Source organism: Arachis duranensis, chromosome 3 (genome assembly GCF_000817695.3).
Source record: "Arachis duranensis cultivar V14167 chromosome 3, aradu.V14167.gnm2.J7QH, whole genome shotgun sequence".
Taxonomy (NCBI): Eukaryota; Viridiplantae; Streptophyta; class Magnoliopsida; order Fabales; family Fabaceae; genus Arachis; species Arachis duranensis.
This window is the reverse complement of record NC_029774.3, coordinates 28,969,954-29,033,163: the sequence shown is the minus strand read 5'-3', so window position 1 is coordinate 29,033,163 and position 63,210 is coordinate 28,969,954. Positions and strand designations below refer to the sequence as shown.

At 35.5% G+C, this 63,210-nt stretch overlaps 5 protein-coding genes and 1 long non-coding RNA gene across 29 annotated transcripts in view; 2 read left to right on the top strand and 4 right to left on the bottom strand.

The window, feature by feature from the left end:
• The window catches only part of LOC107478399 (uncharacterized), a 66,400-nt gene extending 44,000 nt beyond the window's left edge, over window positions 1–22,400 (bottom strand). The window contains exons 1-2 of the mRNA XM_021136744.2: window positions 22,318–22,400; window positions 13,303–13,827 (exon numbers count right to left, since the gene is read on the bottom strand). Coding sequence (XP_020992403.2) covers window positions 13,303–13,827; window positions 22,318–22,400 — 608 coding nt within the window. The remainder of the gene's footprint in view (window positions 1–13,302; window positions 13,828–22,317) is intronic.
• Window positions 22,401–28,237: 5,837 nt separating this feature from the next.
• Window positions 28,238–41,425, top strand: LOC107478394 (uncharacterized). Of its 20 annotated transcripts, none has more exons than XR_008007270.1 (12): window positions 28,238–28,688; window positions 29,032–29,145; window positions 30,445–30,621; window positions 30,701–34,747; window positions 34,946–35,004; window positions 35,980–36,047; window positions 37,218–37,270; window positions 37,681–37,728; window positions 39,291–39,545; window positions 39,643–39,910; window positions 40,550–40,719; window positions 41,041–41,425. It is a non-coding gene; the product is annotated as an uncharacterized LOC107478394 (long non-coding RNA). The 20 variants fall into 20 exon arrangements; XR_008007265.1 differs by having other exon boundaries at window positions 35,980–36,076; XR_008007255.1 differs by lacking the exon at window positions 35,980–36,047.
• Window positions 41,426–41,920: 495 nt separating this feature from the next.
• LOC107478398 (thioredoxin X, chloroplastic-like) lies at window positions 41,921–42,697 on the bottom strand. Its single transcript, XM_052258220.1, has 2 exons — window positions 42,524–42,697; window positions 41,921–42,127 (listed from the first exon to the last, which is right to left on the bottom strand). Exons 1-2 carry the CDS (start codon window positions 42,695–42,697, stop codon window positions 41,921–41,923), a joined length of 381 nt encoding a protein of 126 aa, XP_052114180.1.
• Window positions 42,698–43,037: 340 nt separating this feature from the next.
• LOC107478392 (uncharacterized) lies at window positions 43,038–45,171 on the bottom strand. The gene is made up of 4 exons (XM_021138048.2): window positions 44,580–45,171; window positions 44,117–44,272; window positions 43,656–44,018; window positions 43,038–43,429 (listed from the first exon to the last, which is right to left on the bottom strand). Exons 1-3 carry the CDS (start codon window positions 45,123–45,125, stop codon window positions 43,671–43,673), a joined length of 1,050 nt encoding a protein of 349 aa, XP_020993707.2. The 5' UTR covers window positions 45,126–45,171; the 3' UTR covers window positions 43,038–43,429; window positions 43,656–43,670.
• Window positions 45,172–47,575: 2,404 nt separating this feature from the next.
• LOC107478393 (peroxisomal 2,4-dienoyl-CoA reductase [(3E)-enoyl-CoA-producing]) lies at window positions 47,576–52,824 on the top strand. The gene is made up of 5 exons (XM_016098535.3): window positions 47,576–47,920; window positions 48,154–48,313; window positions 50,000–50,169; window positions 50,249–50,471; window positions 52,551–52,824. Exons 1-5 carry the CDS (start codon window positions 47,735–47,737, stop codon window positions 52,703–52,705), a joined length of 894 nt encoding a protein of 297 aa, XP_015954021.1. The 5' UTR covers window positions 47,576–47,734; the 3' UTR covers window positions 52,706–52,824.
• A 3,591-nt stretch (window positions 52,825–56,415) lies between these two features.
• LOC107478391 (uncharacterized) lies at window positions 56,416–61,068 on the bottom strand. 5 transcript variants are annotated; one of them, XM_016098530.3, is made up of 7 exons: window positions 60,842–61,068; window positions 60,543–60,655; window positions 59,462–60,018; window positions 58,883–58,935; window positions 58,583–58,620; window positions 57,129–57,744; window positions 56,416–56,677 (listed from the first exon to the last, which is right to left on the bottom strand). In XM_016098530.3, exons 3-7 carry the CDS (start codon window positions 59,898–59,900, stop codon window positions 56,495–56,497), a joined length of 1,329 nt encoding a protein of 442 aa, XP_015954016.1. In that variant the 5' UTR covers window positions 59,901–60,018; window positions 60,543–60,655; window positions 60,842–61,068; the 3' UTR covers window positions 56,416–56,494. The 5 variants fall into 5 exon arrangements, with proteins under 5 accessions (XP_015954016.1, XP_015954015.1, XP_052115474.1 ...); XM_016098529.3 differs by having other exon boundaries at window positions 60,574–60,655; XM_052259514.1 differs by having other exon boundaries at window positions 59,462–60,006; window positions 60,574–60,655.
• Between the last annotated feature and the right edge of the window lie 2,142 nt (window positions 61,069–63,210).

The window sequence follows — 63,210 nt, the reverse complement described above, 5'->3', positions numbered from 1 at the left end:
ATTAGTGTTTGTAATTGTTCAATTCTCATAGATCTTAGGTTTAACTTTGTTGTTTTGGACTCCATTAATTCATTGAAGATCTCATTTTCATTGTTGTTCATTGTTGATTCTTGTTGATTTCTTGTGTTGCATTACTTTGATTCTAAATTTCCTCTCAATTTTACTATGTCTTTCATTCTCGCTCTCCAAGTGTTTGAGAAAATGCCAACTTTAGATATGGAGTAGTATCCCCTCACTTGGCCTAGTAGTTGAGTCATTGGAGACACTTGAATAATGGATGTCAATTGTTGATTAAGAATTGAGAATTGCTAATTGACTTGGAGTGCACTAAAGCTAGACTTCCCTAGGGTAAGACTAGGACTTGTGACTCAAGTTAGTTACTTTTACTTGACTTCTCTCTATAATTAGGGGTTAACTAAGTAAAGCAACACTCCTTTGTCATCACAATTGAAGGAAGCTATAGTGATGGAACTTCCAATGTTCAACCTTGGCCAAGGCTTTTAATATTGATTGATTGTTGTTTTCTTCTATTAGCACTTTTATGCCACACTCTTTAAGCCACAAAAGACCACTTAACCAATAACATGCATCCTTGTAGCATTCCTAGGGAAGAATGACTCGGGACTAATACTCTCGGTTATAGATTGTAGAATTACTTTGATGATGGATTTTGCGTTGGTTTAGACTATACTACGATTGATTACTTGATAATTTCTATACCGGCAAAAATTCATTCGTCAATGACAAACATTATTAAAATTGAAATGGAAAGAAATTTAGAGTAAAGAATACTCCCTTTGAATTTGAATTTCTCCCCCTTTCTACATGTCACATAGCTCCCCCTTGATGTATGCTTATTTTACCAAGGGAAGCATTAACTTGTAACATTTTAAATCAAGCTTCAAGTAACAATGTTATTTAGCATATTTTATGATGCTAAATGCTTGATTTATGAGCAGTTTTAATTGATAATCAAAACTCATTTGATATCATAAACTGATTTACTGCTCAATCATTTCATACAAAAAGCTATTCAAATATTTTTCAAACATTTCCTATTAGTATATCAGAGCAAAACAAAATGATGGAAAAGTATTTGAAGAAACAAAACAGGGCAGTTTTTATGCATCACAGTTTAAAGGAACTGCCAAAAATAAATTTTCAAACTAACAAGTTTGTCAACAGCCAGGCATTCATATAATAAAAAATTAAATCAACCATCATCATTAGCCAAATGCCTAATGCAGTTCAAACATCAGTGACCATAGTAGAACAAATGCAATAACAACATGCATTCTTTGAACAATGGTGATCATGAATTTTCAATTTTGAAAAATTCATCCCCTGTTCCTCTGTTTTTTCAGCCCCTGTTTCGTTCCAATTTCAATTTTGGAACATAAATTTCCTCCCCCTTTTGTCATCATAGGGGCACCTGCACAAAACATGATTAATCATAGCAAAATATTCAAATTAAAGTAGTAAGAGTATATCATAGTATCCTAGAAATTATCCTAGAGCAAGGAGTATCAAGTCATGCACATACAAAAGAAAGATTGAGCCTAATGCAGCCAATATCAAACAGAATATATAAAAAAACAGTTAATCATCAGAGAAATTAACATCTTCTTCATCATCGCCTTCTTCACTATCGTCCCCCAAATCTTCCTTAAAACGTTCCATCATCAGATTGACCCGTTCTTTACAATTTTTCCAAGCTTTCTCACTTTCATAGGCTTGTTTGCGGGCTTCTTTGTGAGAGCGAAACATCAAGTCTGCCATGTTTAAAAATTCTCCCAAAATTTGTTTGATGGACTTGATCGTTTTAGAAGACTCAGGCCTGCCTTCATAATCACTGTCCGAAGCAGCAGATTTTCTCCCCTTTGTTTCTTTAGTCGCACCTCCTCCTCTGATTGAAGACACCTTGTTTTCTACAGCCTCATTTAACAAATCAACTTTAAAGTACTCAAAAATTCTAGTTAAAAACATACCATAAGGCAAGTTAGCCTTTCTAGTGCTTCTAACAGAATCCCACATGTGCCTAATCATAATATAACCAAAGGATATAGGGGTGGAGGTAACCAAAGCAAATAAGATGAGACAGTCAGAGAATGTTACTCTGTTGTGGGAGCCACTTTGGGGAGTCAGAATATGTGTGATGATTCGGTGAAGCAAGGAATTGACCGGTCCTAGAGCTTTGTGGGTTGGGAGGGTGCCATGCAATCCAGAAAGGTTCTCGCAAATGTGCTTGAGAACAGTCTTGTATGGAACGCCAACTTGTGTGTCCCATTTTTCTACCATGTAGGCTCGTGGTCCTTCATCCTTGAAGTCCAGGGCCGCTCCAATTGTCTCAGCATCAAGGGCTATTTGAACCCTTTTGACATAGGAATGAAGGGTGCCGTCAATGAGCCGCATATTGGCATAAAATTCTCGCACAAGACCAGGGTAGACTGGTTTCTGTATGAGGAGCAGAGGCTTCCAGTTGAGGAGTTCAAACAGAGAGGAGATGTTGATCCCCTTGTTGGTGAGATTGTCGAGGCTGACTAGATAGGTTGTGCACAGATGACGCTTCTCCATAACCTCTTTATGGAACTCAAAAGAGGTGCAAGAGTTAAATCTGCTTGGATCAAAGTGGGAGTGAGTCTTGCCATACTTGTCTCTGAATTCCATGGATTCCAAGTTTGGGGGTTCAGTCGTGTCATTGCGTGCAAACCCCTGATTCTTCTGTGAGCTTTTTCCAGGAGTAGTTCGCTTCGATGATGAGGGTGGAGGTGAGGGAATGGGAGATATATGAGATTCTTGTTCTTCCTCAACCTGGGGTTCCTTATTCTTTTTGCTTCGTCCTCTTCCAGAACTCTTTTGTGCCACTACCTTTCTTCTCATAGCTTCGGTCTGTTTAGTGGATGGCGAAGGAGAGGATGAGGAAGTAGAATGTATGTGGATGTGAGTGTGGGTTTGGGGTGTTGATGGTTTTTGAGAAAGAAGAATTCTTTCACTCTTTCTTGGCGCGGTTTTCTTTTTCATGTTAATAGAGGAATGAAATATGAAAGGTTGGGATGCTAACCGAATTGAGTGGGAGAGAGAGAGACAAGGTGGGTGATCACATTTAATGAGGTTTGAAGAGAGAGAATGGTGGAATTAATGACCATTAGTAGGTGGTTAATGACTATTATGGGCGGTAATTACCCAAAAAAAATGATTTTCCCTTTTATTTTGAAATCCAAAACTGAAAAGTGGTTGCCTTAAATCAAGGGATTGGATGGAGAAGTGGATTTGATTTGACAATAACCTCTTCCAAGAAGATATGATGACACAAGGAAAGAGATTCTTATTTGCATAGAGAGATAACTAACAAAACTGTAATGGTGGGGTCAAAGAATTTTGGTGGGGCCCATAAAAATTTGAATTCTGCGTTGCCTCCCCCTTGACCACAGCTCTCCCACCATGCCATTATTTTTATCTCGTCCAAACCTACAGCAAAACTGAACAAAGTCACATATTCACAAATTTTCAATGAAACTTAAATCAAACATTCCCAAACTTTTTCTTAAGGTGCAGAATCTGTCTTCACAGAGAGGTTTTGTAAAAATATCAGCAATTTGGTCTTCAGATTTTACAAATTGAATATCAATAGTACCCTTTTGCACATGTTCCCTAATGAAATGATATTTTATCTCAATATGCTTAGTTCTTGAGTGTAGAACAGGATTCTTTGAAATGTTTATGGCACTCATATTGTCACAAAATAAAGGAATACTATTGATTTTTAATTTGTAATCTTCCAATTGTGTTTTTAACCAAATTAATTGTGAGCAACATGCAGATGCGGAAACATATTCGGCTTCAGCTGTGGATAGAGCCACTGTGGCTTGTTTCTTGCTTGACCACATGTTGAGTGAGCTTCCAAGGAAGCAACACATGCCAGAGGTGCTCCTCCTGTCCACTCGATCTCCCGCATAATCTGCATCACAAAAACCTACTGCACAAAAGTCATCAGATTTAGGATACCATAATCCATAATTACAAGTTCCCTTAATGTATCTAATGATGCGCTTAACGGCCGTAAGGTAGGATTCTTTTGGATGAGATTGAAACCTTGAACATACACCCACACTTTGGACTATATCCGGTCTAGAGGAGGTAAGGTACATAAGTGAACCTATCATTCCTCTATACCTTATTTCATCCACATCTTGGCCATCATCATCCTTTTCAAGTTTAGTATTGGGATGCATAGGAGTGCCCATTGATTTGGAATTTTCTAGGCCAAACTTTTTGATAAGTTCTTTTGCATACTTTCCTTGGTGAATAAAAGTACCACTAGGAGTTTGTTTAATTTGGAGGCCAAGAAAGAAAGTAAGCTCTCCCATTAAACTCATCTCAAATTCACTAGTCATGAGTTTTCCAAACTCTTCACACAAGGAGACATTGGCCAAACCAAATACAATGTCATCAACATAAACTTGAACAAGAAGGATATCATCATTAGATGCTTTAATGAATAAAGTAGTGTCGGTGGTTCCCCTTTGAAAATGATTTTCCAACAAGAAGGCACTAAGCCTTTCATACCAAGCTCTTGGAACTTGTCTAAGACCATAAAGAGCCTTAGTTAATTTAAAAACATGATTTGGAAACTCTTTATGTTCAAAACCGAGGGGTTGAGCCACATACACTTCCCTATCAATAAAGCCATTAAGAAAAGCACATTTAACATCCATTTGAAACATTTTAAAACCTTTATGGGCGGCATAGGCAAGAAGCAATCTGATTGCTTCCATTCTAGCTACCGGAGCAAAAGACTCATCAAAATCAATACCCTCTTCTTGATCGTAACCTTGGGCCACTAATCTAGCCTTGTTACGAACAACTTGTCCATCCTCACCAAGTTTATTTTTAAACACCCACTTAGTACCGGTTACCTTCTTACCATCCGGATGAGGTACTAGTGTCCAAACCTCATTCTTGTCAAATTGAGCAAGCTCCTCTTGCATTGCTTTAAACCATGATGGGTCCTCAAGAGCTTGTTTGACATTGTTGGGCTCTATTTGTGACAAGAGAGCAAGATTGCTAGGTTCGGTTTGCCTTTTGGTGGAGGATCTTGTGGTTACTCCTTGAGAGGGATCACCAATGATGAAGTCATGAGGATATCCCCTCATAGACTTCCATTCTCTCAGCTTTCGGATAGGTGTTGAGCTTTAATGATCTTCTGGTGGTCTCACTATTTCAGTTGCTCGTCCCTGTTCAGGAGACAAACTGGGAGTTTCTCCTTCAATCTGACGAGACAGAACCGTGCTGACAGATTCTCTATTTTGCACAGAATTGGGATTTTCTTTATTTGTTCCAGCCTCTTCACAATCTGAATCAATCTCCTTCACAATACTGGGAATTAAGTTAGAATCACAAAAAGTAACATGTATGGATTCCTCTATTGTCCTATGCTCCTTGAGATAAACTCTATATGCCTTGCTTGTGATGGAATATCCAACAAACATTCCTTCATAGGATTTTGGATCAAACTTTCCAAGATTTTCTTTATTTTTTAGCACAAAACATTTGCATCCAAAAACATGAAAATACTTAAGATTTGGAGGGGTCCCTTTCCATAGCTCATAGGGGGTTTTCTTTAACCCTTTTCTAATAATTGTTCTATTCAAAATATAACATGCTGTGTTCACAACTTCAGCCCACAAGAATTTAGGAATTTCCTTCTCACATAGCATAGCCCTAGTCATCTCTTGAAGGCTTCTATTCCTTCTTTCAACCATCCCATTTTGTTGGGGGGTTCTAGGACATGAGAAATTATGAGAAATTCCTAAGTCATCACAGAATTTTTTAAAATCTTGATTTTCAAATTCTCTTCCATGATCACTTCTTAAATGGGCAATTTTCAAATCCTTTTCATTTTGAATTTTCTTGCAAAGAGTTGAAAAAGCATGAAAGGCATCATTCTTATGAGCAAGGAAAAGTACCCAACCAAATCTAGAGTAATCATCTACCACCACAAGACCATAGTGTTTACCTCCTAAACTTTGAGTTCTAGTAGGACCAAAAAGATCAATATGCAACATTTCTAATGGCCTTTTGGTTGAGATTCCATCTTTTGTTTTAAAAGAGGATTTTACTTGTTTGCCCAATTGGCAAGCATCACAAGTAAGATCCTTATCGAACTTGATGTTTGGAATTCCTCTAACCAAATTCCTTTGACTAGCTTAGAAATTTGGTAGATGCTAGCATGTCCCAACTTTCTATGCCAAAGCCATTTTTCAGATTCAAAAGATGTAAAGCATGTTACATTTTGTTCTTTTAAATCCTCAAGAGTTAATCCATACACATTATTGCATCTCTTGGCTTCAAATAAGATATCCCCAGTTTTCTCACACACAACCAAACAAACAAACTTCTTAAAAATAACATCAAAACCTAAATCACACAATTGACTAACACTAAGCAAATTATGTTTCAAGCCATTTACAAGAAGGACATCATTTATACAAGATGAGAAATTTTTACCCACTTTCCCAACAGCCACTATTTTTCCTTTTGCATCATCACCGAAAGTGACAAGTCCTCCATCATATTCATCAAGCTTTATGAAGAAGGTTGTCTTTCCGGTCATATGCCTAGAGCATCCGCTGTCCATATACCACATATTTTCCTTCCTCTTGGATGCTAGGCACACCTGATCTATGTGATCTGCCATGAGACATGGTTGTGACTTGGTCTCGGTCTCTTCATCATCATCATTTGAGTCATTCTCCAAGTCTTCCCATGTAGCCATCAGTCCCTTCTTCTTCACTCTTTTCGGCTTCTCCTCCTTTTTCAACTTGGGACAATCAGATCTGAAGTGACCCATTTCCTTGCAATTGTAACAAGTTACTTTGCTAAGGTCTTTCTTCATCTTCCTTGAGTTGCTGCCTTTGCCTTTGAGCTTCACCATTTTCCTGAATTTTTTTGCAAACAACACAAACTCATTTTCAGAGGAGTTATCATTGGATTCATCATCCAGAGGGTTAGTCAAAGAAGAAAAAGTAATTCCTTTCTTTTTCAAATCCTTTTTCAAATAGGTATTTTCAAAAGCCATAAGATTTCCTCTCAAGTCATCAAGTGTCATGGAATCTAAGCTACTGCTCTCAGAAATAATTAAAGCTTTTGTTTCCCACTCTTTTGTGAGACATCTCAACACTCTGCTCACTAGCACAGATTCAGAATGTGTAATTCCCAGAGCATCTAAGCCAACAATGATGGAGTTGAACCATTCGAACAGTTTATTAATGGACTCTCCTTCCTTCATTGCAAACATTTCATACTCTCTATTCAACATGTCTGTCTGAGTCTTCTTTACAATGGTGGTTCCTTCATGGGTGATTTGCAATTTGTCCCAGATTTCCTTTGCCGTTGTGCATCATGATACCCGTTGGTACTCCTCGAAGTTGATAGCACAGTTGAGCAGATTTATTGCCTTGGCGTTTAACTCCACCTTCTTCCTATCTGCCTCGGTCCATGTTGCTTCTGGTTTGAGAGAAACTACTCCTTCAGCACTTGTAGTGGTTGGATATTGAGGCCCTTGAAGGATGATCTTCCAAAGTCTGTAGTCAACTTCTTGTACAAATATCTTCATCCTTTCCTTCCAATAGGTATAAATTTTCCCATTGAAAAGAGGAGGTCTGTTGCTTGACTGCCCTTCTGTGAGATTGTAGGACACCACATTTGCGCCACTATTTTCTGCCATAAGGATCTTTACTCCAAGCTGCAAAGCTTGATCTCTTTGAGACCAAGCTCTGATACCAATTGATGGTTTCACTGGCTAAGAGAAGGGGGGTTGAATCTTAGCCCCTCTTTTCGCTTGCTAACACTTGCTGACTTCAGAGGAGACTTTTCTGTTTTAGCTCGTCACTGGACACGAAACTTTTTCTTTTGTCTCGTCACTTGGCACGAGATAATTTTAGTTTTTGCTCCTGTACAGTAGAAACAGAAATGTAGAAGAGAAGAGTTGAAGATTACACCCAGATATATCCTGGTTCAGCTGCTAAGTGCAGTGCAGCCTACATCCAGTCTCCATCACAAACATGATGGAATTTCACTATAATCAATCTGATTACAACTTGTAAAGTGCTAACCCAACTTACAAGGGGATTCCCACAGAATCATGAAACACAACACAGATGTACAAAGGAACTCTAAGACATCTATGGCTTTTTTCTTTTAATTTTGCACTCTCTGCCTTTTTTCGCTCTATGGCTTTTTCATACAAACCTCACTGTTTGTCTTTTTCATGAGACTCAAGACATGACAAAATTAAACAGAAAAATACAAAACAGAATACATTGAAGGAGAAGAGAAAACTGTTAGCTCAGGTAGCTCTAAGAACACTGTGCCTTGCACTCTCAAATTTTCTCCTTGCTTCAAACAGTGGTTGTTCCCCCTTTTTAAAGAAGAGGAAAGCCTCCACACTTGAAGCCAAAACCGAACCAACTTTTTCCTCCTTCAACCAACACAGAACCGGTTCGGCCACACAGAGAGAGAAGAGATAACCATGCATTAACCAATATGCAATTACCTCTAGTCCTTTCTTGATCATCACCCTTCATCAATCCGGGCTCTCCATCCTTGGCTTGCTCTCCAAGATGGATTTCTGGCCCTTGATGCCTCATGATGATAATGACTTCATCTGCTTCAATCTCTGCCTTCAACCATCACTTCGCCACTCTAGCTACTCCCTGTGGTGGTTGAGCAGAATCAAAGACAAGCCATGCTTCAAGAATCTCCCTTGCTGGCCGAATCTTCAACGTCCATTTTTGAGCATGAAAAGCTCAAGATATCCTCACCAAATCTAACCACATTTGGTAAGTATCTTAGCCACAGCTCACTTTTATTTGAGTGTGTTTTCTTGCCATCATTAGCTTGATGGTCTTGATGTATGCAGCTTCTTCCTTTTCTTGGTTAAAGAACATTTCTTCCATTGTTTCCTGGACAAGGACCGAATAAAGAAAGAGATGAGAGAGAATGAAAAGAATCTGAAGAAAAGCAATACAAAGTGGTTAAACCAATTAATTGAAAATAGCTTGCTTTTACTTCCCTTAGAGTGGCGTGTAGCAATGATGCCTTTAGTCAAATCAATCTTCTCTCACTTGCTTATGTTCCCAATGCTTAAATTCATTTTGAAATCCTTGTAGTGGAATCCGTTGGAAGCAATTAAGGCTTTGTTTTTCTTTGCTTCATGGATTTGGACACAGCATGAGAATTTTTCCTTCTTAAATGGAATTGGGCTTAGTTGCAACACTAATTAAATTAGGCCCAATAGCAACATTTGCTTTCCTGATGAATTTTGGAACATGCATAAAGCACAGAAGGAAGCATTTATTTGGGCTTGCATCAATAATATTTATTCTGGCCCAATAATAAAACCTTTTCAGCCAATAATCACAAAACAAGAATTACATAGGGCTGAATTTTAATTTTATTGGGCTTGGGATCTTTCTTTTTATTTCGGCCCAATTAAAACCTGCATCACAAAATTATTAATTAAGCAAATATGAATTAAGATCAAATTAATAATTTTGTAATTAAATATTTTAATAATGTTTGTTCATCATCAAAATTAAACAAGAGTTTTCCAAACTCATCATAAACTAGTAACCTAGGTTTACAGAAAATGAGTAAACTACGATAGATAGTGCAGAAATCCACTTCCGGGGCCCACTTGGTGTGCGCTGGGGCTGAGACTTGGGCTTTACACATGCCTAGACTGTTTCTGGAGTTAAACGCCAGGTTGTAGCCTATTTTGGGCGTTTAACTCCAACTTGTAACCTGTTTCTGGCGTTTAACGCCAGAATGCAACATGGAACTGGCGTTGAATGCCAGTTTACATCGTTTATCTTTGAGAAAAGTATGGACTATTATATATTGATGGAAAGCCCTGGATGTCTACTTTTCAACGAAATTGAGAGCGCGCTATTTGGGTTTCTGTAGCTCCAGAAAATCCATTTCGAGTGCAGGGAGGTCAGAATCCAACAGCATCTGCAGTCCTTTTTCAGCCTCTGAATCAGATTTTTCTCAAGTCACTCAATTTCAGCCAGAAAATACCCGAAATCACAGAAAAACACACAAACTCATAGTAAAGTCCAGAAATGTGAATTTTGCATAAAAACTAATAAAAATATACTAAAAATTAACTAAAACATACTAAAAATAATGTCAAAAAGCGTATAAATTATCCGCTCATCAATCCTGAATCCTACAATAGAAGGGTGGTAGCCAACCCAAAGCTGGATCAAGTCCTAGAGGACATATGTCTTCCTGGAACTCAATAGATTGAGGATGCAAAAGGCAAACCAAACCAGCTGAAAAGGGCGAACCTCAAGCCAATTGCTAGAGGATGGCTAGACTTCATTGAGCATTCTATACTCCCCACAAGTAACCGCTCTGAAGTCACTATTCTGAGAGCTGTGATGATTCACTGCATCATGAAGGGGAATGAGGTAGAAGTCCATCAAATAATCCCCTGTGAGATGTACAAGTTGGCAAACAGGATGTCTACTCATGCCATGCTGGCTTATCTAAATCTTATCTTTCGCCTATGCCAAGAGGCCAAGGTCCTAATCCACGTGGACAACTTTATTCCAATGGAAAGTCCAATCACTAAACAAGTGATGGAAAGCTCTAGGCTACCAGAGGATCAGTCCAAAAAGAAGGCACTTGATCTTTCCCAAGAGATCCCTCCAATTGAGTATTGGGACCAGCTGAAGGTGTCTGTGATGCACTTGCAAACCACCTTGGATCAACTCAGAGAGGAGCAGAAAGATCAGACTAGCATGATTTGTAAACTGATCAAAGAGTAAGAGAGGTAAGGGCGTGAGATAGAAGAATTGAAGCGCCAGAAGCTCTCTCCTGAAGAGCCCAGTGCCCCCTCAAACTGAAGGTTGTTGAGTTTCAACCCTATGACTATTCCAATTCCTATTACTCATATTTCCATCCTAATTTAGAGTTACATGATCACTAGTACTAGTTAAGTCTTTATTTCTATTTTATTTTTTTTATTATCTTTTATTTTAAGAGTTGCATAAGCATTCATAAAAAAAAATAAATTTTATTTTTTAATTAGCTATAAAATATTCCTCTTATCGTCATTAAACATTAATAAAATAGTAATTTTTTTAGAAGAATTAAAGATACATAAATTTCAAGTTATATAATAAGAATAGTTCAATTATTTTGATGTGGTGGCATTACTTTAGTTTTCTGAATGTATGAATAAACAGTGCATATTTGAAGTTGAAATTAAGAATGTTGGCTCTTGAAAGAATATAAAAAGCAGAAAAAGCCAATAGCTCTTTAAACCAAAAGGCAAGAGCAAAAAGCCAATAACCCTTTAAACCAAAAGGCAAGGATAAAAGGATCCAAGGCTTTGAGCATCAATGGTTAGGAGGGCCTACAAGGAATAAAATCCTGGCCTAAGCGGCTCAACCAAACTGTCCCTAACCATATGCTTGTGGTGTGAAGGTGTCAAGTGAAAAGCTTGAGACTGAGCAGTTAAAGTCGTGGTCCAAAGTAAAAAGAGTGTGCTTAAGAACTCTGGACACCTCTATCTGAGGATTCTAGCAAAGCTGAATCACAATCCGAAAGGGTTCACCCAGTTATAGTGTCTGTGGCATTTATGTATCCGGTGTTAATACTGGAAAAAAGTGCTTAGGGTCACGGCCAAGACTCTAAAAGCTGTGTTCAAGAATAAAAAAGAACTAAACTAGGAGGGTTAATAATATCATCTGAATTCTAAGTTCTTAAAGAGACCAACACTTCTGAGTTTCAATGGATAGTGAGATGCCAAAACTATTCAGAAGCGAAAAGCTACTAAGTCTCGTTCATCTAATTGAAACTGAGCTTCATTGGAAACTCTGAGATTTATTGTATCTTACTCTTCTTTTTATCCTACTGTGTTTTTAGTTGCTTGGGGATAAGCAACAGTTTAAGTTTGGTGTTGTGATGAGCGAATATTTTATACGAAAGAGCTTTTCTGGAGATACAAAAGTCCAAATGGAGCGTTCTTAACAACTATGGAAAGATGACTTCCAGAGCTTTCCAGCAATGTATAATAGTTTATATTTTGCTTCAGAATTGAAGGCCCAAAACTGGCGTCCAACACCAGCCTCCTGCCCTAGTCTAAGCGTCCAGCGCCCGAAGGAGGAGACCAGCGTCCAAACGCCCAAAGAGGACCCCCTAGCCAGCGTTCAACATCCTAGAGGCCTTATAGCACGTGGATCTCATCAAAGCTCAGCCCAAACCACTCACCAAGTGGGCCCCGGAAGCAAATTTTAGCACTAAAAGACTGTTTTACCCTTTTTATGTAATCCTTAGTCATTAGTTTAGTATTAAAGGGAGAATATCACACTTGTTTAGGATCTCTTCCAGCATATTTCGAATTACACATTGTATTCTCTATCAGTATGAGTTTCTAAACCTTCTAGGTTAAAGAGAGGAGCCCTGCTGAGTTTTATGGATTAATAAAAGTATTACTGTTCCTTTTCAATCCATGTTTGATTCAACTCTAAGATGTATCTTCGTTCTTCAACTTGATGAATGGGATGACCCGTGACAACCATCTTCGTTCTTCATTCTAAGACCGCGTGCCTGACAACAACCCGTGATCTTCTTGGGTTCGTGTGAATACTTAAGTGGAAAGCATCAAACCGCCAGCTTGATTATACATCTCTTAGACGGCTAATCCACGACTTCGTTGGAGACTTCTCAAGACACCAGTTCAACCGAAGTATGGGGAGATAAGGGTCTCTGTGGTAGAGGCTAGTACCAAAGGCGCAGCATCCTCTGATCCGGAAGATTCGACCTTGTCTATGGTGTTTTGAGTAGGATCACTAAAGAGAATGAACTACAGGAGCTTCACCTTCAATCAGACTGGATTCGCACTAACCTTGGGGTTCAGATCAGGAGGAGTATTGACGGCTGCTCAAACCAGCGTCAATCACATACAGTTTTCCATAGAAGAAATCATTCATAATTGAAGAAGACAATAACACCAGAGTTAATCCAGAAGGAAAAAGCATCTCCAAGCCTTAACCACCTTCTTATCATAGTTTACACTACTTCTGAGTTCTGATTACCCTTTTCTCTTTATTCCTTTTATGCAATCACATGCATACCAACATCTCCTACTCACCTGACTAAGATCTACAAGATAACCATAGCTTGCTTCAAACCACAATCCTCTTGGGATCGACCCTGACTCGCTCAGGTATTACTTGGATGACCCAGTGCACTTGCTGGTTCAGTTGTACGAAGTGTGGGGATTCGTGCACCACGAAGCGATCCAAGCAGTTACCAACAGCAATATCAATGGTCTCACCAAAGATTCTGTAACGACTCTCACTGTATGCAATGACCTGAGTGTTACCGCCACTAACATAAAGCACAACAGGGTCAACGGCACCAATGACAACTCTACCTATCTCGATATGAGCGACACAGTGTTTGACAGCAACAATGGGCTTCTTCCAAAGATAAGAGAGGACGCGAACGACGACAGTAGAGACCTGAAGGGGAGCACCCATTCCAGGTCCCTTGGTGTAGCAGATGCAGTCGATGTCATCGGGAGTGACGTTGGCGGTTTCCAAAGTGGATATGACGAGTAGAAGAACGTGGTGAAGGTGGTGCTGAGTGGTTTCTCTTGGGAGAAAGCCTTGACTGGGAGGGGTTATGTATGTGTGGCGTGGATTGGAGAGGATGGTGCCATCAAGTGTGACAACACCGACTCCAATTTTGTTGGCTGAACCCTCGAATCCCAACGCTATCATTCTCTTCTTTTCAGTTCTCTTCTCCAAACTTTTAAAATTTAAATTTTAAATTTCAATTGGATATAATTTTAAAGAAAAAATAATAATAATTTCAAAATCTTATAATTTGACTATATTAAAAAATAAATTCAAATTAATACCATACAAGTTATAATTATTTTAATAAAATTAAAATGATATGATCCAAATTAAATTTAAAAATTAAAATTAAAATAATACTATCCAAATTGTAACAAGTTATTTCAATCAAAATCAAAATCATCTTTTGCTATTTATTTATATAAAAAAGCCATTGTAGGCTAACGTATGAGCTACGGGGTTATAGAAGCTATAATAAGAGTATGAGATCGAAGCAGAGTGTCCTTGAATTTGTTGAAGGACACACATATATATGTATGTTATGCACTTAATTATAACTAATTATCTTATTAAGGGAAAGATTAAAGATTCGAAGGGGGATTAAGCATGCGGATTCATGGGATGGCGCATTGCAAATAGCACTGAGTAACTTTGTATTTGCATAGTAAAATCTAACACACAAAAACAAAACAAAACAAAACAAAAGCGAAGGGTCCACAAATTGATACGAAGACTTTGCAGATACATAATGATATCATAAAAAACCCAAGTGAACTTGTGGTTCATCTTTTCCTTTCACCTCATCTAATACCTTGAATTGTACATACATTCCTTGGATTATTATTTTTTAGGACATACATGTGGTATTGCCTAGAAAATTCACTTCTTGGTATCAATTCCATGACATACTAGTTTAGAAGTGGTTGGTTTAAAAGTAAAATCATATTCAACAATAAAAAATATGGTCAAAATTATTATTTTGGAAAAATGTAAGTATGTAACTGTGTGTGACGCCCTTTCACATACTTTAACATCCTCCAACATCATTAAGGGATGTTGTGACAAGTTCATAACATTCCTAATAGGGTATGCTAGCTAAATACATAGACTACATTTTTCATTGGGAGAAATTTTATGCCCTTATGCGTAGACCTTGAACGAGATTTCCTTTTTCTGTTTTCCAATAAAAAACAATGACATGTGCTTCGATCCTTCCCTTTGCTCACCATCACAACTTGCTTGGTTCATCAAGTACCACATAATTAATCACCAACCATGTAAGTGTGTTATTTAAAGTTCACAGGCATAGATATTTATGCATGCAATAATTTATTAGTCAACAAAAAACTCTTAAATGAAGCTTGTTCGCGATAAACTAGTGATTAGCCAGTGATGAGTGGATAAATTATACCCTTTTTGGCATTGTTTTACATAGTTTTTAGTATGTTTTAATTACTTTTAATTATATTTTCATTATTTTTTATGCAAAAATCATATTTCTAGACTTTACTATGAGTTTGTGTATTTTTCTGTAATTCCAGGTATTTTCTGGCTGAAATTGAGGGACCTGAGCAAAAATCTGATTCAGAGGCTGAGAAAGGACTGCAGATGCTGTTGGATTCTGACCCTCCTGTACTCGAAGTGAATTTTCTGGAGCTAAAGAAGCCCAATTGGCGTGCTCTATATTGCGTTGGAAAGTAGACATCTTGGGCTTTCCAGCAATATATAATAGTCTATGCTTTGCCCGAGATTTGATGGCCCAAACTTGCGTTAAACACCAGCCAGAAACTTTCTGGCGTAAAACGCCAGAACTGGCACACTTCTTGGCGTTAAATGCCCATTTTGGCACCCAGGGTGGTGTTTATCTCCAATTTGAGGCATATGCACATGGAAGCTTGAAAGCTCAGCCCAAACACTCACCAAGTGGGCCCTGGAAGTAGATTTCTGCACTATCTGCACTTAGTTACTGATTTTCTGTAAACCTAAGTTACTAGTTTAGTATAAAAACTACTTTTAGAGATTCATTTTGTAACTCATGACATTTTACATCTGATATTGTATCTTCTACGGCATGAGTCTCTAAACCCCATAGGTGGGGGTGAGGAGCTCTGCTGTGTCTCAATGGATTAATGCAATTACTACTGTTTTCTTTTCAAATACGCTTGATTCTGTTCTAAGATACTCACTCGTACTTCAATGTGAAGAATATGATGATCCTTGACATTCATCATCATTCTCAACTTTATGAACGCGTGTCTGATAACCACTCCTGTTCTATCTGAGCTCAACGTAGTCATTGGGCGACAGCTTGAGTGCTTATCTCTTGGGTCTCTGATCCATGGACCAAGTCCGTGAGATTAGAATCTTCGTGGTAGAGGCTAGAACCAATTGATAGCATTCCTGGGATCCGGAAAGTCTAAACCTTGTCTGTGGTATTCTGAGTAGGATCTGGAAAGAGATGACTGTGACAAGCTTCAAACTCACGGATGTTGGGCGCAGTGACAGTGTGCAAAAGGATAGAGAGATCGTATTCCGACACTAGTGAGAACCGACAGATGATTAGCGTGCGGTAGCTGTACCTGGTATTTTTCATCCGAGACGAGAGATCCGATAGTTGATTAGCCGTGCAGAAACCATGCCTGGTATTTTCATCCGAGAGGATCATACAGCTTGCCATGGAAGGAAACCATGCGTGTTTGGAGAAGAAGACAATAGGAAAGTAGATATTCAGAAGATAGAGCATCTCCGGACCCTCAACCTGTTCCTCATTACTGAATCACAAGTATCATTTATTTCATGTTATTTACTTTTCATAAATAAAATCAGTTTTATCACTAATATCCTGACTAAGATTTACAAGATAACCATAGCTTGCTTCAGGCCAACAATCTCTGTGGGATCGACCCTTACTCACATAAGGTATTACTTGGACGACCTAGTGCACTTGCTGGTTAGTTGGGCGGAGTTGCAAAGGTGTGATTGCAATTTCATGCACCAAGTTTTTGGCGCCGTTGCCGGGGATTGTTCAAGTTTGGACAACTGACGGTTCATCTTGTTGCTTAGATTAGGAAGAATTTATCTTTTTGGTTTAGAGTCACTAAATTTGAGTATTTTATTATTGTTTTTGTTAAAATTTTAAAATCCTTGTTTTCTTTTTCTAGATTTTTTCAAAAATTTTAATAAATAGATAAAAAAAACCAATAAACTAATAATTGAGTCTTCTGTTTGAGTTCAGTTTCATGTTTTAAGTTTGGTGTCAATTGCATGTTTTTTATTTTCTTTCAATTTTTCGAATTGTATACTCTTTTTATTCTTCATATTTTCAAGTTTTATGTTCCTTGTTCTTTCTTGATCTTCAAGTTATTCTTGTTTATTTTTCTTGTTTGATCTTTAATTTTTCTTGTTTTGTGTCTTTCCTTGTTTTTCTTGTGCATTTTCGAATTATTAGTGTCCAAAGTATAAAAATTTTTAAGTTTGGTGTTCTTTGTATTTTTATTTTTTTTAAAGATTTCCAAAATTTGTTCTTGGTGTTCATCTTGATCTTCAAAGTGTTCTTGGTGTTCATCTTGACATTCAAAGTTTTCTTGTTTGTTTTCTTTGTTTTGATCTAAAAGTTCTAAGTTTGGTGTCATTTTATTGTTTTTATCTTTCCTCATTAAATTCAAAAAAATATATTTTCTCTTTATTTTAATTGAATTTTCGAAATTTACATAAAAAAATTCAGATTTTTATTTTAAAATTTTTATCTTATCTTATCTTAGTTTTAATTTTCAAAATTCAAATCTTTTTCAAAAAAATCAAATCTTTTTCAAAATCTTATCTTATCTTATTTCAAATTCAAATTTCAAATTTTAATTAAATTTCAAAATTCAAATTTCAAATTTCAAAATTTAAATTTAAAATTTTAAAAATCAAACCTTTTCAAAATTTAAATCTTTTTCAAATCTTTATCTTATATTGTTGACTTTTTTAAAATTCAAAATTCAAAATTTAAAATTTAAAATTCAAAATTCAAATTTCAAATTTCAAAATTTAAAATTCAAAATTTAATTTTCAAATTCAAAATTTAAATTTCAAAACCTTTTAATTTAAAAACTTATCTTCTCTTACCTAACTTATCTTATCTTTTCTAATCTCAAAGCTTAAAATCAAATCTTTTTCAAATCTTTTCTCTTATTTATTTTCTTACAAGTATCTTTAATTTTAAGACATATCTTTTTCAAAACTTCCTAACCACTTTCTCTCTCTTCATTTTTCGAAAATCCTCACCCAAAAATTTTCAAATCTTTTTAATTAATTAATTAATTTAGTTTTCTAATTTCGTTTATTTCTTTTTCTTTTCTTAATTTTTGAAACTTGCATCATTTTTTTTATTATTTACTTTATTTTAATTTCGTTAATTTCAAAAAAAAAAGGGATAAAATTTTTTATTTACAATCCACATCATCTCTCTTTCCCCATCATGGACCTAAGTGGAAATGAACAGTCCAGAAGGACTCTGGGGTCATATGCTAACCCCACTACTGCTTCATATGGGAGTAGTATCTGTATACCCCCCATCAGAGCCAGCAATTTTGAGCTAAATCCTCAGCTCATTATCATGTCTTCCACAGGAAGACCCTACTGAGTTTCTGGCACAGTTCTTACAAATTGCTGACACAGTACGTGATAAGAAAGTAGATCAGGATGTCTACAGATTATTACTGTTTTCATTTGCTGTAAAAGATCAAGCTAAGAGGTGGTTAAATAACCAACCCACAACAAGCATAAGAACATGGAAACAGTTATCAAACAAATTCCTGAATCAATATTTCCCTCCAAAAAGGATGACACAGCTAAGGCTGGACATCCAAGGCTTTAAACAAGAGGATAATGAATCTCTTTATAATTCCTGAGAGAGGTACAGAGAGATGCTAAGGAAATGCCCCTCTGAAATATTTTCAGAATAGGTGCAGTTAGACATCTTCTATTACGGGCTTACAGAAAAGGCCCAGATGTCTCTATACCACTCAACTGGTGGATCTATACACATGAGGAAGACAATTGAAGAGGCTCAAGAGCTCATTGATACAGTTGCTAGAAATCAACATCTGTACTTAAGTAGTGAGTCCTCCATGAAAGAAGAGGTTGAGGCAGCATCCGCTGAACTTAGTCCTCAAGAACAAGTTGCTGAACTCAATCAGCAATTGCTTTTTATAACAAAATAGTTAGCAGAATTTAAAGAGATGCTACAAGACACTAAAAATGCTAACAAGAATATGGAAGCACAATTGGATCAGACAAGACAATAGTTATCTAAACAGATAACAGAAGAATGCCAAGCTGTTCATTTAAGGAGTGGAAAGATATTGAATGTCTCAACTCAAAGCAGCAGAAAGCCAAGAAAGGAAAAAATAACAGAGGATGACCAGCCCAAAATCCCTCTGAGGACAGTAAGAGCCCAGAGAGAAATGATTCTGGCGTTCAAACGCCAGAAAAGGGTGAGAAGTTGGCGTTGAACGCCCAGTGGATGGCCAATTCTGGCGTCCAAACGCCAGAAAAGGGTGGCAATCTGGCGTTAAACGCCCATACAACACCCAATTCTGGCGTTCAAACGCCAATGGGGATCAGACACCTGCAAGTGCTAATAACAACCCCCTTAGGCAGGCTTCTCCAACCACTTCTGTAGGAAATAAACCTGCAGCAACTAAGATTGAAGAATATAAAGCCAAGATGTCTTATCCTCAGAAACTCTGCCAAGCAGAACAGGATAAACAATTTTCCCGCTTTGCAGACTATCTCAGGACTCTTAAAATAAATATTCTATTTGCAGAGGCACTTGAGCAAATACCCTCTTATGCTAAGTTCATGAAAGAGATCTTAAGTCATAAGAAGGATTAGAGAGAAACTGAAAAAGTTTTCCTCACTGAGGAATGCAGTGCAGTCATTCTGAAAAGCTTACCAGAGAAGCTTAAAGATCCCGAAAGCTTTATGATACCATGCACATTAGAGGATGCTTGTACCAAGACAGCTCTATGTGATGTTGGGGCAAGTATCAACCTGATACCTGCATCCACTATCAAAAAGCTTGGTTTGACTGATGAAGTTAAACCAACCCGGATATGCCTCCAACTTGCTGATGGCTCCACTAAAATTCCATCAGGCATAATTGAGGACATGATTGTCAAGGTTGGGCCATTTGCCTTTCCCACTGACTTTGTGGTGCTGGAAATAGAAGAGCACGAGAGTGCAACTCTCATTCTAAGAAGACCTTTCCTAGCAACTGGACGAACCCTCATTGAAGTCCAAAAAGGGGAGGTGACCCTAAGAGTCAATGAGGATGAGTTCAAGTTGAATGCTGTTAAAGCTATGCAGCATCCAGACACCCCAAACGACTGCATGAGCGTTGATCTTATTGACTCCCTGGTGGAAGAGGTCAATATGACTGAGAGTCTCAAATCAGAGCTAGAGAACATTTTTAAAGATGTTCAGCCTGATCTGGAGGAACCAGAGAAAATAGAAGAACCTCTAAAAACTCCTCAGGAAGAGGAGAAGCCTCCTAAACCCGAGCTCAAACCACTACCACCGACCCTGAAATATGCATTTCTGGGAGAAGATGACACTTTTCAGTAATCAAAAGCTCTGCTTTAGAGCCACAGGAAGATAAAGCACTAATTCAGGTGCTAAGGACACACAAAATAGCTCTTGGGTGGTCCATAAGTGATCTTAAGGGCATTAGCCCAGCCAGATGCATGCACAAGATCCTATTGGAGGATGATGCTAAGCCAGTGGTTCAACCACAGAGGCGGCTGAATCCAGCAATGAAGGAGGTGGTGCAAAAAGATGTCACTAAGTTACTAGAGGCTGGGATTATTTATCCTATTTCTGATAGCCCCTGGGTGAGGCCTGTCCAAGTTGTCCCTAAGAAGGGAGGAATGATAGTGGTTCATAATGAAAAGAATGAACAGGTTCCTATAAGAACAGTTACAGGGTGGCGTATGTGTATTGACTGCAGAAGGCTCAATATAGTCACCAGAAAGGATCATTTTTCTTTACCATTCATAGACTAGATGCTAGAGAGACTAGCAGGTCATGAATACTACTGCTTTTTGGATGACTATTCAGGTTACAACCAAATTGCAGTAGATCCTCAAGACCAAGAGAAAATAGCATTCACATGTCCATCTGGAGTATTTGCCTACAGAAGGATGCCATTTGGTCTGTGCAATGCACTTGCAACCTTTCAGAGGTGCATGCTCTCTATCTTCTCTGATATGGTAGAGAAATTTCTAGAAGTATTCATGGATGACTTCTCAGTATTTGGAGACTCATTCAGCTCCTGTCTTGACCATCTAGCACTTGTTCTGAAAAGGTGCCAAGAGACTAACCTGGTTTTAAACTGGGAGAAATGTCACTTTATGGTGACTGAAGGAATTGTCCTTGGGCACAAAATTTCGAACAACGGAATAGAGGTGGATCAAGCTAAGGTAGAGGTAATTGAAAAATTACCACCACCTGCCAATGTTAAGGCAATCAGAAGCTTTCTGGGGCATGTATGATTCTATAAGAGATTTATAAAGGATTTTTCAAAAATTGCAAAACCTCTGAGCAATCTGCTAGCTGCTGACATGCCATTTGTCTTTGACATAGAGTGTCTGCATGCATTTGAGACTCTGAAAGCTAAGTTGGTCATAGCACCAATCATTTCTGCACCAGACTGGACATTACCATTCGAACTAATGTGTGATGCCAGTGACCATGCCATTGGTGCAGTATTGGGATAGAGGCATGACAAGCTTCTGCATGTCATTTACTATGCTAGCCATATTTTGAATGATGCACAGAAGAATTACACAACCACAGAAAAGGAGTTGCTTGCAGTGGTTTATGCCATTGATAAGTTCAGATCTTATTTAGTGGGATCAAAAGTGATTGTGTACACTAATCATGTTGCTCTAAAATATCTCCTCATAAAGCAGGATTCAAAACCCAGACTCATAAGATGGGTGTTGCTTCTGCAAGAGTTTGATATAGAAATAAGAGACAGAAAAGGGACAGAGAACTAAGTAGCTGATCACCTGTCCCGAATAGAACCAGTAGCAGGAGCGTCCATCCCTTCTACTGAGATCTCTGAAACCTTTCCGGATGAGCAACTCTTTGCCATTCAGGAAGTACCGTGGTTTGCAGACATTGCAAACTATAAAGCTGTGAGATTCATACCCAAAGAGTACAGTAAGCAGCAAACAAAAAAATTGATTTCTGATGTAAAGTACTACTTGTGGGATGAACCATATCTCTTTAAGAGGTGTGCAGACGAGGTAATCCGTAGATGTGTGCCTAGAGAAGAGGCACAGAAGATCCTATGGCATTGCCATGGATCATAATATGGAGGACATTTCGGAGGTGAGTGAACAGTCACAAAGGTTCTCCAATGCGACTTCTACTGGCCTACTCTCTATAGAGACTCCTTAGATTTTGTACGTAACTGTGACAGTTGCCAGAGAGCTCGTAATCTGCCTCATGGTTATGCCATGCCTCAGCAAGGGATCTTAGAGATTGAGTTGTTTGATGTATGGGGTATTGACTTCATGGGGCCTTTTCCACCATCATATTCAAACACTTATATTCTGGTGGCAGTGGACTATGTATCTAAATGGGTAGAGGTAATTACAACACCCACTAATGATGATGTAGTTCCTCCAGAAGCATATCTTCAGCAGGTTCAGTGTCCTTAGGGCACTGATCAGTGATGGAAGCACTCATTTCTGCAATAAACAGCTTGACTCTTCTCTGATTTGATATGGAATTAACCACAAAGTGGCAACTCCATATCATCCACAGACAAATGGGCAGGCTGAAGTCTCAAATAGAGAACTAAAATGAATCCTGGAACAAACTGTAAGTACCCGTAGAAGGGATTGGGCAAGAAGTATGGATGATGCTCTGTGGGCATACAGAACCGCATTCAAGACTCCTATAGGGACCTCTCCATACCAGCTTGTGTATGAAAAAGCCTGTCATCTACCAGTGGAACTGGAACACAAGGTCTACTGGGCAACTAGGTTCCTAAACCTTGATGTTAAGGTAGCTGAAGAGAAAAGATTACTCCAGTTGAATGAGCTGGAAGAGTTCAGACTCAATGCTTTTGAAAATGCTAAAATTTACAAGGAGAAAGCAAAAAGGTGGCATGACAGAAAGTTGTCATCTAGAGTCTTTGAGCCAGGACAGAAGGTTCTGCTGTTTAACTCTAGGCTCAGATTGTTCCCTGGGAAATTGAAATCCCGGTAGAAGGGACTATATGTGATTACAAGTGTGTCATCATATGGATATGTAGAGCTTCAGGATATTGACTCTGACAAAAAGTTTATTGTTAATGGACAGAGAGTCAAACATTATCTTGAAGGCAATGCTGAGCAAGAATGCTCAAGACTGAGACTAGATTAAAGCTCAGTACTGTCAAGCTATTGACATTAAAGAAGCGCTTATTGGGAGGCAACCCAATCTTATTTATCTATGTTAATTACCTTTTCATTTCATTTTCGATTGTTATTTTATGTTTTCTTTAGGTTGATGATCATGTGGAGTCATAAAAACAGCTGCAGAATTAAAGCGGAATAAAAAACAGGATCAAAAATAGCACACCCTGGAGGACAGGCTCACTGGCGTTTAAACGCCAGTGAGGATAGCAGAATGGGCGTTTAACGCCCATGCAGGCAGCATTCTGGGCGTTAAACGCCAGAATGGGTAGCATTCTGGGCGTTTAACGCCAGAAATGGCAGCATTCTGGTCGTTCAGAAAAACGCCCAGTAAAGAAGGATTCCTGACGTTTAACGCCAGCCAGGGTATCTGGCTGGGCGTTAAACGCCCAAAGAGGCAATCAAGTGGGCGTTAAACGCTAGAATAACACAAGGGGGGTAATTTTGTTTTCAATTCGATTTTTTTCAATTTTTCATGTTTCAATTCATAATTTTTTTGCATCAAACATATTTTAAACGTTCATCTTTCAATTTCAATTTTCAAAAATTAATAATCTTTCCAATTCTTTTTAATTCTTTTTTAATTCTTTTCAATTCCTTCCAAAACGTTTTCGAAAATTACATATCTTTTCAAAATTCTTTTCAACTCTTTTTAATTTTTCTTGCATACAGTAATAAGTTTTCAAAATTAATTGCATCATTCTTCTTCTACTCCCTTCTATTTTATTTTGCTCGAAGACGAGCAAAGCTTTTAAGTTTGGTGTGGAAAAGCTCAGCTTTTTGCTTTCCATAACCATTAATGGCACCTAAGGCCGGAGAAACCTCTAGGAAGAGGAGCAACAAAGGCAAGGAAGAGACATAAAGGAGCTCAAAAACTCCATTGGTTCTTCAAGAGGAAGAAGAAGCCACCATCACTAAGGTGGACCCGTTCTTTAATCTCCTTGTTTATTTTCTTTTCTGTTTTCGGTTTTTATGCTTTATGTTTTGACTATGTTTGTGTCTTCATTACATGATCATTAGTGTTTAGAGTCTATGTCTTAAAGCTATGAATGACTCCATGAATCCCTCACCTTTCTTAAATAAAAAATGTTTTTATTTGCAAAAGAAAAAGAAGTACATGAATTTCAAATTCTATCTTGAAAATAGTTTAATTATTTTGATGTGGTGGCAATACTTTTTGTTTTCTGAATGAATGCTTGAACAATGCATATTTTTGATAGTGAAGTTTATGAATGTTAAAATTGTTGGCTCTTGAAAGAATAATGAAAAAAGAGAAATGTTATTGATAATCTGAAAAATCATAAAATTGATTCTTGAAGCAAGAAAAAGCAGTGAAAAACACAAAGCTTGCGGGAAAAAAAATGGCGAAAAATAAAAGAAAAAGAAAGAAAAAGAAAAAGCAAGCAGAAAAAGCCAATAACCTTTTAAACTAGAAGGCAAGGGTAAAAAGGATCCAAGGCTTTGAGCATTAATGGATAAGAGGGCCCAAAGGAATAAAATCTTGGCCTAAGCGGCTAAATCAAGTTGTCCCTAACCATGTGCTTGTGGCATGAAGGTGTCAAGTGAAAAGCTTGAGACTGAGCGGTTAAAGTCGGGGTCCAAAGCAAAAATAGTGTGTTTAAGAGCTCTGGGCACCTCTAACTGGGGACTCTAGCAAAGCTGAGTCAAAATCTGAAAAGGTTCACCTAGTTATGTGTCTGTGGCATTTATGTATTCGGTGGTAATACTGGAAAACAAAATGCTTAGGGTCACGACCAAGACTCATAAAAGTAGCTGTGTTCAAGAATCAACATACTAAACTAGGAGAATCAATAACATTATCTGAATTCTGAGTTCCTATGGATGCCAATCATTCTGAACTTCAAAGGATAAAGTGAGATGCCAAAACTGTTCAGAAGCAAAAAGCTACTAGTCCCGCTCATCTAGTTGAAACTAATCTTCATTGATATTTTTGAAATTTATTGTATATTCTCTTCTTTTTATCCATTTTGTTTTTAGTTGCTTGGGGACAAGCAACAATTTAAATTTGGTGTTGTGATGAGCGGATAATTTATACCATTTTTGGCATTATTTTTACATAATTTTTAGTATATTTTAATTACTTTTTATTATATTTTTATTAGTTTTTATGCAAAAATTGCATTTATGGACTTTACTACGAGTTTGTGTGTTTTTCTGTAATTTCAGGTATTTTCTTGCTGAAATTGAGGGACTTGAGCAAAAATCTGATTCAGAGGCTGAGAAAGAACTGCAGATGCTGTTGGATTCTGACCCTCCTGCACTCGAAGTGGATTTTCTAGAGCTACATAAGCCCAATTGGCGCGCTCTTAATTGCGTTGAAAAGTAGACATCTTGGGCTTTCCAGCAATATATAATAGTTTATACTTTGCCCGAGATTTGATGGCCTAAATTGGCGTTAAACGCCAGCCAGAAACTTTCTGGCGTAAAACGCCAGAACTGGCACACTTCTTGGCGTTAAACGCCCATTTTGGCACCCAGGGTGGCATTTAACTCCAATTTGAGGCATATGCACGTGGAAGCTTGAAAGCTCAGCCCAAACACTCATCAAGTGGGCCCCAGAAGTGGATTTCTGCACTATCTGCACTTAGTTACTGATTTTCTGTAAACCTAAGTTACTAGTTTAGTATAAAAACTACTTTTAGAGATCCATGTTGCAACTCATGATATTTTACATCTGATATTGTATCTTCTACGGCATGAGTCTCTAAACCCCATAGGTGGGGGTGAGGAGCTCTGCTGTGTCTCAATAGATTAATGCAATTACTATTGTTTTCTTTTCAAATACGCTTTTTTCTGTTCTAAGATACTCACTCGTACTTCAATGTGAAGAATATGATGATCCGTGACACTCATCATCATTCTCAACTTTATGAACGCGTGCCTGACAACCACTCCCATTCTATCTGAGCTCAACGTAGTCATTGGGCGACAGCTTGAGTGCGTATCTCTTGGGTCTCTGATCCACGGACCGAGTCTGTGAGATTAGAATCTTCGTGGTAGAGACTAGAACCAATTGACAGCATTCCTGGGATCCGGAAAGTCTAAACCTTGTCTGTGGTATTTCGAGTAGGATCTGGAAAGAGATGACTGTGACGAGTTTCAAACTCACGAATGTTGGGTGCAGTGACAGTGTGCAAAAGGATAGAGAGATCCTATTCCGACACTAGTGAGAACCGACAGATGATTAGCCGTGCGGTAGCTGTACCTGGTATTTTTCATCCGAGACGAGAGATCCGACAGTTGATTAGCCGTGCAGAAACCGTGCCTGGTATTTTTCATCCGAGAAGATCATACAGCTTGCCATGAAAGGAAACCATGTGTGTTTGGAGAAGAAGACAATAGGAAAGCAGAGATTCAGAAGACAGAGCATCTCCGGAACCTCAACCTGTTCCTCATTACTGAATCACATGTATCATTTATTTCATGTTATTTACTTTTCATAAACAAAATCAGTTTTATCACTAATCTCTTGACTAAGATTTACAAGATAACCAGAGCTTGCTTCAAGTCAACAATCTCCGTGGGATCGACCCTTACTCACGTAAGGTATTACTTGGACGACCCAGTGCATTTGCTGGTTAGTTGGGCAGAGTTGTAAATGTGTAATTGCAATTCCGTGCACCAGCCAGCTAGACCGGAAACATAAGAAATCAAGAAAAGAAAACACATACTTGTTCGTTATTGGACCAGCTTCTGTGTTTGCTTTCACCTAAAATTGAGCGTGGTCTAAAAGCCTTGTTTTTAACGTCAGCAATTAATAAGGTATCCGTTACTCCATTTTTATTTTTTGGCTATAAGTAATGGATAATTAAAGTTGTTATACAATTTGTTTCTCTTTGTTTTAGACTTTTAGCAAACCAAGTATTACTAAGTAACTAGGTTGCCAATGATAAAAGTAAGGAATGTGAAATGTGAATTGATCCGTCTCCATCTGGAGATTCTAATTTTAGTATTTTACAGATAATAACATCTTTCAATTTAAAAAATGCTTATCGCTATATCCTTTGATTAACCATGAATTAATGTAGTTACCGCTGTAGTATATACGCTTTTGAAAGATGCTTATAAAAATTGACAACAGAGATTGAGTAATTTACATTAGTGAAGTGCATTTGTTTTTTTCACATTAGATGCTAAAAAAACTTTTGTATATCCTATGTTCTTCTGTTCCTTGCAAAGTTGACAATACTTTATGCATGAATCTCAAAAGAATAAAGCTATAAAAAAAAGCCATCTACATAAATGGAAATGGAATAGCACATGCCATGGTTCATAATTACTAGTTTTCAGTTTAGAACAATAGGGTAATGCAATTATATAACCCAGGATAGCTGTGAGTTTTTTTTAAAAGAAAATTATTCACTTCAGGGTGGTGGTTAGAGATTGATGTATGCTTCTCATTTTCAGTGTATCTATAGTTGGTACAACCTAGGTCTCTTCTCTCTTTGCGAATTCGTCATCGGTGGTGGTTGTGAGATGACAGATGCTTTTGGTTTGCATAGTTATCATTTTTGTACACGCTATAATTTACTTTTCTGCTATTCTACGTCATCGGTAAGGTGGCTCTGCTCCTCTAAAATTTTATCTCACTCTTTCTTATTTAATGATTTCTTCGACTCAATCCTCGTTTGGCTTTGGAGGATAAATATTGATGAAGAAACGGTGAGCAAAGATGTCGCTGGAATCGAGAGGTGGCCAGTGGGGTTCTCAATGTGCCTGCGCGGAGGAGGGAGTTCGAACAAGAGGCGCAAAATGAACAAGGATAGAGTGGTTCTTCCGATTCCTGAGCACTCACCTTCTGCCATCATCGCCATCCCTTGCGGTGCTGCTGTTACCGGCGCCACAATGGGCTTCTTCTATGGCGTGTCTGAACGAGATCATGAGCTCTAGGGGTGCACAGACCCGGACCGGCCCGGCCCCGAAGGAATTTGGGCAGCGAAGACCCGGACCCGAAGTGACCCGGGGTGGACCCGGGAAAAAAATGAAATCAGAAAGGGAAGTGAAGGCAAGACCGGGCCATGGCTCGGGTCACCCGGACCCGGCCCGGTGGCCCGGCCATATACACATTACACACACACAAACACGTTACAGGTTTGAGGTTTCTAATTAGGGGCTAGGGCAACACAGAACACGCATCGCATTCACTGCCTCGTGCCTCCTTCAGCAGCTCAGCGCCTCAGTCCTCAGCCATTGAGGCTCACCCCCACACCCCAAGTCCCCACTCCGGCACTCCCCACGCCCCACTCCGGCTCTGGCAGTCGCCACTCCCCACGGCGCAGGCCGATCCGGTGACCCTGACCTCATTTTCTCTCCCCACGGCCCACTCCGAGTCTCGCGGCATGCACCACGCAGTCGCCGACTCCTCCCTTTCTCATCTCTTCACAACCCTCCGTGTTTCACCCCAGTCACCGCCGAAGCTCTTCGTTCGACGGACGACAGTGACGACGTACGGTGCTGCCCTGCTTCTCGGCGACGTTGCTCTGCTCTGTTCTGCTAGTCCTGCTCCCTCTGCTCTGCTCTCTTCTCCGGTCTTCTTTTCAGGTCTTCTGCTCAGGTAAGTAATTAATTTTATTATGTCATTAATATTCTGATTAAGGATTAGGGTTTTTGATAAACAGAATTTGTGAATTTTGGTTGTAGGTGTTGATTTTCATTATTAGAACTCTGATTAGGTGTGGCTGTTGATGTGTGTTTAGCTTATTTTTTGTTCTGATTCACTGTTTACTACTGATTTCTGGGTTTACTAATTCTTTACTGAGTAGGTGTGGATTTACTGATTCTTTACTGATTAGGTGTGGGTGTTGATGTGTGTTAAATGATTTGTTTAGCTGATTAGTTACTGATTATCTTGTTCAGTTGTTCTTATATGACAAGTTGAGCTGAACTATATTGTACAGGTGCATTGGACCATAACATTTATCAGAGCGAAGGTTCACCTGCACCAGAAGATCCAGATACAGCCAAGAAAGTAAAATTGCTGAATAAGAGTATGAAGCAAAGCTTGGTTTAAGGTAATCCAGCACTAACCATTTTGGTATTTTGCGCAATGAAGCTGCACACACGCATTCACATGTTCATATTTTGAGAGTATGAAGCAAAGCTTGGTTTAAGATGTTTGGCATTGTTTGGCCATTTGTGACTCTTTCAAGTTGCATCATCCCCTGCCTACAGGACAAAGAGGGATTGTTAGTCTAATATGGTGAAGAGAAAGATTGGATATTGTATAATCCTTATTCTGCCTTCTAGTGTTTGTTTGGTTGATGATTAATTGTATGTAAGCATCTTTTTTTTTTCTTTATTGTATGATCATTTTTGTTTGTTTGGTTGATTGCTTGATCATTACTTGTATGTAAGTCATTTTATATGTTGAACTTGATCTTTGCCCTCTAATTCAGGAGATTTAACCATACCTTTAACTCCCATGCTAGGGAGATTATTAGTATTGGACTATTGATTGTGATGATGCTTTGGTATTGATTGTGATTATGTTTTAATTTTGAAGAAGGGTTGATTATGGCCCGATTTTCACCCGGTTTAATTGTGACCATAAAGACTGTTTGTTTCATCAGATCTAAGACCGGGTCTAATAAATAGATCCGATCTATATTTCGGGCCGGATCTGAATCACCTCAAACCCGGCTTCACCCTACCCATGTGCACCCCTATTAAGCACCAGCTTGGCGAAGTTGAAAGGTTTCTCTCTGTCGTTCTCTCTTTTTCTTTCTCTCTCTCGCTCTCTCGCTCTCATTCCCAAATCCTAGCTCTTTAACCCGATTTTTTTCTTTCCAGTTCGTATTTCTCTTTAATCTTTGCCAATTTCTTCCTTTATTGTTCTGATATCACCAATCGCAACGATCCCCACCCACAATCCTAAACATAACTACTCGAATTCGTCTTCTGAGAGCACAGTGATGGCGACGACGCTGGTGGGATTCTGGCGACTCTGAACGAGTGACGCTCTTTGGAACCTCAACAACCTGGTTGACACATTTTGGTCTGAGATCTCAACTGGCGTCCCCCTCATGTACGGATTTTCTCGATCCATGCTTCTGAATTTTTTATTTTTTTGATTTGGGGTTTTCAGTTGTGTTTTTTTGTCCAGGGTTGAGCTGTTTTATTTATACAAGTTAACTTATATCAAGGCTAATAATTGTCAGTTGCATCCTGATTCCATTGAATGGGTTTTGTTTCTTATGGGAGTTTCTAATTCATTTAATTCTATTTTGTGGAAACTCACTAAAGTTTTTGTGGAAGGTTTTTCATTCAGCACAAAGCTATTGAGTGATGTTTGTTGTTTTATAATGCTTCAGGTGTTTTTTGTCTCTTTCATTTGATGAAGATCTTGGGATGTCTGAGAAAAAAGACGATGACCCGAAATTTAGAAACAAGAAATATAAGAAGAGAATAAACATGGAGGCATCAAATCAGTTCCAGATAATGACAAAAAGTGAAGTAAGCATGAATTGATCTCTAACACAAAATTGGAGGTAATCTTTATATATAAATCACTTATTATGATTATTCTGGTTATTGTTTGAGATAAGATTGAATTGATGCTTTTTGTAGGTTGAAGCTAACTACAAGGTTGCATTGTTTGCCCTAGATGGTATGAAGAGGAGACAAATGCAATCTGAAACACTCTCTGCCGTGTTTGACACGTATTTTCTCGTTTAATTACTATGATTACTTATTATGGTAGGTTGTCTCCGTGATGCTTAGTTCTTTGATATCATAATCCCGTGTTTATGGCTTGCCATGGTATTTACTCTTTCTTATTTTCGTTCAATTTTGTGTTTCAACGGAAATCAATTTGGTATTTAGGGTTCTGTTCAACAGATTTTTTGTCCCAATTCTTGGGGGAATAGAAATCTTTTGTATTTGTTCTCGATTAATTACTATGATTACTTATTATGGTAGGTTGTCATTGTGATGTTTAGTTCTTTGATTTTCATGTCATTTGTATCTTCTTTTTGTTTTCTTGAATACGGTGCACCATGTGGTCGGTATGCTCAATGCTGGCTTTGGTCATCATGAGGCGATTCTTCCTTCTTTATGTTTTCAAGGCAAGGGATTTCTACCGACTAGATTGAATAGACATTATTTCTATTTAGTTTAGTTTCTGAGTTGTGAATGAATTGCTTCCTCATTTCTTATAGAATATTTATTTTCATATCCTCTTTGATAAGATAGTTTCCTAGAAGTTTCATATATCAGTCAACCTTTCTTTCTTGTTTGCATGTTTTTTGCGCATTACTTTTTATCAACTCTTAGGATTTTCTTTTACATGGTTAACTTTTATTTACTGAGATCTTTTGGGCATGTTTTAGCTTACTTTTATTGGATCTTCTTCTCTTTTCCTTCCCTTCTTACCCTTTCTTCATCCAATTTCGCGACCATTGGTGCAAAACCTTGCGGTTCCAATGCTTTATCTTCAACCTTTTTCCAAAGTTACTTTAGGGAAATACTAGATCTTGATTGCGAGCCACTTCGCGCATTCACCTTGTGTTCAACTGCTCGATGTCACCACCGCCAGAGCCAATCACGAGGAGCATGGGCAACCCGACGCGGTAACGAAGCTGGTGGAGTTTCCAAGGCATCAGGGAGTTTACTCTGTCAGCTCCACCATCTCTTGTCTCTCCCGTTGATTGGGTCATTCAAGAGTTTTTTATTTTGCTTAACTTTCAATTTTATGATGTCTTGCATAATTTTTGAAAAGTGTGTTTCATTTTTACCAGGTTGAGACCAGAACTCTCGAGGATGAAAATTCAAGAGTTTTTAATTTTGCTTAACTTTCAATTTTATGATGTCTTGCATAACTTTTGAAAAGCTTGTTTCATTTTTACCAGATTGAGACCAGAACTCTTGAGGAAGTTAAAGAAGTATTACATTATGCTTCCCAAACAAACACTTTGTCCCAGATAATGTTGGGTAATATGGTTTTATCTCTACCTAATGGGATGTGGATATATCAATGCTGAAAGAAGCTGCGCAGGTAGTCCATGAAAAATTTGAGACTGAGGTATTCATGACTAAATTTGTTTTTAGTTCAATCGTGCCATATTTATTGAATTATTTTTCAACTAAATGGTTTAGAATATTTGCTGCTGATTTGATATTGTATGTTTCAATGGTTTACTTGTTCTGTTTGATAAACTAGCATATCTTCTCAATCATTTAATCTTTTAAAGAGGTGGATGGAAAATTGTCAAGCAGAGTGTAATGTTTGCAAAGTTTTAGGTAAAATGTTCTACGTGCTATTTAACAATTCCTTTATTCGTACTCTTGGATCAAACATGAAGCTAATTATTAGTACTCTCTTTTTTCTTTCATTTCATTTTGACTTGACATAATATGATACTACTAATGTTGCTTGCAATTTCCATTAATTCATCATCTAAGAAGCTCTTGTCGTCCTTCTATTCAGTATCATAGAGTGACATGGGATGTGAAAGTTTGGTAAAACAATACCTTTATGAGTTGTTTAATTGTGCAAGCTGCTACTGTTGATATTCATCTTTTCTAATTTGGGCGTTTGTGCTTATTTCTTGAACTGGGTTGCTACATCATTCAATTATTGGATACATTGAACTAAATTTTTACTAATTCAGTGTATGCTTTTCACTTTAGCTTTTTCCCTTTTTTACCGTTTTTATTTCATGGGTGGGGGTAATTTGTCGTTATCTTTTCATGGTATTTATTAAAATATGTTTTTTTTCTTAAATGCTTTTTATGGGGTTTAGCTTTTTTAGATCTAGTGTGTGGACTATGGTAGGTGTGTGGTTCTGCTTGATTGCTTCTGATTTTGACAATAATTTTTTGTTATCTTGTGGGGTTAGCTTTTCTTCTTTTTTTTTTCCCTTGTTTTTGTGTAACTTGATTTTGCAGGGTTAGATTTTGTTTTATTTATTTATTTTTGATGTCTTCATCGTGTACTTAATTTCTCTCTCTCTAAATTCATATTAGCTATGATGATTCAATGTTATATCTGTATTGGAACCAGAGCTTGACCCATTTTTATCAGAATCTACAAGAAGCTGATGGTATTATCCTATTTTGTGGTAATTTGGGCATTGATCTTCCATCAGAGAAGGTTAGTTTTGTTTTTGAAGTTCATTTTGCTGTTTGAAGGATTCATAGTGTAGGTGTAAATAGCTATCTATGTAGTCCAGTGGATAATGTATTTGATACTTGATTAAATTAATCAAATGGATGCTTCCATATGTTTTAAGCAAGGTTTAAAATAGTGGATGAAATGTTGCTCATAAATTTTAATTCCCTAAAGATTAAATGTTTCATTTTTATTTTTAATTTTATTTAATAATGACAGTGATATCTTTGTTGGGTTAATTTGGAGAAATTTGGGTTTTGTCATTATTTCGAATCAAAAGAACAAGAGCACTATTTTTCACACTACTTGTGCTTCTTTGCCATTAAGGTTGGTCGAAGATTCTAGAAAAAAGTCTTTTATGTTTTTACTACCATTTCAACACTCTTCATCCTCTTCCTTCTACTGCTGAGAACTTTAGGGCTCTCTCTGCATTAGCAACAAAGGCATTGCTCTTAATACTCATGTGGCCCTTCATTTCAAGGTCTTTACTTTTTTATCCTTCTTTCTATTTTCACAGAAACTATAAAGATAATAACTTTGGCCTTTAACAACATGTAAAGAGGGTTTGTGCAACTATGAAAATTATCTAGCTGTTTTAATTTGTGATGCTTTCTTTGCTTTTGCGGTTATAAAAAGGATTTAAGTTGAAGGTTCCCCTTTTTCCTCTTGTTTTGGAGACGGGAGATCGAAAAAGATGATTGTGCCCTTGACTATGTGCATATACTACTATTTGCTATCTAATTTTAATTTTGAGGTGGTTTATGATCTTAATGATGAATGCGAGAGGGCTTTGCCAGAAAACATGTTCTTTGATGGAGAATAAGATAACTATCATACACTACTACTAAGCTATATATTGACGGAAAAAGATTTCCACAACATAGTATGCGTATCACATTATTATCTTATAGTCATGTATGCTTTTTCAATTATAACTTATGCTTTATGATGATTATTTATTTTATATCAGGATATGATTAGGGAGTTATTATTGTATACATTTTGCTTTGCTCATAATAATACAAATGAGACAGACTATTTCCTGTTGTTACTTCCTTCCTAATTTTGTTTTGGGTCAATTTTTGGACATCACGAGACTGATCGCATCTGGTTGTCTGTTGTGACCTTTTCAAATTTTTGTTTCTGAATAAAATGCTTAATTTATTGTATACATCATGGTTGTTTAAACCTTGTTGCTTTTTAAGGGTGAAAGTTATTTTGGTTTTGTTTGGGTCACTTTGAATTATATGAATAACAAATCAAGATTTTAATCCTAAATTTGTCTCATGTATTTTTACTAGATTACATTTCTTTCACACATTGCTATGGAATTTGATTTTTTATTTTGTTCACTTGGAAACAAAAATTCACTTATCATTGTTGTTCATCACATATGGCAACACTTTGGCTATAGATGATATTTTGCAGAATGAAGGTGATGTTTGGGCTTCCACTCTTTTGTGTTTTGTTGATTATCCATTGGAAGATTCAAGAACTATTGGAAGGTAATTTCAAAAAAATAGTAATCTAAGTTCTTCTATGTTATTACTAAAAGTGTTATTATAATTAAAAACACCAGCAAATCCTATATAACTTTCAAGGTATAATGAAACATAGGTGTCTGTTTATCTTTGTACCCATTTTTCAATCTTCAATATTTTGTGTTTCTTTTTATGTGTGATTTACATCCTCTGGAGCTGCAGCTTCTTGGGATGCTTTTGGCTTGAGATGCACAGTTGATTTTCTTGGGTTGTTTTACACGGTATGGTCATTTTTATCTGCTCTCTTCGAAATATAAATTGTGAATTTTAGTTTTCACCTCATTTATTTTCTGATAACTATGTTTGTGTTCGTGGATTAGTTGTTTGTATTTAGGGTATTGTCAATCCCATCAGTGCAAATAAAGAAAGGAAATTAAAAAGAAAGCAAACCTTAACATCGAGAAATTCTTGTGATTTAGAATTTGTGGGTTACTGCACCTACTTCTTTGTTCATCTTTCTTTGCTTTTAATAACACTTTGTTTGACTTTCTATTAAGTTGATATTTCTTTTGTCTTTATTTTCACCATTGTTTTTTTTTATTTTAATTAGTTATTTTCTATTTTGTTTTTTTCTCTTTTCATGGTTGTCTCTTCCTATTTTATGTGTTTCTCTATCTACTCTTATTTTCTTTTCAGTTACTGCTTAAATGAACTTATATGTGTGTCTTCAAGTTTTTCTTAAGGTTTGTTTTGGTTAAAAACATGCAATCATAGGAAGATAAAAGAAAACATTAAAACTTGTGTGTTAGTTGGTTATGCAAAGAAATATAAAATCTTTTTTGATTCAATAGTCAAATTTGCGGGAAAGTGGACAGGAGTTAAATATGAATGAATACTTGATTTTTTACTGATAAAAATGGAGACTTGATTTTCCCATGTTCTAATAGTTTTGTTTTATCATTACTAAGAAATTTATTATATGTTCTCCTTTCTTCTTTGGCACAGAATGAGCATATTCAAATCATATGATATAATATATTATTAGTTGCTAAAGTTTCTTTATTGGTGAGTTCTATGGTGCCTTTGTTATGTTGCCTAAATTGCCTAACTTACTTTTTAAAGTAAAAATAAAATGTTTAAAGTAAAAAGTAAATCATATAAAATTTATTAGATATTATTTATTTACCCTTTTTAGTAACTTAGATACAATGTGATGGCCACCATAGCATTCACCTTCTTTATTTTGGATGAAACAGATACAACTTGGTTGGTTGGTGGTAACAAAGTACCGAAAGAAAGACACACTGTTAAAATGAAATTGAAGGTGGCTCAGAATGGAAGAATTTTAAAATTGTATATATTGTTTCTAATGCCTATCTAAATCACTGAAGGTTGATATTGGTTGTCATTTGTTGATTTTAGAAGTGTTTATGAATTTTGATATTGGTACTTTTCTTTATAAAGAAAGTGAGTGATTGATTGATTGATAAAATATCAAGAAATTTTAGTCAAATAGGTGAGTCAATTTCTGCATGGGAGTCGAGGAGAATAGGTGTGATGTACTTAGGTAGCTTGTGGCTGACTCCTTTGTCTTTTGATTTTTGAACTATAATCTTGTATTTTTTTTCTCTTTTCGAATTACATTATCATTGGAGTGTTAACATTATTAATTTTAGTCCATATAATACTATTAGTAATTTAGTATGCATAATAGACTATGGTTTAAAATAATACCGTTTTCAGTTGGTAAATCTTCTTTATTTATTTCTTTCTATGTGGATTGCATTTTTTGTATTTAGAAAGAGAGAGTTTTAATTTTTTTAATAGAAAACAAGAGTTTTTTTTTTTTAATGTAAAAATTGGGCAAAATTAGATAGTTTGTGATGTGTTCAAAATAACTTATTATCATAAGCTTTTAGAACCACTTTTAGGGAAATTACTTTTTTTCCTTGAAGCAATTTTTAAGTTTTAACAAAAACATGTAATTGCAGATTTTAGGTATTAAGGGTTAGGTTTTAATGTTTGGAGTAGTTTAATGCAAAAGGTGTGTGTTTGGGTTAATTTGTTTGTGCTCAGTCAAAAATTTCTTGAGGCATTTATTATTGAAGAAAAAAATTGTGTATTTATTCCCTAAAATTATGTTAAGCAGAGTTGCTCTATATGAAAGTGTGACTACAACATTTCAAATACATTTTGAAATGAGTGATTATAACATTTGAAGTTATTTAGTTATGTGAATATTCTAACTCTGGAAAATTCCTAATGCTTTCATCCTTAATCCGTATTGCTATTACATGAAGTTGATCTGTTTGAAAGATACATTTATATTAAAAAAAACTAAATATACTGTTAATGATTATCTTTAATTTTAAAGACCTATATATGTCCAAAGTTATCTTCTATGTTTTTTATGTGACATTTTTATAAACATTTGTGGTGCAAGAGTTTAAATATCCTTCAAAGTATATTCCATCACATCATCTATATTTTTCAGAGTGGATCTTCACTTCAATTGTGATATGATATGATCAACGAAGGAGTTAGAAGGTAACAATATCTAGGTGCAAAGTTAGAAGTTAATAATATCTTTATATGCTTTTTGAAATTTTCTTATTTCATATCCTGCTTTTTCTTTTATGTTCACTATGATTAACTATAAGTTGATTTTGATTTTTTATCTAATGCTTTGAGTTGTTGCCTAATATTCTTCAATGCGATATCTTTTGCTCCATATATTTTATGGGGCTAATACTACTCTTTATTATAGACATTTTTGTTTGACATATGTTATGTTATTATAGAATTAATCTTATTTAAAAGATTCATATAATTGCAACATTAAGACCTCGTTCTGTATCATGTTGATCCTCTGTGACTCTAGAATTTTTTAATGCTATGAGATATGTTTGTATAATCCTTTGTAACCCTTTGTTTGGGTCCATATGCGAGTTTTGCAGGCAAAAAAAGAAGGAAAAAGGAGAACAATATTCATGATTAATTTGGTGGTACTGTGTAATAATATACGAACTATGCGCCTTCATTTTTTATTATTTCATAAACAATTCTAATTACTTTTCAATTATTTTGGTTAATCAGTACTTTTTATTTTTATATCATTCCTAAGTGATTTTGTTCTGATTTATTTTCATTTTGTTTTGGTAATCATATATTGATCCAAAAAAGTGTAGCCGAGTTTGTTCAGGCAGGATTTTGTAAGACTGATGTTCTTTTATAGATCGCTAAGAGTCTTTCAAATTCAAAGTTTCTTGGTGATAGGCTGATAGCTTGCTACTATTGATAAAAAACAATCGCTACAAATGCCTTCCATTGAATAAAGTTCGAAAATGTGCAAATGTATTTTGACTGGTTTAGATTACTTGTACAGAGAAGTCTACCAAAAATATTGATGAAATTGATATAAGATGTAAGATTGTAGATTTTGAAAATGCATGTTGGGCTGATAACCCGTTTATTAAAGACATAATAATCCATGGTATATAATCTATATATATAATATTCTTGATAAATTCTTTGTTAAAGTTCTTAAATTTATGATTCAGGGTTTAATTTTTAGTGTTTACAAATTTGTTTTCTATAAAACCTTTTTTTATTGTTAAAGTCTAAAATAGTACTAATATATATTCTATTTATAACATTCTTGATTAATTTGCTCATAAAAATTTTAATATTTAGGAGTGACGATTTATAAATTAGTATTTATGTTATATATTTGTTATTTGAAAAAAAATTTTCTGAAATTTAATGTAATATTAGTTCTTATTATATTTATAATTTATAATATTCTTGATTAATTACGTTATTAGTTGAGATTTAGGGTTTAAAATTTATGATCTAAGCTGTAGATTTGTACAAGTTATGTTTATAATATTATTAATTAATTAGATTATCAAGATTTTTGGGTTCAAGATTTAGGAATGAGAGTTTATAATTTAGTTAAAAAGACAAAGACTTATTGATAAAGTTTAAAGTAATGGTAATACAGATTTTATATTTACCTGCGAGGGTTAACAATTTAATATGTTCGATATATATTTGGAATTTAATAAGTTTTAATTGTTGAAGTTCAAATAAATATTAGTATATATTATTTGTTTACAACATCCTCACCTAATTTTTTTAATTTAATATTTGAGTTTAGAATTTAGGAATTTTGAATTTTTGATTTTATAATTTAGTATTTCATATAGATTTATTTTTTGATTTTTTTTAAGATTTTATTGTAATTTCAATATATATTATATTTATAATATTTTCACTTTCCGGAACGAAGTTCTAATGTATAAGATTTTAACTTCAAAAAGTATTTTTTGCTATTATTAGAATGATTAATGTCATTGTAAAAATGATGTTTGACACTTTGAAAATAATATAAAACAAAAATAACAATTAAGAATTCATAAATATAATTGAATAGAAGGAATTTTCTATGGTGGGAAAAGTATCTTCTGGTCCTTGATGGACCAGGTAATAAATAAAATTAATAAAAAATATAAGGGTTGGTTCACAAATAAACTTTCATTAACATATGTGGCAAATTTAAATGTAGAGTTAAATTGGGTTGGGGTGATGGCGAAGTCTGGGTTGGACATCTAAGTAGCAGATGGCACTGCCCCGACGGAGCAGAAAGAGTGGTAGAACGCCGCCGAAGTAGAGGCGTAGATCAGACCCTGGTCGAGTTCAGGTACACCAGACGGGAGGCAATGGACGACATGGGGCAACCGTCGACGCAGGCACTGCAGTGGAGAAGTCAGAGGAGCAGCTCCGCAATGAGATCGATGAGCTTCTCCGCCAACAGCGCGAGGTTACTAATTACTCTCTCGCCAATTACCACAACACTCTACTTCCACTCTCTCCAATTCATTCATCGATTCTGTTTCTTTTTTGTTCAATTTTCTCAGATTACGGAGCAGCTTCATGATCCTCGAGGCCTTCGAAGGGGTCACTTCTCAGCTCCTCGCCGACAACCCTTTCCTCCCCAATGCCAAAACTAATCTGATGGTGGCAAGCTTGACAACAGGGGTCCCTTCTTTGTCAATGGACTTCCTTTTGGAGCCATAGACGCAATAAAAGCTGCATACGGAGCTACTGTACAAATTAAAGATCCTCCAAGGGATGGGTTTAACCTAACATTGAAAATAAATCTGTCAAGGCTTCCTGCAAATCAAGGTACAAACTGGTTCTGTATATCCTGCCATCATAAGCTTTCTAACTGCTGTTATTTTAGCATGGTATTATAGTTATCATGGTTTCAAAATTTCAATATTTTTAATTGACGTGCTCCTTTCCATGAGAAGTTCTTCCTAAATTGTTAGCTGCTGTATTTTCTATGCATTAAAACGGTTGAGATGAATTGCATTTCCATTATTATGGGGAGTTGTTGCCTTTCTATTTTAATTTCAGGAATCAATATCTATATTTGTTATTTATATTAGATATTAGATAGGATTTGTAAAATATCTTATACTAAGTGATATAATAAGAGGCATTCATGTGCGTTCAACTAATAGCTTAAGCTTTTGGGATGGTCACTACATGATATCAAAGCCTTGATTTGTCAGGAAATTAGTTTCTGGTCTGTCAACTCATGTACTTCATGCTTTATTGAATTTCATGTATTTACTTTATTATACTAAATATAAACTCTTTCAAATGTCAATCAAATTACATTTTTAATCATTCTATGCTTAGATTCTATTCTGCATTGAATTGCAATTCTTGTGGATGGGGAAAAAGTATTTCTAGATTCAATTATTTGGTTGTTGATGTTGGTCTTTTATAATTGGTGGTGTTTCCAATTATGTGCAGATCAAAGGCAATCCTTTTTGGTGAAAATTGCATCAGTGAGGGAGGTTGTCCTTGGTGCACCATTGAGAGTAATTTTAAAACATCTTGCTTCAAGAACTGTTGCTCCAGACATTGATCCGCTTGTCGCCCTTGTGCATCGGCCAAGGGAGTTGTTTTTTCTTGTTCCAATGGTAACAGCGTATTATAAGCATGGTTAACTTCTTTTTTAGCCTAACTGCCTAAGTATTCTTCACTATCAGTCTTGAGAATTTATCAGTGGTAAATTATCTTCACAAATTCTTGCATTAAAATACTCCCAGTTTCTTCACAATTTATCAGCCATGGTTCTTCACAATTTATCAGCCATAAGCCTCAAGAATTACTAAAATTGCTATGACTTCTCTCTATTTATTCCGTTAAACATTCTAATTTTTTTGTTAACTGATAACGGTACAATCCTAATTGTAATGTTAACTGCTCAATTTGTTTTGTTTTGTTTTGGGTGAGTTCAGGGGTGTCTGGAGTGAAGGGTCGTTTGGTGAAGATGGAGATCAGGGCATTGACGTGCGTAGAAGAAAAAGAAGAAGTGGGTGCTTGAGAAACTGAACGAGTGGTGGAAGTTGAAAGTCATAACCTTTTGGAGAATAAGAGATGACAGAGCACAGGAATTCGGTTTGAGGATTCGCACTGCCATGAGAGAGAGAGAGAGAAAAAATGCTCGTAATATTAGTCCAATAGTTTAGAAGTTCCTTTTCCCTATGAATTTGTCTATTTTTAAGCTTCCTTGAGATTAAGATACTATAGCATGGCCTTTGTTCATGTCCTATAAGATCTTTATTTTAAATATTTGGGTTTTTCTCTTTTGGAACAATGATCACTGAATACTTCAATTACCTTTATGCCATACCATTTTTGCTTTTCAATCTATTACTCTGCTCTATTAACATTGAAGTGAGTTATATATACTTACATTTCTAATATATTGAATTATTTTGCTACTTCCACAATTGTCTATAACTTTGTATAAACATCATTTTCATTCATGCAGAGAAGAAGCAGTGCTGGGGATACTGGTGGTGCTGCAGATAGAGTTATGAATCACTCGTTTAAGGCTTTCAATTTTGTGGAATAAAATTTTGTAATAACATCAAATTTCACAACCCTAATTACATTAAGCCTCTTGATTGTTTAACAAAATTACCAATTACACTTCTGTTAAAGGAGAAGAAATTTATGCACCTGAATCAAACAATAAAGGGTAACCCAAAAAAGGATAGAAAGTCACAAATTTACTTAAACAAAACATCCTGTATTTGCAGCTTATGTTATACAGTTGACTCAAGAATGTAGAAATCCGGCAAACCGAGAGGGAAGCAGAATTTCGACTCGTCTCTACGAAACTGAGATTGATTCCAATAAAGCATCCACATAGTCTTTGAGTTTAACTTTGGTGATTGCACCTTCTCTTCTGCTTTCTGGAACTTCCTGTCCATTCTTGAAGTGGATCAATGTTGGTAGCCCATAAACTTTGTACTCTTCGATTAGCCTAGGGTTCGCATCATGATCAATTTTCGCCACTGTTAATCTGTCTTCATATTCCTGCAATTTATGATACAAAACATTTCAATTTGAGAGAATATCCTTAAGAACATTCAGCAAGAAGTTCTGTTCATATGACAAGATGTGTTGCATTTCTTAAAATCATGTCCTTACTTTCACGGTTCATCAAGGTTATAAATCATCCCAAGCTTAAGTATGTATTGCTAGCATGGCAAATATCTCTTTATTAAAAAACTCACTGGTTTTTTTTTTTACTTTTGTTTCATTCAATGGAGACATGAAATAAGACAACACTCTAACCAACACTCTAAATTTTGTTATCAAAAGAAGAATTATTTATTGTTAATTAATGAATAAATTAATTAATATTATCAGATAGTAGAAAACGGCACGATAAATTCTTTAGGAAAAAGGAATTTGGAGGGCGAGAGAGACCTGAGCTAGGGATTCTATAGTGGGAGAGATCAAACGGCAAGGACTGCACCAGTTAGCGACGAACTCAACGAGAACGGGACAGTTAGCCTTCAAAACGGTGTCGTTAAACTGTATCTCGTTGATCTCTATGATGGCGTAACGGTGAATTGACGAAAATAGCGGAGCTTGGGACATGTAGTTCTTCTTTGGGAGGAATAAATGGAAAGCCTCGCCGGAACGGAGCAGTGAAGCAAAGGAGCAGCAGAGTAGGAGGAGACGGAGGAGGTAGATGCGAGTGTACGGAGTGGAAGCGTCGGAAGTAATAAACCGGGTCTTAACACTTAAATCAAACTAGATCAAGCTGAACCGGTTTACAATTTTATCAAGTTTTGGGTCAAATATAATTTCTAATAAATGCTGTACGGAAGCTATCCTGGCCATTGAAATGGCATCTTTCTATCTGGTCTACCAAGGTCCGGAAAATACTTTCTCCACCAAAGATAAAGCCTGAATAGAATTTACTACTATCACAAAGTAAAAATATTATAGATTAAACATACTTTTAAATATGATAAATGTATGTTTCCGTGCAACTGCACGGTCCTCAGCTAGTACAACCTTAAACTTCTATCAAAAACAAAAAAAAGATACAACCTTAAACTACTAACTCAATACATAACTTAAGTTGACTACCTTAGACAATATGTAATATGAAAAAACTATAACCAATACTGTTTAAAGTGATACCCCAATTGACATTGGTATTGAACCATCTCCTACATCTTGGATCAGAGCCATCCCTGCACCACTCTCCACTGATAATAGAATATTAAATAAAAATGAAAAGTTTCATATATAATTTACCATCCTAATAAAATACAAGGTCCTAATGTATAAACTTGAGCTTGAAAGCAATCAGACTCAGACCTGCAATCACAGAAGGAAAAATATATTTCAACTCTATTATTAGTTTTTCGGAGTTTCTTTAGCAGAAAACAAAAAAGTAACGAGGCATATAAAAAGCAAGCTACAGTTCGATCTCATTAGTTTCACTAAATTCAGTCGAAATTGCCAATATTATCCCCATTGGTTTAACGCTAACATAGTTTAAATCATTAGATGCTTAGTTGAGCACAGAATGATAAGACAATACCTGAAGAATAACAAATCAAATGCTTTTCTCTGCAAGACCATTCAATTTGGTAGAGTTTGCTTCTCGCCAGATTGCTTTCACTTCATCTGTTCGGAACCGCTGGGTGAACGTAGAGTCCTCTAGTGGTGTCGACGCACCATAAGCAAATTCAAGGAGACCAGTATAAGCTATCATTGCACCATTGTCGATGCAATATCTGTCATCGGTGGCAAACAGCCTCCCACCCCGTTCAGAGCACATTGTTCTCATCATCTCCTGCAAACGCTCGTTGCAGCCCACACCACCAACTATAAGGACATCTTTCGAGTCACAATGAGCCATAGCCCGCTCTGTTATCTCCACAAGCATAGCAAACAGAGTCTCCTGCAATGTTAACATTCTTATAAATCAAAACTCGCAAATTCATAATTTTATAAAGATAACAGCTTACCGAAGAGAAAAGGAGCAGCAAACAAATATACCTGCAGAGAGTAGCACAAGTCTGCAGGTGTGCACTCGTTATTCTTCAGCTTTTCAACTGCAGTTGCTTCGATGTAACTAAGTATTCCACTAAAAGATACATCCATCCCTTTGACAACATAAGGTATGTCAATAAATTTCTCTCCTTTCTTAGCAAGCTGAAAGGCAAGAAAACCATATAAAACAAGTTGAACAGATTGAACCATGAGAACACTAAACCCTAAACCCTAAATTCTAAACCATGAGATCACAATCCAATTAAGCACAATTATAACACTACATTTGTACTCCTCAATGCATATTGTATACTTATCTAGATCAAAGATTGCTACATTAAAGTTCTTAAATGTGTGACTAATTGATTCATAAAATTTCCATGTTTACATAAGCCTTTTAAGTAAAAATTGCTACTTTCAACTAACAAAATGACTAAGGAAAATTGCCAACAATGAATTCATAAAAAACCTGCTCAATGTTGTAACCAGGACTGGGATCATTGGAAAGCGTCAAAACCCTAGCGAAGCGATCCAAGCAGTTACCAACAGCAATATCAATGGTCTCACCAAAGATTCTGTAACGACCCTCACTGTATGCAATGACCTGAGTGTTACCGCCACTAACATAAAGCACAACAGGGTCAACGGCACCGGTGACAACCCTACCCATCTCAATATGAGCGACACAGTGGTTGACAGCAACAATGGGCTTCTTCCAAAGCTGAGAGAGGACGCGAATGACGACAGCAGAGACCTGAAGGGGAGCACCCATTCCAGGTCCCTTGGTGTAGCAGATGCAGTCGATGTCATCAGGAGTGACATTGGCGGTTTCCAAAGCGGATCTGACGAGTGGAAGAATGTGGTGAAGGTGGTGCTGAGCAGTTTCTCTTGGAAGAAAGCCTTGACCGGGAGGGGTTATGTATGTGTGGCGTGGGTTGGAGAGGATGGTGCCGTCAAGTGTGACAACACCGACTCCGATTTTGTTGGCTGAACCCTCGAATCCCAACGCTATCATTCTCCTCTTTTCACCAAGGTTCTGAGAACTGGACCGATCATCAAACTGTTTTAGTCACTGATTTAATGGTTCATTGGTCCAACTGGTTCAACGGTGGTTCAACCGAAAAACCCGTTTTAAAATAGAATAATAAATAAATTATAAATATGCAAGTATTAAGTTGAGGGTATAGGGTAGTATGAAGTTTTTCCAATGGAGTGGTGAATTACTCTTTTAGGATTTTCCTTTTTTTATATTAAATGCAAAATTGCCAGATGAAAGCATGATACCAAGCAAGTACAATTCCTCATCAGTACACAAAATGTTAAAAGAAAAAAGAAATATCTGACAAGAATAGGAAGAATATCAAATGAATTATCATAAATCCAACTGAAAAATAAACATAGTACTCGGATAAATAAATTTGATAACATTATTAATAACAAAGTTGGTAGTGGACTAGTGCTAGAAAGGTTTCACCAAAGGACGGTGCATACAGGCTTTAAGAGACAATAGACTTGGGTTTGTACAGTAGCATTTTGGATGAGTTGCTTTAAAGACCATTTGGTAAAACTAAACTTTGAATAGGTACAATACAGGCTTCACCAAATGCTCATAACACACAGAAAGACAGTTTCTCAAGATACATAAATAAGTGCTCATCCTCTGAAAATAATCATCTGAATCGGTATAAGGCAGGAAAAAATGACCATAAGTCTCTTTACCCAAGTCAAAATAAACAACCATATCTGAACTCAACAATCAGCATTCAGCATCAAACATTACAAAACATTAACCAATAATCATACTAAACTTGCAACTAGCAATTACAAAACAACAACAAACATTAGTACATTATAAACATTCCAAAACAGTGATGACATTAAACCTGCATAGTAAATAATCTCAGACAATGATCACCAATTTCCAGTAAATAAACAATAAATACACAACAATTTAGCAAATAAACAAGAATAAGACCTAAATAGAAAATCCAACAAATTAAGTCGCAGCAACCTAACAATTTGGCAAATTAAAACAACAGCAGCCCAACAATTTAGCAAATTATCAACTTAACAAGTTCAAGAACAGAAAATCACAACAAAAACGAAAAAAAATTAAAAGTAACAGAACAACAACACAAGAACAATTAGCAAATTAACAAGTTCACAATAACAGTTAAAATTTACCAGAAGAACACTAATGCAAGTGGAATAATCATGCTAATATGTTTTCTGCAAAGATGCTATTTGTGCAGCTAAAATTTCCTAAATACTATGATCCAATTATTCTAATTTCACATGCAATCATCTTACTAAGTTTCTAAAAGCTAGAAATTATAAAACCAACCAGAAATATGGTTAAAGCATTTCATCAAACACGGTGAGTGCGGTAAAATTAAAACGAAATAAGAGAATTCAAAGCTTAATTTCAACGTGATAGAGAAGAGAACATAACTATTGTAAGTTTGTAACTTTAATTCAGTCTATGAAAAAATCCAAACCACTACCAAATCAAATAATTACTTATTGTAATAGAAATCAGAAGTTGCAGAGCTTAAAGCAGAATATTGGTGTTGTGTGAGTGTATTGTCTGGTGGCGGGTTTAGGGAACTCACGGCGGCGACAAAAGAGAGCAGTTCGACGGCTGGGTGGAGCGCGCGGGTTGAGTTTGAAGCAGAGCAACGTGGCTTCCAGACGAACGCGAACTCGAACGGTGAACAGCGAGTGAACGCGAACGGTGAACAGCGAGTGAACGCGAACGTGAACGGCGAAGAACGCGAACGAACACGACAGCTGAACGAAGACGCGAACGTGAACGGCAAACAAACGGCGACGGAAGCGCGGCTGAACAGACAAAGACGACGGACGCCGAGGTCGAGGAAGCAGCCGCGATCGGTGACAGCAAACAGGCGTTGAAGACTTGGAGCACGAGGGAAGCTAGATAGACGGACGGATGGCGAACTTTGAGTGCGACGGACGCGGCAGTATGCCACTCCTTGCGGCGGTGGTGTAGGCTTACAATACTAGGGTTTTTTGGCTGGGGTTGTGTGATTTCTTTCTGAATGAAAGAACGAAAGGGGGAAAGGGAGAAAGAAACGAAGGGGCTTCCGTTTGTGTGTGAACCGGGCGGGTTCCGGTTCGGTCCGACCATCCGGTTCATCGGTTTTCCATCAGTTTTTAAGTGACGGTTTTATATGTTTGACTGGGTTGTTAATGTTGACAGTTCGCGATTGAATCGGTCCGACCGACCGATCCGGTTCGATTTTCAGAAGATTGGATTAAAATAATAATATTAAGGTAAATCCAGCTTAATAGTCCAATACTCCAATATAAAAAAATAGCTTGAAAATGTTGTTTGATGGTCAATTTGTAGCCATAAAATATGATTTAAAAAAAATGGGAATCTGGATTAATTTAACTTTGTTTTTGGCTTGGAATTTCCGGATTATGCACATAGTTGTTAACAGTTAACACCATCCATGAATGCGTTCCACTTGGTTACTGTGCGCCGTGCGATTTAGCTGTCGTAAATTTTAGTGCCTGAGAGACAGAGAGAACCGCACACAAGCACGAGATAGTATTTGACTTTTTGGTGGAGAGAGAGAGAGAGAGAAAGAGAGAGACACGATGGAATCGCCATTCAAGGAAAACATACTGAAAGGGAAGGTAGCTCTTATCACAGGAGGAGCTTCCGGAATCGGCTTCGAGATTTCCACCCAATTCGGCAAACATGGTGCCTCCGTCGCCCTCATGGGTCGCCGCAAACAAGTCCTCGATTCTGCTGTTTCCGTTCTCCAATCACTTGGCATCCCCGTAACTACTCTTCCTTTTTTACTTCCTCCAACCTTTCAAATGAGTTGTGGTTAAATCAATGTATCTGGACATAAATTGCGCTTAGGTACGTTCATATTCCGTTGTACTAATAAGTGTGAGGCTGCAATCGATTAGAAAAGGAGGGAGGATTATTCATTCCTCGTCTAATTTTAGTGGAGCAGTAAGAGAGAAAGAAAAGAGTGGAACTTTGTTGAAATTTGTGTTTGTTTTAGGCTGTTGGCTTTGCGGGAGATGTGAGGAAGCAGGAGGATGCGGCAAGAGTAGTGGAATCGACTTACAAGCATTTCGGAAAGATTGACATTCTTGTAAACGCAGCAGCTGGAAACTTTCTTGTTGCGGCAGAGGATCTCTCTCCGAATGGATTTCGAACTGGTAGTGTATTTTGTACATGATTCTCTTTTTCTTTTTGAATTTTTGTTTAAGATAAGGGAGAGGGAAAGTTTTATCTTCAAAGTTGTATGATTTATTACAGGACAAAGTATGTGTTTTTTCAATACCTGTTTAATTTCATTCAATTTTTTCCGATTTGTATCAAAGCTACCTTGACGTTTTTAATTTTGTCCCTATCGTTTTTAGACGAAGTTAATGTCCAGTGGTAATTTTGACACAAAATGAAAATGTTAGTGACAAAATTTAATGCAACTAAATTTATTCACTGGAGGGGGCTGGATTGTTTGAAGACTAAATTGCCAGGATGCTTTTCATTGAAGATGGATGATGAGGAGGGGAAAATTAAAAAAATTAATTTCTATGTTCTATAAGTGTCAAAGAGTTCTAGTGACATCTGATCGGGGTTATCTTCTGCACCAACTATCTCAAAAAGAATGCTCTTTTGCCTATTTGATTGAATTTCATTGAGTGTTAATGGAAAACTTTTTTACCCCAGTGGTGATGCATAGTAATTAAACACAAAGAAAAGTTTGAGAGAGGTAGGGCCTGTGAAGATGTAATGTGGTCTGTTAATCTATCTACATATGTACCAAAGAAACAAAACAGGAAATGCTGAGAAGGCCTAACCTATCTTAAATGTTTTCTAAATGGGAAGAAGTCCCCTTGAAGATTACACCATTCAGTTTTAGCCAAAAACAACAAAGTTGGAAAATTTTAGTATTGCCACTATGGTTTCCCTTGTTTTTGAGTCCCAAATTCTTTGAAATTAGTAAGCAGAAACTGATGTAGGTCTGTGGGGCAAATCCGGGTATCTGCAAAAGTATCAAAAGGCTTATTCCAAAAGAAAATGGTGGAAAACAATGATAAAAGGGATGAGAAATTGATTTCAAACTGGAATCAAACATGTTTGGAGATAAATTAGAGGCTTGTGCTTTTGTAGCATGTCACTTGTGTCAATCCTGTTAAGGATGTCTGCCTAGTCAAATTTGATCTTTTTTGGGAAGCTGTGGATTTCCACATAAGTTTTTCTCTACTATGGAATGTGTGATTTACAAGAGATCCCCCAAAAGATTCAAGAGATCAAACTCTTTTACTATTAAGGGAATAAATATGGAAAGAGGCTCTTACTAACTTCCATATCATTCAAGTTTCTTTAAAAATGAAAATTAAAATAGAAATTAGGAAATAGAGTAAATTTAGCACATTGGAGCATTATGTAAAGAATAAAGATAAAAAGCTTAGAAGGGACTTAGAAAGAGGAGTTTTTCTAACCCTCCCAAACTTTGATCCAGGACCAATCACCTTAGTAACAAGAGGATGAAATAAAAGAAGTAACTAGTATTATGCAGTCAGTGCAATCTGTGTACAGTAAGCTAGAACATAACTCTGTTGTTGACTCTTTCTTTCTTCATGAGTTCTCTTAAACTGAAGATACCTCATACCTCAACATAATTTACAATCTGTGTTTAAGTTAAACTGAATTAGCAATAACATGATTTGCATATCGAAAACCTCATTTCCTACTGAAGACACCACCCAACAAAGTGGCTGTGATAGAATTATGTTCAGAGTTAAGGTTTCTTTGGAACACCTTCTAGTTACAGCATCTTTCTAATTATTATTTGCATCACAAAGAAAGTGGCGATCAGTTCTCTTTATTCTTTGCAGTATTGGATATTGATTCTGTTGGAACATTCACAATGTGTCATGAAGCACTAAAATATCTCAAGAAAGGGGGCCAAGGAAGGACAACTTCTGGTGGGGGAACAATATTGAACATTAGTGCTACCTTGCATTATACAGCTTCTTGGTATCAAATTCATGTGTCTGCAGCTAAGGTTTGTACTTCATAACACATTGCCTAGATTTGAAAATCATCTTGTGTTCATCCAAATTTAAATTTTACCAATTCAACAGGCTGCAGTTGACTCCATTACAAGAAACTTGGCATTAGAATGGGGCACAGACTATGACATTACGGTCAATGGAGTTGCACCTGGACCAATAGGTGACACTCCTGGCATGTTTAAACTGGACCCTGAAGAAATAAATAGCAAAGCCAGAGAATACATGCCTCTGTTTAAAGTTGGGGAGAAATGGGATATTGCAATGGCTGCTATCTACCTAGTATCAGATGCAGGTTTGTAACTTTATCTATTCACTTGATGTGAAAATTTATTGCTTGAATTTTGTTTACATGATTTATAGATTGATGAAATGTTTCTTACATTATAAATGAACATCAAGAGTATTGTTTTGTATTTGCTTTTAATGTACTTTTGCTGAATTTAAGGTGCCATTGGATTTCCTTGCTTGAGTTCATGAGTTGAATTACCATCATTTACAAAATCCATGCTTAGATTATATAATAAAATCTGATATGCACGGGGATCCCATGATCACGAGCTTTGATAGCAATTCATATAGGCTTTGTATCCATGGAGAAGAATTAGACTAGGAGAACATAATACAGAAATGAACTCTCCGGAATTAACTTGATGGAATAAAATTGCCAGAATGAATTTAGCAAGTAAACAGTAAAATACAAATGGCACTCTGAGGTGCCAGATCTCTCCCAAGTTCCAATTCCACTTGTGTGATATCTCCCACGTTATCCCTCCCTTTGCTTTATAGTTTCCTTTACCATCCACCATTCCATTGTTGAGCAATGAGCTTGCTATCGACAAACAGAAAGAAACCATGGCAGTAATATCTTGAGGTGCTTTTTGTATTGTTGAGGAAAGTGCATTATTATAGTTGCTAGACAAGAAATTTTAAAAAATCCTCAAGTTTAGGTAGAATTTCAAAATCCTCAATTTTATGTTGAAAATGCTTGATCCGGTTAACTAAGCATTTTGAAATTCCCTTTCAGTTTTGCGACTGAAAAATAATATCATTAGAATCATTTATCCAAACCTAATGGGAGAGTGATTTGTCTTGTTACATAGTCTCGAGTGGTAGTGCTTTTGCTAGATAATACATTCATGTAGCCCATGTTACTAGATTTTGGTGATTTTTAATGATTTTTTCCCCTTGTCTGATTATATCTGTCTCTATGCGCTACTTTTGTTGCTGTGCTGATCTCCCCCCTAGTCTCTCCTTTCTCTATTTGGGTGTAATTGCAACTTTCTATTGTTCTTTCCTTCTTCTTGCTTTTGTCTTGCTGTTGAATTGAAGTCTGTTATGACTTATGTTCTTTCCTTTCTGTGTTTATTGCAATCTTCACTGCACATCAAAAGGACCCTTGTGTTCTTTGATATGACCTTTCTGCAGTGGAAGCATGCATCATTTCTTTTAAATAGTTAAATTTGCATTAAACATTTGTGTCATATGCTAGAGAGAATTATTGGAATTTTATTTTATTGTATTTTATTTTCTCGCTCTCAGAAAAACCATGCAATATTGATTACTATTGATCTTCTGAAGATTTTTAATTTCTAATGTATGAAGCATGTATGGCTCAGCAGATTTAGACGCACATTATTTTCACATAATAAAATTTGCTAAAATCTTTATTTGCAAGGTTGATTATAAATGTTCCTTCCCACATGCTTGTTAGTTCTGTGCTATTGTTAAAACCGCTTGTGAAGACTCTCTTGAATAATTGAAATGAGGGCATGGTTAGTTTGTTACTCTGGCATAAGACCTACTTTGTCCCTGAGATTGAAGTGTTGCACTGATTTAGTCCCTGACTTTTCAATTGCTACAATTTGGTCCTCCAAATTCAAAAAAATGCATCAATGTAGTCCCTTGTGTATTTTCCGTCTCCGGAACTCAACGCTATTAGTGACGTGACTCAAGCCTTGCCATGCTGAACGTATTAAAACGACGTCGTATGCGCTTTGGCGCTAAAGAAGGCACTAAACAACATCGTTTTAGAGTTCGAACAAAATTAAAATATTACATCCCTCCCTTTTGAACAATACAAATTGTTCAAACCCTTAAACGACGCTGTTTAGTGCATTTTTTAGCGCCAAAGCGCATACGACATCATTTTAATATGTCCAGCGTGGAAAGGCTTGAGCCACGTCACTAACGGTGTTGAGCAAAATATACAAGAAACTACATTGGTGCATTTTTTTCATCTGGGGGACCAAATTGTTACAATTAGAAAGTCAGGAACTAAATTAGAACAACTTGCCAATCTCAAGAACCAAAGTGGAGCTTAACTCTATTTTTGTCTTCTGAAACTTAACACTAGTTGTGTGATTCTTTGAAGGAAAATATGTCAACGGCCACACTCTTGTAGCTGATGGAGGACTTTGGCTGAGCCGGCCTCGGCATCTGCCAAAAGAGGCGGTGAAGCAGGTCTCCCGAGCAGTGGAAAAGAGGTCCAGAAATGCACCAGTTGGTGTTCCAAAGAGCAAGCTATGATGTGTAATGTAATATTAAAGGGGATATGATCTCTATTACATTTATATATAATATACCCCTACAGTGTTATTTTTTTGAACAAATTAGTTTCTAAATAAAAAATCCCTTTCAAAGATTAATTTATCCAATCTGGAATCTATTTTCAAAAGCTAAATTACTCTCTCTATTTCAAAATAAATATCTCACTTTAAATAATAAATCAATATATTTGGATATAGATTATTTTTGCATATACTTTACATTGATTGTTTTTTATGTATCCAAAATATAACGTAAAAGTGGCATTGATTTTTTTTTATGTATCCAAAATATAACATAAAAGTGGCATTTATTTTGCAATGAAGAAAATAGTTAATTAAAATTACCAAATTGATCAAGTAATCAAATTTTTAAGTACGCATTAGAAAACTTAGACGGAATATTTAAATTTCTTTGGTTTTCAATTCATTACGTACATATTTATTCATTTTTCACTAGCCAAACCATCAAATAATAATTTTTTTTTTTAAATGATACCCATAGTTAAAATGTTGATTGATTCATTTAACTTAAGTTTTGGCTTCAGTATCTCCGGAATACATAATTAGAATTATAGAAATGTTTTCTGACCAAGTTAATTTTATAATTAAATCTAATCAAGTATTTTTAACAGTTTCTTTTTTAAAATCTTCACACACCATGTTCCCTGTACTTTTATGTCTTCTCCTTTTTCTCTTTGCTTTCTTCGGTAGCGTCGCCTTCTTTTTCTTATACGAGGAATGACAGGAATGTCAGAATTTATTATTTTTTATCATCACTTAGTCATTAATGTTTAAAGTATAAAATAAAATATATTGTTAGATTATTAGATTAAAAAAATTAAACTAAAGAAATTGAGTTAATTGCTAAATGATGGCCAAAAATAATAAATTCGGATGATCTCTTAACATTTCTCTTCTTATATTTCTACTTTTTAAAATTTTGTAAAAAAAAAAAAATGAGAAACAGAAGAAAAAAGCACATAAAAAACAAAAACTACATGAATTATCCGATAAGCATATAAATTTTAGAAGAAGATACAGAAATATCAGGTTTCTATATTTATTCAAACATAATTTTGTGTATAGTTTATATATATATATATGAGTTTTTTTTAACGAAATTTCTATGTTTGTGTACTCATAAATTTTTTGTATTTTGAAGTTAAGAATGTTATACTTCACAAATTTCTGTGATTTTTGTGAGTGAAATTCTTTTTCGCTTTTTTATTTTATGGACAATTTCTTATAACAAATATTTAAAAAACATATTTTTAAAAAAACGAAAAAAAAAATTGCATGTGAAAACGTAGAATCCTGTGTTTTTTTTTTTTTTCACATTAGCAATAAACACATAAATTTGTTGACAATAAACATAGAAATTTAAGAAGAGCAGCAAAGGAAGAAAACAGAATTTTAGGTCTTTGTATTTATCAAAACATAATTTGGTATTTAGTTTAGGTAGCAAAAATTCTTGTGTTTTCATTTTTTTTTTTAAATTCTGTGCTTGTATACACAATTTTTTTCTATTTTGTGATGAAAAATCTGTGGTTTTTGTTTTGACTATATCACTATTTTAATTCAACTTAAATACTTTATTTTCCATTGCTAATTTTTGTATGTTTTCATTTTTCTAAAACAAATTTAGGAACAATATTTCTTATAACAAAGATTTAAAAAATAAAAAATTATAAAAAATACAAAAATTTGTAGATAAAAACACAAAAATTGTTATTTCTATTCTATTTTTTCTCTTGGCAATAAACACATAAATTTTAGAATAAAACCACATGAATAAAACACATAAAAGTTTTAATTTTGATAGAATATACATCAGGTTGAGTTTGTTTTTTTCTTAACGAAATTTCTGTATGTGATAAAAATGTGTTTATAATTAACAATTTATGTGCTTTTTATTTTGTCTTTATAACTATTATACGTTCTTCACAAATTTATACTTTTTTGTTACTGAAAATTTCCAGGCTATTCATTTTATTTTCTTTTTTTTTTTTTAATTTTAGGGACACCATTTCTTATAACAAAAGGTTTCTTCTTAAAAAATAAAAAAAAAAACCACAACTTTGTAGATGACAAAAAAACACATAAAATTTTGTAAGAAAAGTACAAATTCTACATTGTTTTATTTCATTTCTTCAATTTTTGTTCTGTTACTGTTTTTCTATGAAGCACAGCCACTTCGCTGAGCTGTCGTGTCCTCGTGTCGGGCACATTTCGGACACGATACTCACTGACACTCATCCGACAGGCATGTCTGTTGTGTCCAACCGTGTCTTAATAAAAAAATAAAAATTCTTCTTCGAACACACTTGCACACACCTAAATTACGTATCAGCGTGTACGGTCTTATTCTTAATATATATTTTTGAAATAAATTTAGATATAGTATATATTATTATTTCTTAAAACAAAAAGATATTTTAAATATTTGATTTAATTAAAATAAAATATTAAAAATAATTAAAAAATTAATTTATATTTTAACATCAATAAAATATCAAAATATTATTACAATTTATCTAAAAAATATTTTATTTTATATATATGCGTGTTCCCGTATCTTGTCCGTGCATCATAGCTGATTTTCTGTCATTCAACAAGAAGAATAAGAACAAGAAGCTAATGGTAGTATGCAAGTGAGAGATGACGAGACAAGTACCCGGTAGATCGGAGTACAACACTTGTAGTAACAAGAAGATATTAGGGTGTTCGAGATGCGCAGACAATTTGCCCCGCAAAGAAATTGGAGCTCTTGCAAACAAGTTAGAAACGGCGTCTGAGGCAAAGCATATGGAGAAAACTGAAGTGTTAGTGGACCAAAGAATACCTTAAGGTGACGGACGTCCTCAAGCAAGTTATTAAGTGACCGCCCACAGGAATTTAAAATAAGCTCGTCTCCACAAGAGAGGAAATGGACAACAGACGACACAAGAGGAGAGCACGCAAGGTTTCTAATCTCAGACAGTGAAGGTTAGCTCTAGCACCATCACCTACGGATACCTTTAGGATCAACCTACGAATTGGGTTAGTGAAAATGATAGTTAAGATGGATTCCTTAGAGGTTTTATAACCTCTAGGTATATCTAAAGTTTGGAGAGTGAAACTTTTTGTAAAAAAGGTAGAATATAACACCCTAATTCTCTATATAATTAATTCTCTAAAATTCTGTGATGAGAATTCGCAAACATCCAAAATTCGCAAACATCCAAGAATCACCTCACCACAATATAATAAGGCGAACTTAGATAAAATAAGTGAAAACAAAAGAAAGTACAGTGAAAAATAAAAGCATGTCACAAGCTGAAAACCGTACCAATAACAATGAATTTTGACCGTCGAGTCTAAATTCATCTATAAAAACTTTACTACTGGCTTTTCTTGAATGATCTAGCTTTAGAAAAGTGTTCTAAATGTGTTTTGGAGCTGAGATACTCTCTGCTACCAATATCTCAGATATCAGTTGTTTAACCGACATGGTTTGAAACGGTGATTTCACGGTTTAGCCATTAAACCGTTTCTTCTTTCTCTTTCCTTAATAATTTGGCCAAACCACCAAGAAACTCTCTACAACCAAAATCATGAAGCTATTAGAAAGATTACCTAGAGGAAAACAAGGAACCAAAATAACTAGCCTAGTTAAAATCTAACTACTACCAAATAGTGGTTAATCAACTATTTGTTTCAACACATGGAAACAGATTTATAGATAGATCTCCAAGTAAATAAGTAACAAGAATATGCAGTAGATTCCATATCAGTGTAGTTCGGCTTTTCTGTCCCTAGCAGCTTTGATCTGATCCGCAAGTGATACTCCTTTCTGCAACTTTTCTCTCTTGATAAGCTCTATATCCAATTTATTGTAAGTTGGGAAAATTGAATTGAAAACATCTCCTTCTCTAGATACTTGACTGCTGATGATATTCTTATTTACAGGAATCTGAAGACAGCACAGAAAAAAAAAACAAAATCATGATTAGAGAAATAAAGGATACATAACAAAAATGGGTGTAATGTTATAAATTTAGAATGAATATTAGAAACAAGGTCATGGTAAGCAGTTATGTTAATTTTAGATAGATACTTCTTAGTGGCACCACTCTTGAAAGGGGTGCTTTAACACAACAGTTAATTTCTGAGATAAATGCTCAGGTAGCGTTTAAGTTTCTAGTAATTAGTATCATAACAAAAATGAACTGTTCCCCCAATTAACACAACCACCAATTAGTTACTGATTTAACCATTAAGTTTCCTATGTTTATCTCCTGATATTCGAAGTTTAGCTAAGATTTACATTCGGTTGCCACATCAATAGGTAGTTCTCTTATCCTTAATTGCTTTAACATTTGCACTTACAATAGCTAATATAAGGAAACACTATAAAGGTGTACCTTCGTTAATTTACAGGCAAAATTGAACTCTTTAGTAACTTCAGAATCAATATTGTCTTGCTTTCCTTTTCTAGATTGCCGGATCTTCGTATCCCCCTTCGCTTTTGTCCTCTCCTGATGTTCTTTCCTCTTATCAGCAAGCATTGCCTTCCTTATTGCCTTTATCCGTGCAGCTTTCTCTGCTTTTACTCTTGCGAACTCTTTTGCCCTTGCTTTTTCTGATGCACATTGAAGCTTATAGAGGAGAACCATTTCTTGTTTTATCTTCTGATAGCTCCCCCATTCTAGTTCTTGTTCACCACTCCCTCCTTTCTTAGCTGCTGTGGCTATGCATTCCCTCCATGACTGAATGAAATTCCTTGCTGCAGCAATCGCCATCAACTTTTTCCCCTTTTTCTTTTCCTTGGCCTGAAGAAGTTGGAGGACCTCCAATTGTTGTTCTATCTTACTGTAGCTATCCCAATCTAGTTCTTCTTGATCACTTGCTCCCTTCCTAGCAGCATTTGCTATGCCTTGTTGCCATGAAAGCAAAAAATTCTCCCCCAACCGCCTTGACTTCAGACGCTCTTGCCAAACACGTCTCAGCGAATAACTTATTTTTGCCTTGATTTGATCACTGCAGGAAGGTTGACAAAGGTTGGAGAATGCATTGTCATTGACTACATTCATTTTCATATTAATGCCACAAAATTTAGTAGAAAACTATTACAAATGATTGCAAAAGTTCACTTTTCAGTTTTTCAGCATTCATGGTGCTTTGAGGCTGATAGAATGATAAAAAAATTTGTTCTAGAAAGTCTTCAGAGATACCCTTGTAGTATAGAACAACAAAAATAAACTTTCTGTGATCCATATCATAAGGATTCAACATAGCTTATGTTGGCTGTTAATGAAGTTATACCTGTAGTTATAGAAGTAACAAGATTCTAGGAAGACAGCAATTAGATTAAAAATGTACTCGAATTATAATATAAATTTAGAATAGTCGCATATTGTTACCTATATTTTACTAAACCTGACAAGTAGCAATAACTTAGAAATCTGGATGTCATATCCTAAGATAGACAAAGTCTAAAGGCTATCCTCCAGTATTTTTGTCCCTAAGAGGATAAGCCAAATAAAATATATTATGCAAATTTCACAACCTCACTGCATATGCCATTCCACCATAACTATTTTCACTAGGAACTTGAAAAAACAAAAGTAATCTGAAATCCTTAATCAGTCACTTTCTTCAGTCGATACTTCTCATACTTTTCTGTAATCTGTATTAAGAAAAGAGTAGTATTCCTCTTTCTATAAATATTGAAAAAATTTTGGAAACTCAAAAGTACAATACTAGGTCAGGCATACCTTTTTTCTACTCATCCTTATAAGCTAGAATTTTCAATGAAATAAAAGTAAAAAGTTCTTTTTTGAGGTGTACGGATAAACAACATGAAAAATATGATTACCTATGAAAATGAGGATGTTCAGCCATCTTCTTCCGTATCTGAAAATTTGAAGAAGAAGAAGAGGCTTAGGATTACTATGTGAGTCAATATAAAGGAATGACCTATCAGCACAAAACTTTTGTGAGACAATAGCACTTGCATATTGAATACTTGTGATAAATAGTGGAAGGAGCTCAGAACAAAAGAGTATCACTGACATATAAAGCATTGCAATAAGTCAATAACAAAACATGTCATATTGTCAACACATATTAAAAGGATGAAAACCCCCAAAACTAAAGGGCTCATATTTGACTTCACCTTTGGATCCCTTAATGCCTCTAACGTTCTTATCCTGATTCGCTCACGGGTCTCTGCATTGTGTGTGGCGTCAGTTATACAAAATTAGCTAACTATAAGGTAGTGTTTGGATAGTGTCGAGACAGAGACAGATTAAAAAAAAGTGCCTTTGTCTTTTGTTTGGTAGTACCATGGGATAGTGAAAGACAACAGAAGAAATTTTAGAGTATGTTTGGTTTCCGTTTTCACTTTCTATTTTCAGTGTTTTTTATTTTCAGAATTTTGCAAAGGAAAAAGAGGAAACAACGAAAACAACAAAATCTTCGTTTCTATTTTCACCTCGTGTTTTCTCTTTTTTGTTTCACAAAATTCTAAAAACAAAAAATACTGAAAATGAAAATACAAACCAAACACACCCTTAGTATGTTCCAATGCTCAGGCTCTAGTATCCCCACTTTTTGGAAGTATTGGGGCACACTATGTTTTTCATTCCAAACAAGACACACAGACAATTTGAAGTTTATGTCCTTGTATTTCTGTCTCGTCTCGCAAACCAAAGACTGCCTAAGGTACATTAGTGTCCATTTAAATGCAAACTACCTGCAGTGTGTTTCCTTCCTTTGTTCCAAGGTACTCTTCCTTTGTTGGCTAGTCCTATTCTCATTCTTCTGATCCTCTCCTTAAGAATTTCTTTGTTCTGAGGTTCTACAAAGTCACTAAGGCCACCAGCCTCATTCCCGTTGTTCACATAACTCAATTCCAACGAATCAATATTAACTTTTGACTGATTGTATTCTTCAACGCCCACTGATTCTTCGTCATCAGCACTTATTATATGCAGCTCCTGCACTGGTAAAACCCTTTGAGATGAACAAACAAATGTTGATTTAGGGACTTCAGTCTTCACCACAGACACTTGAGGTTGTACTTTAAGTGTTACTCGGGGACAAATTGCACAAGCACAATCACCAACATTGCTCAGGAGCAGCAGCGAATTCGTGTTAGAAATATGAGTTAAGGGAGGAAGCATAATGGACATTCCTCTGACACTAGCATCAATTGAAAAATAAAAGATAAAATGAAACCTTCTTTCTTCTTAATAGCAGAGCACTTGCTGGTTCAATGCTTGACAAGTGTTAAGAGTCCTTGAGTGGCACCTAACAAAAGCAGCAGAAATTCAATTGAGATTTAGAAAGGTTATCATTAAACAAAAAGTAAATATCAACATTATAGTAGATAAGGAAGCATGAGCGGAGGCACGGAGACAGGGGAAGCAAGCAAGACTAGTCACATGCACACATTAGCCTTTAAATTTGAATTTCAAACCCACCTAGTCCTGACAAACTTCAAATACAAATTAATCTATACATAACGTGACAATGTAGATATCACATTCAACGACAGAAATATATTCTCTATTTCTTTGGGACAAGAAAAGTGGAGGTTGAGTTAGTTATAGTTTTTTCTTGTATAATTAAAATGAGTGCTCAAATAACATGAGAACACTAAAAGGAACCAGCAAACCCATTTTTCAACACCATCAAAAAGTTAATTTTCACCAACAGTATACACATAACATAATATAGCATTCAACCTTTTTAAAAAGGATAATAAAAAAGTCAACAGTTAAGATAAAACCAAAACAATAGCATACACCTTTATTCACTTTAACAGAAGATACCTAAATAATAAATTGACAACAATATCAATACATTACTAATTGCAACCGTGACAAGGCCCTCCTTTCCCTCCCATAGTTCTTGCATTCTTCCAAAGATTTTACCGACAAATAGACTGCACAATTTGAGCATTTGACAACCATATCTTAGCAACACACCACACCACAAATATCATGAATCATGAAAATTGCGCAAGAAAATTCAGTAACTATTTTCATGAATCAGTTTAACATGAACCAAACACTGGAAATTAAGCACCTAACGAAAGAAAATCACAAAATAAAAAGCTAGAAAACCAAACCTTAATAGAACCAATAGCAAGAGAATGGTAGAACGACACAGAGAAATGAAGCAGAACGCGTGTAGAAGAAGAAAAGATCTGTGAGGAGGGTGACGCGGTTGGCCCGAAGACCCGCGGGAGAGAGATAAGGCGGGGGTGGCTGAAACCTGAATGCGAGAGTGAAGTAGGATTAGGTGGAGAGTATGTGCCTCTAATGGCTGTAACTACTAACTAGAGTCTAGAGTAGACAGTAAACACTCAAATTTATCGTCAAAAAATGTATTCTCTTGACTTCTCAAGAATTATTTTTTAAATATCTTTTAAGAATTATGTTTGTCCGATAAATTGATCCCTTCATCATTTTTAATCAAATTTTACATATCTGTGTTAGATAAATAAACAAGTATAATCACCCGTGCCATGCACGTGGGAAGATTGAAATTATAATTTTAAATTATTTTTTTAAAATTTATTTGAATTATAATAATTTGATTAATAAAAAAGTAACATGTTATGTCTTGTTTGTTTTTTTTTAATTCAATATTAATTAGATTAATTCTAAAATAGTTATTGATCGGTTTTAATAATGTACTTTCTTCAATAAATCACACATATATACTGAATGTAATCATAAATAATATAGTAATAATAGTTAAATCCACCAACAAATATATTAGCTATATTATCACATTATTAAACAAATTAAATATAAAGACTATTAACACTTATAAATCTATAAAATTGTATTTTCTTTTATTCGTGCGAGGGTTTACTTGTCAAATAAATTTAAAATATAAATAAAAAATATTTATAAGATGGACCTAGCATTACTTGAAAGAATCATGAAAAATAATCAACTTATCTTATCATCCATGAGAACCATTTCTACGTAAGTCGTCTTGTTCTTGTCAAATTTGTATGGAACTTTCCATAACCTTATAATTCTTGCCTTTATTTTTCAAACTTTTTCATTACATAATCTAACGTACCATAGGTAACCCTGTTGATAGAATCATAATTAGTAGCCCTTAGGTATGAAAAATAATAAACAGAAGAAAATTTATGTCTGAGGTACGAATTTTTTAAATGATAAATTAAATAATTGTAACAATTCACTATTACTCCTTCTCTCTATATATATATACACTAATTATACACGGTAATAATTAGCAAATATCTTCAATGGAGATACTTACTACAGTTAGGTGAAATTTATTTCATTATATTTTATTAACCTTTATGATTAATTCAATAGAGATACTTACTCAATATATATGTTATCTACATTAATTAGATGTGAATATTTTTAGAAAAGAGCTAAAAGAGGAGATATATAAATATATATAATATCATTGCTATATAGGAAGTAGGGCTGTCAAACGGGTTAGTCCGGTCCATTTAGGCCCAGCCCATTAAGCCAGTGGGTTAAATGGGCTGGCCCGTTTAAGCCCACTTTATTCGCAGGCCAGAATTTTAATTTCTAGCCCGGATCGTTTATGGTCAGTCCAATGGGTTAAACGGGCCAGCCCGTTTATCATTTAATTTTATTTTTTGAAAAATATTTTGACAAAAAATACCATTTTAGGTCAAAAATCTTTAAAAATAATTTTTTTAGTTAGGTCTTCAGGTCGAATCAAAAGAAATATCAACTAAAAGTACTGATTTTTTTGAAAAAAATGTAAAAAAAAAATAAACGGGCCACCCATTTAGCACATAGGCTAGCCCGAAATTTAAACTGGTTTAATTTTAGAGGCAAAGTCCGCCCATTTAAATGGATAAACAGGTTGGTCCGATGAGTTTAGCTTAAAAGAGGAGATATATAAATATATATAATATTATTGCTATATAAGAAGTATACATAAATTGCTATATTTTTTATTATATTATACAACTTAAAATTATATTATCATGTTATTATTAATTCTAGATACTTGCTATAATTATATCAAATTTAATTATGACTCTAAATAAATAAAATAGATAACATTCAATATTATTTTTTCTTTTTACATTCAATATTTACCGTAAATATAAAAAGTAAGATAATTAATGAAAAAATATGAACAGAAAATAAAATATATTAATTAAAATTCAATTTGTTATCTAATTAATCTTGTGTCCATACGATAAAACTTTATAAAAATGTTATGAATTACAATCTTTTTTTATTCTACATAAAAAAATACTATACGTAACTTTTAGTCGTACAAAAATAATTATAAGAATTAATTATTGATGTTGATATTAATCACAATTAATTATTGATATCCTATTTTTTTAAATATATTTTACCTTTTTTAAAATATAATGCATGTACCATGTAGACCTTTTATTATTATTATTATTATTATTATTATTATTATTATTATTATTATTATTATTATTATCCA

What these genes read in the sequence shown, in the direction of transcription:
- LOC107478392 (XM_021138048.2), bottom strand. Translation starts at nt 45,125, where the DNA reads ATGATAGCGTTGGGATTCGAGGGTTCAGCCAACAAAATCGGAGTCGGT. An exon ending in CTGGTTACAACATTGAGCAG is followed by an intron (nt 44,273 to 44,579) that starts GTTTTTTATGAA and finishes CTTGCCTTTCAG; the next exon opens with CTTGCTAAGAAAGGAGAGAA. An exon ending in ACTTGTGCTACTCTCTGCAG is followed by an intron (nt 44,019 to 44,116) that starts GTATATTTGTTT and finishes TTAACATTGCAG; the next exon opens with GAGACTCTGTTTGCTATGCT.
- LOC107478393 (XM_016098535.3), top strand. Translation starts at nt 47,735, where the DNA reads ATGGAATCGCCATTCAAGGAAAACATACTGAAAGGGAAGGTAGCTCTT. An exon ending in TCCGAATGGATTTCGAACTG is followed by an intron (nt 48,314 to 49,999) that starts GTAGTGTATTTT and finishes TATTCTTTGCAG; the next exon opens with TATTGGATATTGATTCTGTT. An exon ending in TTCATGTGTCTGCAGCTAAG is followed by an intron (nt 50,170 to 50,248) that starts GTTTGTACTTCA and finishes CCAATTCAACAG; the next exon opens with GCTGCAGTTGACTCCATTAC.
- LOC107478391 (XM_016098530.3), bottom strand. Translation starts at nt 59,900, where the DNA reads ATGTCCATTATGCTTCCTCCCTTAACTCATATTTCTAACACGAATTCG. An exon ending in GAACATCCTCATTTTCATAG is followed by an intron (nt 57,745 to 58,582) that starts GTAATCATATTT and finishes ACCTTCCTGCAG; the next exon opens with TGATCAAATCAAGGCAAAAA. An exon ending in TTGCCTGTAAATTAACGAAG is followed by an intron (nt 56,678 to 57,128) that starts GTACACCTTTAT and finishes TGCTGTCTTCAG; the next exon opens with ATTCCTGTAAATAAGAATAT.
- LOC107478398 (XM_052258220.1), bottom strand. Translation starts at nt 42,697, where the DNA reads ATGTCCCAAGCTCCGCTATTTTCGTCAATTCACCGTTACGCCATCATA. An exon ending in CTATAGAATCCCTAGCTCAG is followed by an intron (nt 42,128 to 42,523) that starts GTCTCTCTCGCC and finishes CATAAATTGCAG; the next exon opens with GAATATGAAGACAGATTAAC.